The sequence below is a fragment of the Candoia aspera genome, chromosome 3 (genome assembly GCF_035149785.1).
Source record: "Candoia aspera isolate rCanAsp1 chromosome 3, rCanAsp1.hap2, whole genome shotgun sequence".
NCBI lineage: Eukaryota > Metazoa > Chordata > Lepidosauria > Squamata > Boidae > Candoia > Candoia aspera.
Window position 1 is genome coordinate 25,939,095 of NC_086155.1, and position 72,089 is coordinate 26,011,183.

Below are 72,089 nucleotides of genomic sequence, written 5' to 3' on the forward strand. Positions count from 1 at the left end.
GGTTAATCGAAAAAGTAAACAAAAGAACCGTAGGGGTGGCTATTTAAGTGCAGGCAGCCAAAGCTGATTCATCTCCTCCTTCATCCATGGGTCTAAGGGAAAAGATCAATACTTCAAGCCCAATTTAGTAATCCTGCCTGGGATAGCTACATCCTTACCACTATCTGATCATGAACATGTTAATTCAAGATCTGTTCAAGTATATATATTCTTCATTTGAGTAATTTAATGTAGAAAGAAAATAGAGACAAACAGGTTCAACCCAAGTCTTCTATGTCCATCCACTCCATGAGTCAAAGAATAACCTTCTGCTTCAATTTACAGTCCTAGAAAAATCATGGTTCTAATCTTGTAGAATGCCTACGAAAGTAGAACAGGCACCCTATGGTTGACAATCACCTTACAGCCTGTAAAAAGTGACAAAGTGGATTTTTTCTTCACACAATATTCATTCACTGGTGGAACAAATAGCTTTTCAATAAACCCAATGATATGGTATGGACGGGAAAGTTTTGTCTCCTTTGGAAGAAGTACACATTCAGATTATCTGCATTTTCCCAAAATGGATAGTATGTTTGTTGCTCCAGGGCCAAAATGTACAGCAGAAATTGGACAGAAAATAGCTTACATTGTAGATAATGTACTCCTTGACTTATTCCTTTAAATTGTTGAAAGGAACCAATTTGCTGAGTAATGTTGAATAACCTTTCAGTGAATTATTCTGTCAAACAAGAATCCAACCCTGTTTTCAAGGCAACATATTTTTAAAAAGCAAGTAAACATTTTCCAAACTACAAGCAGGTTATTTCAAAACTATGTAGCTGAGTTCCAAACTCATTTTGTTCCCATACTGAAAAGCTTACAAAATGCAAAGAGAAAATATTCCCCAAAGAAATGTAAAAATGCCCTCCATGGACCTGTGTTCATACCCACTAATGAAAGTACCACATATCCTAGCATTCAAACAGACCCAGAGGCCTACTATATTCCCACAGGATGCCTGGCTACTGAATGAAATACATGTAATTTTTCTTTTACATTTAAGTGGTGTTGAATTAAAAGAGACATGAATCAGACTCAGCTGTCTATACCAAAGGCAATTAATAATCCATCCATCATTTGTTTTTATTCCAAAAGGGTTCTTCTACCCAAATAGACTTCACACTCCTCATGAAACCCATGAATGAGTTCATCAAACAGCTCTAAATATAAACTTGATGAGTCTACTACGCAGACTTTACTAAGTGCCTCTTATTAAAGATTCATAAAGGCATAATATATATTTTAATAAGTCAGGTTTTCAGATATAAAATTCAACCCTGAATTAAATCCTTTCCACTAAGATAACTAAGATAACATGGAATGTTCCACCTCACCACTGTATACAGGGTGAGTTAATTGGTATTGTCATACCAAAAAACTATGTGAAATAACAAAATACAAGTCTGCTTTCCAACATACAGTAGGTATTGCAATGCACAGATGGCAGATTCTTTTGTCTCCTTTCAGTTAGGGGACTTCTACATGAGTAGATGATGCCATTCTATCTCCTCACTCTCTGTGGAACTCAAAGAAGATAAGGGAATAGAGAAAATAAACAGATACGGCAGAGGAAGAGCAAAGGGTTCCTGAATTAAAAGTATGTTCCCAGAAAGTTTTGTGGAAAAGTTTTGATAGACATTCATGAATGTGAACTCTTGATGACTCACAAGAGCATTATCATAGAAAGTAAAATATAATATAAAAAGCAAAAAAACCAAAAACCAATCAGGTCAAACCATCATTCAAAACTTATGTGTTACCATTTCTTGTTTATGAATTACTAACTATCTGAATGTTTCTGCTTCCATATCCATGCTTTTATGTTTTGGAAACCACTGGAGGCATCAAAAGAATGTATTCCCTGGCAACATAATGTTGCCTATCTAAGCTATTATGGTCACAATCCATCAGGGTATTCTTCAAAAAGCCTGCCTGATGCTGTCTTGCTGCAGTGTTGCAGCAGTTCTGAAAGACAAATTAGACATGACAAGAAATCCAAAATCAACCTTCCTTTGTGGAAGAGGAACCTGTATGGTGCCTCTAAGTTTTGTTTTTATTTTTATCCGTTCAATTGTGTTTGATTCTTGACAACTGCCTGGACAAGTCTCTGCAGTTTTCTTGGCAAGGTTTTTTTCAGAAGTGGTTTGCCATTGCCTACTTCCTAGGGCTGAAAGAGAGTGACTGGCCCAAGGTCACCCAGCTGGCCTCATGCCTAAGGCAGGACTAGAGCTCATGGTTTCCCTGTTTCTAGCCTGATGCCTTAACCACAAGACCAAACTGGCTGTCATGTTTTGTGCCATGGGTCAAATAAAAGTTGTTGGGGACTAAGCTTCACTTTGGGAAAATGATGCAATAGGAAATGACTAACCTTATTGCCATCACTTTCCTGATCAGAATCAAGAATCCAATCACATCATTTTGTCTCTCAAAGATCTGTGAGATATTCAATTACATAATTGTTTTCTCAACTGGCAAACAGTGCATTTGTATCATGGACAAACAGCATTTGCTTTTTATGTTCCAGTTCAAAATTCTGGATAAGTACAAAGTTTTTCCATACCTGTGGAATCAAATTATCTTTTTTGTAAATACCAACAAACTTCTCATAACATCTCTCCTTCAATTCATCTCCCTTTGTTCTGTTCAAAGGGCATTTTCAAGATTGAATATATGTGAAGGAAGACAAAAAGAAAGACAAGTATCCTGTCCCTTTTGAATGGAGCTAAATTAATAGTGATCTGGATTACTAGATCATAAGACAATTCATAATCATTTAATCAATTTCCTTTTCAGACCTAGAATCCCATTCTGCTTTTAAAAAAACCATGAACAAATTTTTACATAAATAAAAGGCATCTTTCTGACCATATAGATAAGTTAACATGATTTTATCCATCTAGTCTGACAGATGTTAAGAAAAACTTCGAAACTCATCTAACTTCAACAAAATTGCATGTAGATATAATAACCAATATGAAATTAAAAGTGCCTGTAAATTTTTAATGCTTCAAAATAAAATCTTTATAATAATAAATATTACTTTTTGGAAAGATAGATATTTTAAAATGTTATCCTTTTTACATTAAAAAAGTGATGTAAAAGTGAGGAGGGAGGAAGAAAACAACAACTCACTACTATTCCTGGACATCCTCATCAGTAGAGGAAATGATGGTAAGTTGGAAACACAAGTTTACAGGAAAGCTACCCACACCAACCAAGTGCTCCACTACCAAGATAACAATCCAACTTCCCACAAGAGAAGCTGTGTAAGAACATTATTCAGACGAGCACTTACACACTGCATCAACCCAGAACACCAGAAAAAAGAAAAAGAACATCTGCACAGCATCTTCCAACAAAATGGATACCCACTCAACTTTATCAAAAAGTGCCTCACCACCCAACCCACTACAACCCAACCAATGGAAACTATGAAAAGGATAACACTGCCATACATCAGAAACATCTCAGAAACCACCAACAGACTGTTACAACCACACGGCATCACCGTAGCACATAAACCAACTAAAACTCTTCAAAACTTATTAAGCAACCCAAAAGACCAAATAGCCCAAGAAAAAACAGGAGTTATTTACAACATACAATGCAAAGACTGTAACAGCCACTATGTAGAACAGACAGGCAGAAGACTAGCAGAGCGCATCCACAAACACCAACTAGCAGTCAGAAGACATGAGGAGAACTCCTTAAACTCACAACACATGGACAGACTCAACCATAGTTTCAACTGGGAAACTATGAGCATCCTAAACCAAGCCAAATCCAAAAAAGCCAGAGAATTCCTGGAAGCCTGGCACTCAGACAAAGCAGCCATCAGCAGACACATAGAGGTAAATGACATTTACATACCATTCAAAAGAGACAGTAGAAAAACCAAAAGACTGGTACACTCCCTTGCCAGCAATCAACATCCAGATATGCAAAAATCAACACTAGGATTAACACCAGATGAACCATCAAGCATCACAATACACCTGAATCAAGGAACTATTAACTCAGGCAATCAACCAAGCAGCAAACAACAGCCCAATCAAAGAACTCCCAGGGAGAGAACAACACCCCTACCAACACAAGCAGGGCAAGCCACTGGATATAAACTGAGAGCAAGGCCCACTCCCTCTTCACACTGAAGATGTTGCCTAGTCTGGCAATGAAACATCTGCAAGAAAACAACAAGGCTCAGAGAGCACTAAGGACTCCACAGTTCAACCCTGAGCTACAAATATTTGCTATTTACCTCCAAAAAGTACATTATCTGCTTTCTTTGTTGGGTTTTGCTGTTGTTCCGTTGCATTTTTATTTGAAACTTGAACTTGGATTTATAGAAAATGAGAAAATGCGAGGTGGTTTGCTTGTTTGTGGCTGAGCATGTTGTACAAACTTAACCACTATTGTTTATAAACCACAGTTTATGGTTTAATAAGTGTCCTGTGAACCTGGCTAACCATAGTTACTCAATAACAAACACAGTAATCTGATTTTTCCCCTTAATTTCCCCTCAGTGCTAGTGTCCAACAGGCACTGGCAAAACTAATGACAGAACAATAAAAACAACCTAACTGATTGTGTTCCCTGCCAGAGGACCAAATATTTAAAATTTCATTTTCACAACCTGATGGTAACAGATATTTTGAATAACAGTTCCATCAGTCTGATTAACAGTTCTGTCAGATGGATCTAATGGAATTAGCTGAAATATCTGAAGTCATGGCATACAAAACCTATCAGTGCAATTTAGATTTCTGTTTTCACCATGATAAGAGTTGCTTGATTCATATTCTGTATTGTTTTTTAAAAAAATATTGTAAATACATTTATTTCTTGAATGTTGCATCATTGGGTTTCTTTACAGCAGAGGGACATTCTCAAATGCTGCTATTTTGCTTGATTACACATAATGCATTGGTCATTCTGTGGAATTCAAGTTGCATTATACTTAGCCAAGATAAGGTCCTTCTAAGAGGATCATAAATTTCTAATAATAAAGTGATGCAAATTTGCTGAATCTCAAATTCCAACACAACTTCTAATTCAGGCAGAATTTGGTTATAGTTCTAATTTGCAGTACTAAGTCTAGTAATTATTTCCTTTCTTGTTGCAACAAGAAAGGATGTGCTTGCAAGAGCAGTTTGGATCTTGCTTTAAATGCAGAGAATAGGAAAATAGGTGAATGTGTATGAATTATTTAAAACGACATGAAAATCGTCCTCCCCCCCTCCAAATCTTCTAACTTAAACCTACTTTATTGTTGCAGGCTCTAGAGATGAGTGACATTTAACACAACTCTGTCATGCTCCCATACACACTTCCTGTCTGACAGCCAGAGGGGGAAAAATGTATGGATAACAGGAAAGCATATGCAGATTTTAAGTGCTTCAGCTTATTTGATCTACCCTTCCTCCCAGTTTCTCCTGCACCAAACTCCATGCAACATAACAACAATCAAAAGGAGAAATATTGCCATCTGGCAAAATGTCAAAATAATATCACTTCATTTGTTGCATGGTTAAGAAACACTTCCCATCTGATAAATAAGAGATACTGAGAATTAATGCGTGGAAGGGGTGCTTAATCTACCCACATTATCTGTAGCTCTTCCTGCCTGGATGCAGCTTGTTTTCCTAAGTTGAAAGAAGTGGAGTTGTGTGCACATATGTGTTAAGTGGAATCAGGGAGGGGGGTCGGCGGGGATGAGCTAAAATGTCAGATCCTCATAATGAATAGCAAGCTGACTATTTACACTATTAGCTGTAATCTTGCAAAATCAAATATCAACCAATTTTCAAATGTTGTATCCATCTGAAGAGACTACACTAAAACTTTGGGTTAGCTAATATATGATCTAAAGACAGAAAACGCTTTTGGCCCATAGAATAATAGTAGAGATATTGTTCATATAATTCACTCATCTCTTTGTCATTTTCAGGGGTGTCTGCAGGGTATGGTCAAAAAGGTCAAGATGGTGGCCAAAATGGTGTTATCAAAGCATATGTGTTTCACACATATGACACATGTAAAAAACAGACAGAGCTTCAATTGCACCATCATGGCTGCCATATTGATTTTGTTTACTGTACTCTGCAGACAATCCTGGGGAGTTTACGCTCTACCAGGTCACAGGTTCACATGCTGCTGCATGAAATTCAGAAGAATGTAAAGGGGCAAGGCTGCTGTAAGCCTAAAGCTCAAGAGCAAATGATCAAAGGAATAAATGTAGAATGTCTCACGTTCACAGCACCATTTTACTAAGAACAGGTCCATTCGAAATTAAATTCAAATTTGCCCAGCATTATTGGATTCAGATTTTTTAAAAAGATAGTCACAAGAGAAACAGGCATCTGCACCTGACATAACAAAACATGAGTCATGATGTCAACACACAAACACCACCTTTTCATAGTTGCATTGTGATGTTGCACTCAAGTACATAGGGCAGAGTTTGGTTTGTGATGTCATAATACACATTTTGCCACCTGTCCCCCTTTGACATTTCATAGGTTTCTTTGGGCTATTTGGGAGGTTAGGGTGAAACCCTTCTAGACTAGAAAAATTGTAAAATAATAAAGCCCTAGGGTTTAAAAAGCTGAAGAAGCCAAGGGGGAAATCTAGCTACTCCAGAAAAATAGTAACTTAAAAAAAATGCTGCTGTCAGGTTTTGAATTGGCAACATCAATTTAGCTCAGCATAACATTATGCTATTTCCTTACTGCTGGCAAGGAGAAGTATAGAACCTATTAGAGTGCATGATAAGCATCAGCTCAGTAGACGAAGCAGTCCTTCACTTGCAAAGTAGCCTATAAACCACTGCAGTTAGCCCGCAGAAACTGAAGTACTCTGGCCCAAACAGACAGGAATACGCAAGCGGACATAGGGAGGAAAAGGGTACTTCTGAAGTGGAGAGAGAAATGCAAGTAGAAGTTGCTTTCAGGGTGAGTGGTGGATTGATAGAGGGTGACATCCATTTCTATTCTCCAGAAATGGTTGCTGGCCAGTTCTGATGATAGGGAAAGAGGTAAGTCCAGATCTGACCTTAGTGAGATTGTCCTGGAGGAAAAGCAGTATGGATTTATCCTCTGTTGGAAAAGTTTGCCAATTCAGTGGAGGGTAATGACCCAAGAATATTTATCAGGGGCAAATGACTTGCACTTCTAAGATATCTTGCAGCCCATGGACCAATTTCATAGGACCAGTGACTGACTGATTTATTGACTGACTTAATCGACTTCTAAAGCCAGCCACAACTTAATTTCTAAAGCCATCCACCCAGTGACTGTTCTGATTTCAAAGTCCTACAGAAGACATCATTTCAAATCTCCAGTAAGAGCTATTCATCCCTTCTTTGCAGCTTGCTGCCTGGGAGAGAAGGGGTAGAATAAGGGTCAGAAAGAAAACTGCTATCCCATCTACCCTAGCCTTCCATAATCTGGCATTCTCTACATATATTGGAAATACAACTTCCAGAATTCTAAGTCATAATGGTTTTTTGGATGGAAATTTTGGAACTTTTAATCCCAAGACATGTTGAAGGATGCTAGATACAATAGTATTACACACTCTAGCTTTTAAATCTCTAATGAGCTAAGAAACCAGGAGGACTTTACTGCAAGTAAATTTCCATCTAGCAAATTCAGAACTCAGTAATAAAGGTCATCCATAGTGAAGATTACTCTCACACCTATGCAGCCTTTTAACCTGATGTTAGAATACAAATTAGTGCTATGCCTAATGTTTCCACTCAAATACAGAACCAATCAGAACATTTTGTTCTGTTCTCTCTTCCTGCTCCATTCCAATGGGATCTACTCTCTGACTTGGCCATTTCCCCAAAATTGGCCTTTCTAGATACTAGAATGAGATAGAATGTAATGTTGGCTTTCTGCTGTTGTGAACTATTCACCCTTTGCCCTGCATTCCATTACATTCCCCTGTAGAGAGTGAGGATTTTCCAGAGAAGATTTGAAAAGGTACTAGGGATGCAGAGAGAATGAAGAGAAGGTCCTATTGCGTGATCTAAAGTTGATGACTTAATACTGCTCCAGATTACCCAATAGAGTACAATATAATTGTTAACCATGTTAAATCCTAAACAAGCCTTATTCTCCTAATTTCCAGGATGGTGGTTGATCAGAAAGCTTTATTTATCTGCCTTTTCCAAAAGAGAGGAAGGGGAGGAAGGAAAAGGAGAGATGGGTATAAGAAAAAAATAATAATTTACGGAGTGTTGCCCCAGAATTCCAAACAGATTTGATTGAGAACATTTACTAAATCTGTCAGAGACTTCTTAATCTAAAGCTGAGGTCTTCTCATAGACTCACTTTTTTAGCTACTGTACGGTAGGTTCCCAATTGTGCAACTGCCTCCGGTTGCTATGGACATGTCATATCACCCTGCTAAATGTTAGATATAACTCACAAAAACCAAATGCTCCACGAGATAAATTCTGTGTGTATGTTTTCTGCAGCAAGTTTAGATAAAGTGTTTGGCAGGGTCTTTTTTTATAGAAATCTCATTTAAAATACAGCTGAGTGCTCTCTGAGCTATTTCTTTTGATTGGGAAAGCAAATAGTACATGACACAGAGGAAATGATAGATTCTTGATGTGTGACTGGGTAAAATAACACAACTGTAAGCACATAAACTGCTCTCTTCTCAACCAGGTAAGCTACACTTTTTAGTGTGTACAACATCCTTCAGTAGGGCAACCATATGGGGCTGCAAAAATCCAGGCCATCACTGGAATAGAGACAGAGAATGTTGTCGTTGCTGTTGTTGTTCCACCACCTTTGCTGTCATCTAGTGATCATCCAGATTTTTGCACCTTCAATATGGTAGCCATATGCTAAAGAAAGTGTACATCTTTGTATTTTATTCCACCCCTAAATTCATTATCATCATCCTTTAATCATTACACCTTTGTCTTCTACTGGAATAATACTGCTTTTTTAAAAAAAATCTGAAACTAATAACATCACCCCAGCTATTAAGACCATCTGCAAGTAGCTTCAACATGAATCAGTTTACTGATTCTTCTAATTCAGCACATCCTGTTCTCATGGGCAGTTGCTCTTTAGAGTCTCTAAACCCCTACACATAATTAAGATGAGAAATTTCAGAGAACCACAGAGATGATGCTGGAGAAATAATGCAACAACAGTTAGCAAGACATGGATTAAGTCTGGGAAGGGAAGGATGCACTAGAAAGAAACTTGGAGTGACCCCATCCTGACTGTCTTTGGTATAAGAGGGAGAGTAAGAGAAATGCTGTCAGGCTTTCAAGATACTATTACTATAGCCTATATCAGTGTTTTTCAAAGTTGGCAACTTTAAGATGTGTGGACTTCAACTCCCAGAATTCCCCAGCCAGCATTCTGCCTAGGGGATTCTCAAATTGAAGTCTACACATCTTAAAGTTGCCAAGTTTGAAAAGCATTGGCTTATATTAATAAAAATAGAGCGCCAGTATTTCTTCTGGAGTCCATTTCCTGGCCTGGCCTATAGCATTTTCCAAAAAAGTATATTGATCCTGTTTTTAGTATTGCACTTGTGTATCTGTATGTGTTTTTCTCATTTTAACATGGTGGACTTTTCAGCACCTACAGTTGGAGGGTGCCACAAAAAGGAACTGCAGAGTCATTGGGAGTTGGGCAGCATATAAATTTTTATTATTATTATTATTAGGCCCTGGGCCTGCAGTTGCACATTCTGATTTACAAGGATTGGTAGAACTCTGCTGGCTCCCTGACACATCCCCCTTTCTTAAATTGGCAGCATAGGGATGGTGCTGAAACCCTGAGTTAGCAGGGTCCTTCATTTGAAAGGTGACCATGGTGGCACAGAGAATTAGGCTCTCCAAGTCCCGGAATTCTCAAGCAAATCACTCTCCCTGAACAAACTGCCCGTACTGACAATTACATTCTTTCCAGTGACACAATGGCAAGCCAGTTACATTACAATCTTGTGCATGAATATTAATGACTTGGAGTAGGAAATTGAAAGTTCCGCAGGCTGTGGTTTTCCCCTAAGTATCCATTAACTAATTGTAAGTGCATCAAAACAGAGGCCATTAGCACTCTCACTATTCCCTTCCTTGAAAACTTCAAAGTTCACCTTGAACAGGAAGAAACAAGCTCACTTATAGTGTTATCAGGTGATAACCACTCTCCCTTTTTGTTCTGCTACCCTTGTGAATGAAAGCTGGTGTGAATGAAGCCAGTTTGCTTACACTTACATAAAGGCTGCAGGAAGCAAGAGCTTAATTTGATCTGAAAACCTCCCACAGCCTGCACATTTTGAAGACCCAGCCACAAAGCCAATCAATAGGGACCATTCAGATATTTGCTGTCAGGAGCTAAAAGAAAATAGATACCAAGAAAGCCATAACTATGATAAATTTTGGTGCCGCTTCCCTCTGACTAATGTAGGCACTAAAACACTGCATGAATATCCTACTTTGAAACATGTCATATTTCTGAGAGGCCAATCAATCTCAGGTCCTCTGTGGACCACATTAAAATGCATTTGTCACTGTACATTTATGAAATATTGATGGTGTTTTTAGGGGGAGAAGTGTTAGAAGGTGGAGAGGTGGATCAAAAAGTGGGGAGGGAGCAGCTTCAATGAATTATCTTTAGGCTACAAGAAGAAGAAACGGATTCAGGAGCCTATTGTGGGTGAGTGTGAAAAACGTCTGTAGCACTGCATGTCTGAAGCAAGTATGTGAGCAGTAGGCAATGTCTCACAATTGAAAGAATGGCTGTAGTGCCCTGAGCTCATCAGTTTGAATGATTTTGTAATTTCCTTCAACAGAAGAGGGCACAGAGTCTACATTTCTATGCAAGGTACATTTGAAGAATGTCTACATCGGTGGGTATGTCTCTCTGTGTGTAATGATATGTGGGAATGACCTTGGGAGACAGGAGGAAGAGCCACAGACTGAACAATCATCATGTTAAAGATATCTCAGCCCTCAGGAGAGGCATGGGAAGTGTTTCAGAAGGGACCCTCCCTAGTTTCCCAGAGAGTAAAAGGAGAGGAGGGGAGAAACACTTTCAGACTTGCAAGATTCTGTTAATGTAACCTTACAGTAAAGAAAGAGCTAGTGTTCATTGTTGTGCTTCTTGTCTGCACTACCTCAAAGGGCTAACAGTATGGGTGTGTTTCTGGACATTAAATTTTATAAGCATAACTAGTGTACCACATTTATGATCTAATCAAGTACTTTTCAAAACAGTGTTTCATATTTAAGTATATAGCACAAATATTTTTGAATCTGAAAACAAAGCACAAGAGGGACAAAAAGCACGTAAAATTGGTGAAACTAAAAAAGAAGGGGAAAAGATTAAAAGGGAACAGAGAATAAGGATGTATGAAAAAGGTTTAATAATATGAGAGCAGAATACCATCATTATGCATGATAAAGAATAAAAACAAAATTCCAAACAATGTTTAATACGTGTGGACCTGAAAGGTACTGCTGAATATGTTGCAAATAAACATCGCAGATCTCGCAAAACAGGGCACCATCAGTCTGTAAAAATGAAATAAAATTAAACCCTTTTAAAATACAGTATGCAAGTTAGGCATACTGGAATCAATAGCCAAAGCCAAATTCTGAATCAGTAAATAAAACTGGATCTAATGAATGTCTAAGGTCCAATTTTCCAGATTATCCCCCAGATAAATTGTAGCAGTTTCACAATCCACAGGGTTCTTTTAATGGTTTTATGCCCAGAAGAATTATTCCTAAAACTTGTTATGGTGCAGTGTTAGCATTAACATTGACCAATAAAAGGGGGAAGAACCAGTACAGAAAACAGGCAGAGCATGGTTTCTGGAATTCTTGCCAACCCCCTTGCCAGCACTAGACACTGGTGGGGCAGGGGGTTCTTTGATTTTCTTCTGCATAGCAAAGTAACTTGCAGGGTATGTATGCTTGTGTGCAAACTTCTGCTCTCCTCTCATATCGCATCTGTGTATACTTGTGGGAACATGTGTCCTGGGAACCATGGGACAGACTGCAGAGGCCTTGCTCTAAATCAGGTCCCTGGGAGAGAGAAGGGAGTGGCTTGGAATGGAGGAGGTGACAATATGCTGAGCCACTGCCCAACTGCCTCACCAAACAGAGGCACTGGGGAAATGTTACAGGAGCTTCTGTGACTTTTGAAGATTTGATGACGCTACTGTGCAAAGTACCTTCTGTGGATTTTTTTTCCCCTCTCACTAAAAAAACAGAAAGCAAACAGCAGGCTTTTGATTTCAGCCACATTCCTTTTCCAAAATTAGCAATAATTATTTACTGCTCGATAAGGCGAAGGCCATTTCCACTCTCTCTCCTTTTTCTGCCCATAGGAACTTGAGTTTAAAAAGGCTTTGCAACTGAATGCACCTTCTGCTTATCAGCTCTCTAGAAGAGAGTGCTTGTTTGGAAGGGCTGCCTTGAGACAGAGATTCAGGGAGGTCTCTATCAGCTGCCACGAGGACATTTTTCTAAATTGTTTTTCTGTACAGCCCTTAGATGGATCTGGTCCATTTTTGAACTTGATCTTTCTTTTGCCAGCTTCTCCTGCCATTCCACATTTGGTGCTGATTTTGTTCAGAGACTTATGCTGCTGACAGACAGACAGGCAGACAGAGCCCTGGGCCCTTTACTCAATTTCTTTCCAATATTCTGTTGGATTGGAAAGAATAACAAGTTAAGAAAAGCCTGCTTCTGGAATTCTTTCCAACCTCTTTACAGACAGGGGCCAGAAGGGGTGTCCTTATTTTCTTCTGCATATCAAAGGGTCATGTTGCATCTGTGTTTGTGTGTGTGTGTGTGTGCATGTTGCTGTTCTCCCCAAATGTCATGCCTGTGTCCATTTTCTCTTCAGGGAATCAGTGCGTGTGCACATGGCTTCCCTCTGTTCCTGTGTGCAGATATGTTTATGAGGATCTAATCAGGATGTATATGGTGTGTGTGTGTGTGTGATACTCTAGTCAGGATGGTGCAGGCAATGTTCTTCTCTTGCAACCCCCATTTTGAGGAACATCCTCCCCCTTGAGATTAGGTTGGATTGACCTCTTCATTGTTGGCTTTCTGAAAAATGCTAAATAGAAAGTTGTTCCGGAAGGCCTTTGGGGAATGAGTGGATGCCATTACACTTGCTGCATTTATGCTTTTGCTTCTGTTTTTATTGGCCTTCATATCTGTTTTTATTCTGTTTGTATGTTTTACATCACCAGGAGTCATTTTTGTTGAATCCGGCAGGATATAAATACAATAAATAAATAAAATGTGTGTGGGATGGATATCTGTTTCTTCTATGTATGTGCGCAGGAAAGAGAGAGAGTTCTACCCAGAATGGGGGTATATATATATTGCCTCTGTATATATGTCTGTCTGTGTGTGTGGTGTTGGGGTCTATTCAGGATAAATATGTGATGTGTGTGTGTGTGAAACAGAGGGAGGATCTAATCAATGTGATTGTATATGTGATACATGTAAATATTGAGAGTATGTTTGTGAGCTCTCACAAAATAGCTGTTGTAGTACACATGACCAGTCTCAAAGCACCATTTATTATAGAATAAATGGGAAAGATTTGTCTACAGCAGCCTTTCTCAACCTTCTGACCCTGGAGGAACCCTTGAAATATTTTTCAGACCTCGGGGAACCTCTGCACATTCAGGCTCAAATATTGGCCAGAAGTTACAAAAGTATTATACTCGTTTCATGTGTAGGCCTGTAAATATGCATTAACTGTGTTCTTAAACTAAAAATAAAGAATGAAACTTATCTCTTTAATGTGAAGTTGCCCAAATTTAAAATATTTTTTTAAATAGATCGTGATCTCCCAGGGAACCCCTAGTGACCTCTCACGGAACCCCAGGATTCCATGGAACCCTGGTTGAGAAACCCTGATCTACAGTGATCCCTCCAGCCTCTTGAGGTGTACTCTGCCATCTCAGCTTACTTGTCACTTTTTTCTTGATGGGTGGTATCGTTTCAGTCAAAGCAGTGGTCTCCAGCATCTATCATTTGCTTTGAGAATGCTTTGAGAATGCCTCCAGTATATTTTTAAGGATAACACTGGTATTTTGCCTTGCAGCACACTAGCATCTTGTTTATATTTTATTTTTTTTTAAATCTTAAACAAATCAAATCAGGTGAGAAGATTCCAAGAAATATGTCCATGGATACTTGGCAGCCTGCAGCTCCATGTTGAAAACTCAGAATCCTATTGTGATTGTATGTGAAGTTGAGCGGGCCTAGGATGGTTCCATATTACAGCAGGTGAGTGACTCTAAAACTGTACTGAAAGGATTTCTCTTTATTAAAGAAACCAATTGGTATTCTGCCAAACACACAGTGTGAGAATGTGCCAATTCCAAATCTAAATGTTACAGCCAGAACCTCATCTTTATTCCTTTCCTCCTACTTTATGCATTCATTTATCTATCAAACCGATAAAGATAAAAATAGAACTAACACAAGGCAATAAAATTAGTTGCCAAATTCACTGTGCACAGGGAGGTTCATTATACCATCTATGATAATGCTTTATAGTCAGCATTTCCCAAAGACCCTGTATTTACATTCCTAAGCACTTTGCAAATAGCTACTCCATGCACAGAAAGGATTGGCAGCTTAGGTGTCAGCAAAAGGTCTTCAAAATTTTGGAATGTGTTCTGACTGGAGCGTAGCCAGAACTAGGTTTGGCAACATTCACAGCAGAACATTTTGCATTTTCGGCTCAGTCAGTTGTTTGATTTAACTTATTCATCTCAGCCAGCAATGGCAGCAACAGTAGCTGTGCACTTTAGAGCTTAAAACACAAACAAAAAGGCTCTCATTCCACTTGGAACAATTAAATAGACAATTGGGGATGTGCAAGGAATAACAAAGGTATGAAGAATAGCAAAGCTAGGTAGAAAAGTTCTTTGCCTTTCTACTCTCCTAGGTCATCAGACTGAAAATTGGAGTAAAACAGTGCAGTCCTATGCATCAGTAATGTAGTGACCTAATTGGGGCAAGCTTAGCAGCGGAGCCATAGAAGAGGTCTATCACAAGAAATCCTACTTCCTGCCTCCCTGCCTTCATTGCACATCAATAGAATCAGGGGAAGAGGGAGAGGAGCACATTCTCATTGATAATTACAATTAGCAATTAAGAAAGTGTTAGAGCTGATTGCAGTGAAGTCCACAGTAAACCATGATGATGCCATAATGACAACGTGCACACCATGACATCATCATGCAAAGGCTGCCATTACTTACTTGCGTCTCAACACCTCACACAAGTCCATAAGTCACAGCATTTGCACCATACAGATTTTATCATTTGAGATTCTGCAGCCATCCAAATTCTTCCAGTGGATTCCCATGATTGAATGGTCTGCCTGAAAAAGAGATGGTGATAGACTCTAAGCCTGTCCTTCTCCCATACCCATATGTATCTCATGGAAGTACTTTTAAAAGGTTCTTGGGTTTATAGGTATAGCAAGTTTGTTTCTTTGGCTGAAAGCTGATCCTGTTCTCAATCCATACATTTGACAAATAGACCTAATTTTGACCATCTAGATCAGTGTTTCTCAACCTTGGCCCCCTTAAGATGTGTGGACTTCAACTTCACACATCTTAAAGTGGCCAAGGTTGAGAAACACTAATCTAGATAATTAGGTTGTATGGTTCTAGCTTTCCAGATATCCCCCACAATATCTTATAATCAGCCCTGCTTAAGCATCAGGATATAAAGAACTAAGAGGTGTCCCCAGCATGGCCAGGAACAGCTGGTAAATACAGGGTAAGGTGGTAGCTAATTAGATGTAAGTAGTTATTTATTAAGGTTTGAGGACTTCCTAAATATATGGAGATGGAGCTCATCTCTTCCCAGCTCTTTTGTCTATATTTCCTCCCTGCTTACTGTGTGGCACACCTGGAGCAAATTGGAAGGGTGATGGGTGATCCAGCAGAGGAGAGAACGGGCATAAAGCCATGACTGTCTTAGGTCCTACTGTAGCAGATGTAAAGTATACAAATGTTCTTTGGCTTTTCTACTCTGAGCCTTCCAGAATGAAGCAAGAAACAAATAAGGTGAGGGCTGGACTGAAGCAGGAACCAAATGAGTAACAGAAAAATACATTGCTTTATTCTTTGTATTCTACAGCAATGAGCAGCAAATATTGATAAGGAAAGCAAAAGAAATAAATGTCTTCTTCCCAAACTCTTACCAACAGAAATTATCTGGGAAGTACTTTTACATAAATATAGATGAAATCATTGCAAACTGCTATGCAAAAATTTATAAAAAGCGAAGGGAAAGGGACTGAAAAAATAAAAATATTCTCCATCCTTGCTTTTTCCTTTACCAAAGATTTTTAGATATGACATTTACTTTGTTTCAAAGCCTTTTTTAAAAAATGTTAAAACGTATTAAGGAGTCAGTCATGCAACAGTGGTGGTTGATTTGCATATATTAACATAATTCTCTCTTAATTCATAATATTCTACCTAGCGCAATAAAAGTCTCATAGCTCAATAAATATGCACCTAATATTGGTTATTTGTTCATTCATTCATTCAATAATGTAGTATCTCTGGGCAGATAAGAGGAAGAAAACCCCACATATAGTAAAATCCAACAACAATCAGCATGAGAAATATAAAATGTATAGACATTTTAACCAAAGGCATTACAATTTGCTATAAATCTAGGATTGAAATCCCTGTGAGGGCATTCCATAGATGGAGTTGCTGATAAGACCCTCTCTGTTGTAGCTATATGCCTAATTTCATTTGGCAGAGACCCCCAGAGAAGAACTTCTGAAGATGACTTAAGGGTCCTGGCAAGTACATATGGATTCAGTGGCTCCAAGCCATTTAAAATTTAAAGGTCAACATCAATATTTTGAGCAGTCTAGAAATGGATTGGGAGTCACTGTACCTTACAAAGGAGAGGCATCATATGACCTTACTGTTCCCAGTTAATAATCTAGTGGCTCTGTTTCAGAGAAACGTAATTTTCTAAATCATTTTCAAAAGTAGCTCTATGTAAAACACATTACAATTAATCCAACTGGAAGATTAGGAAAGAATGTGTAACTGAGGCCAGGTTTTCCTTACCCAAATGCAGTCATATCTAGTATATCAGCTTCAACTGATAAAAGGCACTCCCACCCGTGTCAGAACTGACGTTTTTAGGAAAGGAGTCTAATGGTATTGCAAAATAACATAATGAATTTTTGTGACTGTCTTCACTTTGGAATATGTAGTGGAGTTACCAATTTCCAGGGACTCTGAACTAAAGTTCATGATGACAGCATATGAAATTTTAGATCTTATTGGCAAACCAAACATACAAATAAAATTTATGTGTATCCATGTGAGAATGTTTTACAACTCAAAATGTAAAAATATATCTAACATAAATACATAACACATTCCTTAAAAAATGCTGCTCTACCACAGGACTACAAAATGATCAGTTTTCAAAATGAGATCAGGGAGGATCCAAGTAACTACAAGCCAATTGGCTTAATGTCTATTCTGGGTAAATTGGTGGAAAGTATTACTAAAAGATAAAATTATCAAATGTATAGAAAGACAAATCTTACCGTAGGAGAATCAGCATGTTTTCTGCAGACTATCTCTTATCCCACTAACTTTGTAGAGTTCTTGTAAAGTGTTAGCAAACAGGAAATCTGGGAGATACAGAAGATATAATTTACTTGGACTTCCAAAAGGTTTGACAAAGTCTATTGCCAAAGATTCCTGAACAGAATTAAGAGTCAAGAGAAGAAAATTGGTTCTTGATTGACAAATGGTTAAAGAACAGGAAGCAATGAGGAAGGAATGGAGAGATATAAACACTGAGTTCCCCAAAACCTACAACAAATGCTTTCTGTTTTCATGAATGATCTACAATTAAAGTAAAACAATTAAATAGCTGTCCATAGATGACACCAAATTATTTTGACTGCTTAAAATAGGAAGAAACAGTGAAATGTTCAACAAATGACCATTAAACTAGCAAATGTGCTTTAACAAGCAAATAACTGCCTTCAAGCAATGACTGCTATTGCAGAAGTAACAACTTATTTCTATACTGTGTTGCAAGGACTATGTAGTCACAGAGAAATCTGACTCATCCTACATCCTGGTTCCAATTATGATGTCAAGGCCAAATGCCAAGACTAAGTAAAAGGGACTGAATTGATAACATCATAAGGATCTTAGCAGCTATGATGAGTGCAGAAATGCTAACTGTGAAGTTTTATACCTGTTTTATGGAGGAAAACTTTTTCAGCAGAAAACTGAGCAGGATAGGATTTGGCAGTCCTCACTGGCCAGAAGGGCATTGATTGGCTGAGATGTGTCTGATCTCATTCAGCAGCAAGGAAAGGCATATGCTTGCCTCTCTGAGTGCTATAGACACACCAACAGTTAAACAGGCCCATTCTTATTGTATCATTATTTCTACAGATGTAGTCAATCCCTACTTCACTTAAATTGTGAAATTAGATATCTCAAGATATGGGAAGACAGATAGACTAAAGGTACCCTCAGAGTCATTGAACCTCTCATTAACTAGGAATCAGGTTTATCCTGTGTTCCTTGTGCCCATGACAAATTTGGAGAAGGTCTCTCCCCTTATTTCCCTTCCCCTCTACTCAATTCATGGCATTTTCTACATTTGTAAAAAGAGAGAGACTTCACCTATATTGAAAAGCTAAAAGATTGGTTGGTAATCTTGAACTTCTTTTAGTTTAGATTTCTTGATTTGTCTTTTTAGTGAGGCATGGAAATATGAACATGTATTAATTATATGCCAGTGAACTAAAATGTTCTTTTGGGTTGTATTTTTTCCTCCTATTATCCACAATTGGGTTTCCATGCACTTAAGAAGATGCCTAAATCATTTCCTCACATATATTCTGAGCCTATGAATTACATCAGGAGTAATTGGCTCCTACCATCCTGGACTGATGTTTGTCCATTTCTTCTTGCCAAATGGATTTCATGTCATATTTCAGATGTTGCTTGCTCCTTTCTAACTTACAAGACCAGGGCACTAAATATGGACCCTAAGAAACAGGTTTCATAATTCTGTCCAACTTTGGAATAAGCAAAATAAGACACATGGTCATCCTCACCTTATTTTAATGTAAAAGATGTACTAGCTGATCGATTTAATCTGGGGGGGGGGGGAAGCCAAGTGCTGCCAGCTGTGTGTTGCTGGCTCTATTAACAGTACATTATAGATGTTCTCCTGCTACTGGTGATAAGAGGGCTTACATGGCTGAACCTTATACTATGTTTATTACTTGGGTGGGCAGTGCCATTTTGCCTATGCCATCAGCTACTTCCAAGTGCTGCTGGGCACAGCCATTCACACTACTGCTTCATCCTACGGTGCTCCAAACTTCCTAGTCTGCCTGATAGGCCTCAGGAGAGGAGCCATGGGTAAGGTGGGACGAATACCTTCAGTGATCTTCATAATACCTCCATCTGAAATCTGACTACTTCTGAGTCTGGGTCTTGTGCTTTTTGGAAACAGCACCCATCACTTGGGCCACTTGAAAGGTGTCTCTGTAGGGACATCCACCTATAACCTTGCCCCATCACACATTAAGAAGAGCAATTAGTGTTGTTTTTTTTCCCTGCCAACAAATGATGCAGGGGTGGGGAGAATTACACCAGGAAAACTGCAAGGAAAAGTCATTCACAAACCTCATTACAGAGGTGTCTTAGAGCTCAGCCATCAGGACAGCACAAATTATGCCAGTGTACTATTTTTGCCAATTCAGGGACTGGCAGATTGCATGTTAAAGTGATTATCTGGCTTTGCCTATCTACTTGAATAAATATCCACAGCATAATTTAGAACATTATTTCAAGTTTGTTGTTGTTTTATTTATAAGCTTGTAGCTCAGGCCAGTTCCCGGGATTCCTAGGCTCAGGAATCTATAGCATCCTTGTTATTGGGCTATGTAGCTTTGCTTTTGACAGTTTTCCTCTTCTTTTGGCTTACTTAAGGCATTGGCTGATAGTGTTGCTTGTCAGCCCAACAGCCAGGGAGACTTCGTGACTATGGATTAGATACCAATCCTAGCTCCATATACAATTCGTGGTAAGGTAAGTTGGTGGAAGAAATCTGTTCATAGAGGGGTGAAAGTAATTATGGAGGTAGGGAGATTAAAAATGAGCCTATATATTAACAAAGATCTTGCCTTCTGATCAGAGGATCACTTGTTATCTAATTCTCTGAGTTCAGCCTATGGAATTAGAAAAATCAGATAAATCTCTTGAACTCCAGGGGCTATATATCAAGAGGCTGCTTAGAATATTGCTGGAATGCACAAAGAATTGTTTAGGTGGCATCTGGAGCAACAGAGCAGAAAAAAAGGTCATTTGTAGAACAATTAGAAGTAATGTTTCAGCTTGGGGGTCTTCCTCAGGCCATTGAGAAACTAGGACATAGCCAAATTCAATGAAGTCCTGTTCCTCTGTAGCCTGAGGAAAGCCCTAGAACCAAAATGCCATCTCTTATTGGATTCTCTTGTTTTGACAGATCGAACATTTCTCTACTACTCTGTGGTCTTGGAACTTAGAAAGTGTCAGGTGAGAAGTTAGTTTACTCTGAGTCTTGCACTGCCACATGAGTCTTCTGTGCAAGTCATCCATTAAGATTCTAGAAATATTTTTTTTTATTTTCTTTTTGGGAAAATGGAAGAACAATCACATGGCTTACAAAAGTAAAAGCAATCATGTAGAGAAGTATTGTATCACTGCAGGGAGGTGCACGCTGTAACCCGGGGTCTCAAACTTGCAGCCCATGGGCTACATGCAGCCTCCAGATCATGTTGTACAGCTCACATTTCACCAACACACACAGCAGAAGAACAACAGGTATCTTGGACAGACATTATTGTTCCCCATTAGCTAAGAAGAAGGCACAACTCCATGCCCAGATGGAGCAGGGGAAGTGGCAGCTGCCTTCCTCACCCCACAGTGAGGAGCTATCTCATTGCAAGCCAGGGCCCAGCAGCTCACTGCTGGTGGCAAGGAGCTGTGGCAGGGGCAGTAATAGCAACTTTATACCCCCACTTCACACTCAAGCTGAAGAAGAGAAAGCAGCAAGGCAAAGTGAGGACCTCCTTGACCTGCACAGCCATTAGTCAGGATGTAAACAAATGGCCACTTCATAAGAAGGCAGAGATAGACAACTACAACTATTGCAGTGTCTCAGCAAACACCAGCAAATTTGGATCTAAGAAGCAGAGACAAGGATGCCCTCCTGATGTAGCCTCTGACAGCCACACTGTGCTGCTTGGGGCCAAGGCAAAGAAGCTGTTGCATTTTCTGCAGCGCTGTCCCTCCAGGCCTCTTCTTGCCTATTGCCCAGGAGCTGTGACTGAGTTGGGGGCCCCGGAGTACACGATCTACTGAAATTTTATTCAACTTTGCCCATGACTACTTGAGACTTCAATGTTTGACTCTCACATTAATGAACTACTCCTCATGTAGACCTGTAGAGAGTAAGGAAGATGACTTTAATGGAGATATGCAAGATCCATCACCAGGCTAATGGTCTGTGTGCGTTTGTGTGTGTGTGTGTCTGGGTGAAACATTTTGTAAGTCCAGAACAATGAGATAACATTTGGAAGTGGCTCAGGCAAATGCCTCTAATCGCTGCACTATTACAGCCAATCTCAGTAAAAATAGCTTTAGCCTTCCTGTGGAGTTGATTTCTTTGGCTGGTCTTCCTAGCAGAGCTGACAGGCCCTCATGATAATTTAAGTTTGAGACATCTGCTGTAACCTGTCTCCACAATGTGAGCACACCTCAGTGCTGGTTGCATGTGAAAGTTTTCTTTCTAGGTGATACAGCTGTGTGGAAGAACATGAAGTGTAAAGCACTGATGCTTCTTCATGCCACTATTGCCATTCAAAACCATTCTTCCTTTCTACCTCCATCCTGAAGTTTACCTAACAGTATGGATTGTTTTGAAAGCATACAAAATAAAGGTCTTCTTTATTCAAGGTATAATAAATGTGTGAAATTTGAAATTTGTTGATACAAGATGCAGTGGTAACCGCTAAACTAAACAAGGTCAGAACTAGTTAGCTCTTGGATGGGAGACCATCTGGAAATTGCAGGGTTGTAGACTAGACTTTAAAGTCAAAAAATATCTCAGAATAATGTCCATATTGTTACCAAAATAAGACATCCATGTGGTTACTAGAAGTAGAAGTCAATTTCAAGATGTTACCTTTATGAAGAATGCTTATTAAGAGCTATAAGCCATCGAAAAGCAATTTCACTTACAGGTCCTCCTTGCAGGTTTTCAAGAGCATTTAATTAGACACTAGAAAACAGAATAGAAGATCAAATAGACTTTTGTTCCAGCAAAGGCATCATTTGATACTCTTTGAAGTGCAAAAGATGAAGGGATTACGTGGAGAGGAGAAGGGCACAAGGTTGGGTCTGCAGTTTCTCAGTGATAGTCCCAAAGAGCAGGACTTCTGGTGAGGAAGTTGAATTAGAAGTCCCTGAAGAAGCAGGGACAGCATTACAGAGGCAATCAGCAGCTAGATGACAAAGAGTGACTAGGATAACTTTCCTACATTGGATTTACAAAAGAAACTTGTTAAAAGTTTTGAAGGATTTTGTGACAAGGGACAAAGAAAAAATGAAAAGAAATCAAGTTCTAGGACATTATTTGAAAGGATTAAAGATCAAGATTGTTAAAAGTAAAAGGAAGGAATATAAAGTTGGTTTATTTGATCAAGATTAAAATAGATATGTTGTTATCTCTGGTAATCCTTAATGGACTTTTGCTGATCAAGACTGAAATGGTGAGGCTTTAAGGATTTGTTTATAGATAAGAGATGGGATATGGGAAGAAGACGTCATTTGTTGTATTTTAAGAGAAGGTGGTAAGTTACTAAAATTGTTTATTTTTTATTTATCATATTTCTTTACTTCCCATCTCGTATACAACAACCCGTATGCAGCTACAATCTCATATACTTGTTGTGATGGAGGAGGAAGTCGTTTATATATTTCTTTTCTTTTCCTTTGCTATATTCGTATTTTTTTTCTTTTCTATTTTTCTCTCTATTTTTCTTCTTTTCTGCACTTTCTTTTCTTTTTATTCTTTTTTTTAGTTTGTATTAGTTTTTATCTATTTAATTGTAATGTCTAATACAATTATTATTTTAAAAATGTGATAGTTCCAAAGAGCAGAGCAGATTGCACCAGAGCAATCCCTTTCAGTGGTCTGGTGTTCAAAGCACAAGACAGAATTGCCTGACAAATTATTGGGATATTCCTCAAGACCTTCTGGAAGCTCTCTAGTTCCATTAGGTAGCTGAGATAAATCAATCTAAAGGTTCCACTGCCCTTACAAAGGTCCAGAGCTACTGTGGGAGGAAGTGAACGTACTACAGCAAAGGCCAAATGTTAATATCTACCATTTCAGATCATGTCTCACCTGCTCCAAAGTGAAGACCCACTCAAGCATATGCCCATACATGACTGCTGGAACTGCAATTATTGCAACCAGGCCCATAGTTGCCATAGAAGCTACGAACTCAGAAGTACATTAGAACCCCCATCCAGGGCATGGAGGTTGAAGTCATCCAAAACTAAAAGCCTTGGGAACTACCACACAAATTGTGAGGTGAGCTCTAGGAGCTTCTAAAGGGTCACTGCTGAATAACTAGATGCTCAGTATAGCAGAAATAGCCCTAACATGTTGGTGTAGCCCACATCTACACACTCTCAACCGGTTAGGACTGAGGCAGTCCTCCTAATGGTCATCCAGGTCTCATGAACAATCACAGCAACATTTCCTCCCTGGTCTTGTTGTTCAGGTTGCTGTAGACCTGAAAGCCACCCAGGTAGATTTCCAGTAGGGCTACATCCCCATCATTGCTCAGTCAGATCTCAGTAATACACTTACTGAACTCGACAATTCTCCATCCAATTTTTCATTACTTTTTGTGTTGGGATCTGAATACTTTTAAAGATCTTGCTTTTAGAAATGAGTAGAACAAGTTCTTTATTACACTGTGTCCTTTTTGAAATTTTATAGGTATTCATGTCTACTTCACATCTGGGGAATAGGTAAGCAGCTGAGGCTGAGAAATCCACAAGTTAGAAAGTTAAAATGACATTTTTTGTTGCATAAGTTTATTGCCACCTGAAAGTGTCTAAGGAACAGAGGACATATACTATCATGATGTGCAAATGCTGTACAAATGGGGCCCTTGTGGCTTCTTATCAGGAATGAATCTGAGGCAATGACAGACAGCTTATAAGGGGGAAAAAACTCTTTTTGGGGATCCTGAAGAACTCTTAAAGAGTTCTTCAAACATGGGCTCTTGAGACCGGCTGAGTGATGAGTCCTTCCAAAACAGGTGAAGGTTCTTTGTGAAAAGCCACATTTATGATTGCCATTACAGCCTAAAGAAGGAGGTTTCAGAATATGAAATTTGCTTTGCTGGCAAATCCTGATAACAACAAATAGATGTAGGGTTGGGACTTCAAGCTTTGTCAAGCTAGCTTCATTGCCATTGGTGTAGGAGATTTCCTTTCATGTTGACATCACTAAAAAGCTTGTTTTCGAATCCTAAAAATGAGAAAAGAAATTGCCTATATTGTAGTTCTTTACCACTTCTAGTGGGCTGATGATCAAAGCTGTTATTCAGAGAAGGTGGTGCCTCTGGGCTAAAGATTTCCTCGGCACCTTGACTAATGCCTGGAAATGGCAAAGCCACCACTACTTTAGCAAGAGGCCAAGAACTTTTCCTGGAGATTTCTTGAACTTATGCCCTGAGTAGAATCCATACCTTGTGCTAGTTCAGCTTCCCTTTATTCTATTTAACATAAATAAAAGCCACAATGCTGAACTTCAGTTCTAACTTTGAATTATCAAGCAAGTTCAAAAGACATATTTAAATTAAGTATATCACCAAAAAAGAGGGCATGTATCCAGAAAGAAAGAAGACACTGATCTGCATAAGATATGCATATCCTAAATTCTAATTTATTTTACAATTAAAAGAAAAATATACAGCATGGGAATTGAATAACAGATACTGTAACCAGATTCTGTCTATTGGATGGCAAATACTGTCTGCTGAATGGCAACTTCAAAGTTTCTGGTCTTCCTTTTTAAGATTTGCTAAATTAACATTTGACTTGCAGTTCTTGAAATGGGCAATGCTGTTAATAGATGACTACCCTCTATAAAGTAAGACACATGGCCATCCTCACCTTACTTTAATAAAACAGAGATAACTGTGTACCTTTATTGGGGGGGTGCAACAGTTAAGCTGCAAGTAAACCATCTGATAATGTAAAGACTGCTCTCTTTTAACCACAGACTGAGAGCTGTTATGTGACTATCACATGTCTGCCTGATCTGATTTCAAATCTGAAAGATATACACTCCTCTAATTGAAAACTGGTGCATGAAAAGCTTATTAATTTAAACTGCGATGCTATGGTGCAGCAGTGACAGAAAGTGCCCTTGGGCTGATCTTCTCTGGCCTGTCATTAAACATGCTTATAGTTAACTATTGGTGATGGCAATTTCTTAGTGCTTTGGTCAGATCACTTTCAGGGTAAAAAAACCAAACCAAACCAAACCAAACCAAAAATCTCTTTTCTTCAAAGATCCTTTGGTTACTGACAGATTTTTACAAAACTTCTCATGAGCCTAAAGGTTTATGTACACAGACAGTACAAGTTATAGAGAGTTTTAAGGCATGCTGGAGGGCCTTTAATTTACCTTTAAATGCAAAATTAATGCCTGTGACAGTGATAGTGTTGAAAGAACATAACGATGTTTGAATCAGAACTATTTCTATTGCTGAAAAATACTCTAAATCCATTACAATACTCAACCATTCATAAGTTGTGTAAAGACCATTTCACACTTTATAAGGCAAATAAGGATTTGTCACTGAGTAATTTGAACATGAGATGTAAAATGCCTGAGATGTAAAATGCACGTTTATTCTTGTTTATGCAGTTTTGCACTTTTTTTCAGTGTTAAATAATTTGAAATTTGATAAATCAATAGATAATACATTGAAAAACAATTCATAAGAAATTAAAAATAATTTGAAACAAAAAAGATTTCAATTTCCAAAAGCAACAAAAGTAAACCATAAATACCTTAAAGACTAAAATGTAGGCCACCATCAAAAGAGATAAAAAGGAATAGCAGCACCAGCTTAATATGGGTCTTAGCTGATGCAGAGAGTTTATAAGGCTTGGCACCAACTGTATCCAGACAGGGAGAAGCTTGCATCGAGAATTTCTTCTCTCAGGCCATCACTTGGTGAATTGCAGGTAATGTGCAAACTCTAGACAGCATCCGCACTAGACCTTGTTAAAGCAGAAGATGCTCTGTTAGATATCCAGGTATATCATTCCAACTACTCTGAGTGTGGTTTGCCAAATTTTATATTCTGAGCTGCATCTCCAAAAGCAAGGTATGTCATGGCCTAAAAGATTGCTTAGAAATGAAGTATCTGTTTTGCAAACTGAATGGCAGAACACAATTATGGGATGACTGCATCTCCCCTTTGCCATTTGGTTGAGAGGAACTTGCTAACAAAGGATGCAGTTTCCAAGATACTTAAATGTCAGTGCTTCCCTATCCCACACATGTATGACTTCCCTGTCTCACTTGCTATGATTGGTTTGTCTACTGTTTGTTCAGCCCATCAAAATTTGTACAAGCAAACTTTAAAATCTATCACACTGTCAATATTTTCAGGGAATGCATCACACACACACACACACACAAACACATCCATGCTTTGTTGCTTAGATATCACTTCACACAGTATTCCTTTTCAGTTTTTCTTTTTCATCATAGAGGGGAAGTAGAAGCATTTTGCATAAGATAACAAAATGAAAATGTGCAAAGAAATATAATGCAGTACAGGAGCATGGATGGTACCATGCTGTCTTTTACACGTTTGAACATAACTTTCAGAATCCCACTAGCAATTTTGGCTAGGAATAGTGAGAGTTCAAAGCATCTTGGGACAGGGGATGGGTACCCTAGTATGATTCCTTCCATAATAGAATAAACTATTCATTCATAGCCTGGTTCTCAAACGTTTTCACAGAATCTTGATAATCTATAGGTCCTCCCAGACTTATAGCTTCTGTTCCAAAAGCAGGTAGAAGCTGTTGCCAGAAGAGTCTTTGCACTCCATCTAGTGCACCAGTTATGATCATTCCTGGATTCGGAGGCCCTGCTCCAAGTCATGCATGGTCATCTCTCAATTGCACCACCATTTATATGAGACTGCCTTGAAGACAACCCAGAAGCTATAGCGGGTGCAAAATGGTTGGTTTGAATAGTTACGGGTGCTCACTTCATCCAGGTAACATCACTACTTCAAGAACTGCATTGGTTGACAGCTTCTGAGTGCAAGGTTTCACCTTTAAAGTCCTACATAGCTCGGGACCTGGGGATTGTTGCGACTGCCTGTTCCCAGCAGTACAGTAGAGTGTCACCTTCAGAGACCACAAAGACAGGTCTTCTCCATTGCTGCTCTTCACTTCTCTAGACTAGCAATTGCCTTGGGATTAAAGCAGTTCCAATCCTGCTGGGATTTAGGAAGGCCCTGAAGGCCCGGTTGTCCCAAGAGGTCTTTGAGGACTTCAACTGGATATGAAACCCCCTCCCCATACGGTATGTGATGATTTATATTGTTGACAGTATTGTCTTTGGTGCAACACAATTGATGATGTTCCTATGTATATTGTGGTGTATTGTTTTAATCCTTTTTACTGATATGATATTGCTTAGAGTCAACTGTGACTAAAACAGCACAAAAACCTGAAACAAATAAACAAACAAATGCACTTTTACTTTTATAAAAACCTGGACTCAGCTCAAGTTTTTATCAATTCATCCAAATCCATTTGAAAAATACATGCTTTGGGTTCGCAACAGTGTGGACTGTAGTTTCCAAATAATAGACACATTTAAGCAAATAATGTGCTCTATATAGTTACTATATTTCATCATGATCATCTTCATCACCACCATCTCACTCTTGGAATTCTGTTTTGACACTGCTGCCAAGTAATGCATTGAAAAGAGGAAAATCTCTGTTCTTCCTGTCTTCTGAAAACACTTCCTCTACAAACATTGTCAATCCAATTCTCTTCAGGACTCAAGTAGAATATGAATCTAACCCAAGACTAAACAAGGTGGTCTATAAATTACCCAGTTTATCATAACAAAAGAATACTTAAACTTACCCTGAAGCACAAAATATACTCAGTTAAAGTACAGACCAGCCCGTTAATTATACCAGAAGCAGTCCAGATACATGAGGTAGCTGTGCAAAATCACATACCATATGCAGTGAAAGGTCAATGTAATATTCCTGGCTATTGCTCCATTTTCACTAATGCCCCATTTGGTTTGATTTTAAATCCTTCAGTCACATTCTCTATGGTCACATGTACTACGAAGGACTAATTCCTCAACATCCACATGCCCTTTGATGCAGTCCTGGAATTTCCTTGATGCATTTAGTCCAAACAAGGAGAGGGCAGGTAAGCAAGAGAAAAATCAAGGGAAAAGAAGCACTCATGCCATCACTGAGGTCCCATAAATATTCCCAGTGGAACTCATTACACATTTGAACAAACATTACCTTCACTCACCCAGCTAAATTTCTTGTTTGTTTAGCTGATCAATTCTTCATCAAACTTTCATGTGGGGTTCAGGCCATCTGTGGCGTTTTAATTAGGCCTAAGACTACACAGCACCAGAGACAGAACTAAGAACCATCTAAATCCCTTTTGCCTATATATTAGAGAGAGAAAGAGAGAAGAGACAGAAAGAGAAGAGGGCTGTGGAGGTGGGAGGGGGAACAGAAGAGATAGGTGAAAGGCTGCAGAAATGAAGAGGCCACAGACTAATTAGTTCTTGTTACTAGGTTAAGCCTGCTCTCTAGTGGTCACATCAGAAGATTGTAAACATTGGGTGTGGGGGGGGATCTTTGAAATAGAAGAATTTTTTAAAAAGACATCACACTTACCCATCAAAAAAAGACAACCTTGCAAATCCCACACAGACTTACCCTTCTGCCTGCAATTTACATGCAATTTGACTTCTGACACTAGGTTTCTCTGCTGATTTCTTTTCCTTTCCATAACTTCAATATATTTCTTTCATTGGTCCTCTTACACTGGATATGGCCACAGGAAGAAAGCAACAAAAAGGATGGCTGTGTTATCTATGTTAAATCTACTCATAGCCATTTGCTGATACAGTCAACAAATAGAGGAGTGAAGCCCTTCCACCCTGTTATCTTGAAGCTCAAGTGAATTGACTAGCACAATAATCCTGAGTCTTCAAAGGCCTGCCCACATGTTCCTTGTTGACTGGTAGGCTCCCTGCAGTAAGAATGAGAAGCTAGCAATGCTGCCAAGTAAAGCATTGACCTCAAACCTAATTCATATTTCAACAATGCCTATGGATCCCACATAAATCCTACAGGCAGTCTTATAAAATAAAATGTTGGGTAGTGCAGCCCAGTGCTTTTATTAGGAGATGGCTTTAGAAGATGGGCTTATGATTCACTGTCTGATGAGCATGACTGTGTTCATTGCTTTGCCTTGACTTTGGCCTTACCTTCATGAAAGTATACCTACCCATTCTCCTCATGTTCAAATCAATACAGCTCTGTGACTCTGCTTTGTAGCTGGCTCCTGTTTCCAGCTTAATGCCCCACTCTTTTTCTTAGGTGCCTGTATGCATCTATTTCTCTCTCCCTTCATCAGTTCCTTGTTTTCTGCCCTTTGTGGTCTTCTGTTGTATGTGGTCTTACACATGTCTGTTCTCTTTGTTCCCTGGGGATATTTTGATTTAGACTTAGGAACTGTAATATTTTGTTTTCCTTTGGCTGTTGTGGTTGGCAGCCCACAGGCCTGATGCTTAAGATAGACAGGCCTCATGATCAATGCCCAGATGTTGTGGTGAAGGCTCACATCCCAAGCATATCCTGGGTATGCTTGAATGCCAACTTTGACACTTCATTTCTTCCAGTCTCCACTTCTTTGTTAGGTTTGAGCTTTTAATTAGGCATGGGTTTTAACAGTATACAGGCCAGGTTATATTTTATCCATTTAAAGGTAATTTTTATCTTTTATTCAATATCACCTTTCATTCTTTATTAATCCTTTATATGGTTCTGTTCATCAGAAAATGAATCACTTTTCTTGTATATGTTCACTGCTAACTGTAACCATTACTATTTTAGACTGATCACAAACATTACCATTGCTTGATTGTATCTAATAGAGGGGAAGGAACAAAAGTTGAGAGATGTCCTTTTCAAAACACATTCCATGAGATAAGCTTCTGGGGAGATATATTTTGGGTGAGCTATTGTATATAAGCACCACTTTGAGAATGACTCAGGATTTGTCTCCTCTGGTCCGGTGACCCTGACTAGAGAAGTCGTCCCAATATATATTATTTTAATGTCTTTTATCTGTGACTTTTTATAGCAATATAAATATTAGACTGCATAAAGCTCCATGCCTTAGTCTAAGTTTTATTGTTAATCAGTATAGTATTTAAAGTAATTTATATTGTTTAATTCTGCTTGTACGTGAGTCTCATGTTAGATATGTCAACATTCAGCAAATGTATATAGCGCTGATACCTAATTCCTAAACTAGGCTTTCTCTTCAGGAACATGGGTAATAGAGAGTTAGTAACAAAAATTACTTAAAATTAATTCCTACACTTTGTTTGCCTTCTGGTATTGTATAATAGGCTATAGCCACCTTGGCAAACATTTTGCAAGATTCCTCATAAATTACTCAGTAGCCCCAAAAAGTAGTTTTTGAAATGGAGGAATGGAGTGGTATTCCCCAAGAATCTGTATAGAATTTTCATTTCACAAATGATCTGACATTGAGGGAAGCAGTGAGGTAACTCTGGATGAATTAAAGTACTTAGGTTGTTGAAAGCAATGAAGAGTTCCACAAGGTCTCTCAAAGCTGGGGAAAGGCCATTCAAACAACAGTTAAATAAGAGGAAAATGATGCATATTGGCCATAAAGTCCTAATTTCATTTATGCAATGATGAAATCTGATAACTAATTAAGAAAGGCTGAGAGATAGATGGGGGGGAGAGATCTGCCTCTTAGCACATTTAAAAAGGGGGGGGGGACAGACTTTAATCATGCAGTCATGGCTGCCATCTTCAGTTTTTTACCCCTCCTGTGGGCATCTTTGCCTCTTAGTAAATATTTTGTGATAGTCACACCCATTATGGCAACCATTTTGTGAGAAAGTCCATGATAGAATGACAAAGTTTCCAATGTATCCACTAGCCTAAAATATTGGAAACTTCTGCAATACTGTATAACATCATTCTTTCAGTTTTTTGTTATAGACATAACATTATGGTGAAAGGTGAAAGGTCCCCTGTGCAAGCACTGAGTCATGTCTGACCCCTTGGGGGGAGGCCGCTTTCTTGACGTTTTCTTGGCAGACTATAGCGGGGTGGTTTGCCACTGCCTTCCCCAGTCGTCACCTTCCCCACCAAGCTGGGTACTCATTTTACCAACCTCGGAAGGATGGAAGGCTGAGTCGACCTGAGCTGGCTGCCCGAGAATCCAGCTTCTGCTGGGATCAAACTTGGGTTGCAGGGAGAGTTTCAGTTTCAGTACTGCTGCCTACCACTCTGCACCACATGAGGCTTCTAATATAACATTATACCATTCTTTTTTTCTGCCAATATGTTCCTACTGGATTTTTTTCTTACCCTCATCCCCAATTCCCTGAATTTGTAATTGCTCAGGTACTACGCAAACTATTTCCCCCTGTAAAAAATTTTCACCAAGGAAAGGGAAGCAAACTCAAAAAGACATATTGATACCATGAAAAGAAGCACTTTTAACATACAGTTAAAATACATGTCTATTCTAATAAATAAGTTTTGCAGTGTTAAGGAAGCTTAGCATAGTAGGCATTTATAATATTCAACATTTCACTTTAATTTTTTTAATGGGAAACAGTATACAGATATTTTTTAAAAATAAATAAATAATAAATGTGGGGTTTTTTAGCAAAATCCTGCTAAGCCTGCACCTTGGGAACAAATTGGTGTTGTCTTGTTCCTGCCTCTGACTGAAAGAAAACTGTTCTGGATTGGAACAAGCTGTACTAATCCATGAGAGTTAAGTTTAGCCTTGCAATGACTCTGTATTGTCGTACCTCTTTGTGCATCACCAGCTCGATTATGCAGGGACACAGTTCTTTCAGTTTGCATAGAAATGTGGTGAGACAGTTGTAATTGTTACCAGAAGTTTTTGTATAATGCCAGGAGTTATGGGAAATAGTTGAAGCAGATACTCATAGGCAGAATATCCTTAGTCATTCCCCTGAGGGTGATCTGGCACTTCAGAAATGACTTGCCACTGTTCACATGTTTATTCTACAAATACACCTGATGAAATAAGAGTTGAAGGATATTAATCAGTATGATTTACAGCATGATCCTGTGTGTGTTTTCTCAGAACGTGGCTCCTCTGTATTTAACAGAGTTTAGCCCTGGGTACATAGGACAGCTGTGCCACAGTATGAAAAGAAAAAGTAACTTACCTTGATATATTGGGCTAAAATAATGACTGAGACACTTGCTGCTCATCTATCCTACTTTTCCACTATTACAGGGTCAGAAGAAAACGTAAGGGTGGCAAGGTACAGATGGCTATAAAAAGGACATCACCAAGAAGAAGCTAAAGGTGACACTGATTTTCATTTGCTAATTTATATGCATGCCTGTACATTTAGAAATGATTACTATAATCAGGAGCCTGCAAAACAGTTGAAGACAATAGAGAAAGGTGAAAAGACTTGGGGAAAGATATGTCCTCTCACAAATTGTTAATAAGAACTATTTTTAAAATGATAAATGTATGTTCATTTGCCTGCATATTGAATCATGAAATTGGAAAAATGTTTGGAGTTCATCTGGCCTAAACCCTGCCTAGTGTAGAAATTCCTTGCCATACCACGGCATCCCTGATAGATGGCCATTCTCTGCAATATATCCAGCAAAGGAGAGTCCATCACCCCGAGGCAATCCAGTTCCATTGCTGATCAGTTCTTATCATAGGATTTTTTTTTCCTGAAGTCCAATGAAAATCTACTTCCTTGTAATTTAAGTCCACTGTTTCTTGTCTTCACTGCCATGAGATACCATGTCTCTCCACAGTCATCTCTTCTCTAGAATAACTACAGCCCATAACTCCTATTGCTTCTCATTTATTTCCATTCCAGGACCCTCATCGTCTTAGTTGCTATCCTCTGGACAAACTCCACTCCAGTTTGTTGATGTCCTTCCTAAAATGTCATGTCTACAACTGTATACAATAATCTACTGTGCTCTGATCAACACAGTGTAGAGAGAATGGTGACTTCTCTTGAACTTGACACTATACTTCTGTTTATGCAGCTAGGATTGTATTTGCTTTTTAGTTCCCCACCACCATTTTATACTCATGACTTTGATTTTTCTATTTAAATGTAGGACTACACATCCTACTACTGAAATCTATCTTGCTGGTTTCTGCCTATTATTCTGGCTTGTCATGATCCTCCTGAATCTTGGTATCCTTTGTGCCATATTTATTTTATTTAAAAAGAGCCTGGGCTCATACCTTGTAAATTATGACACACTCATTTATTCATATACGATCTGGGTCCTATCAAACTAACAGTAGAACCTGTGGTCACTAGTCATTTGTACTTGTTTCTCTCCTGTACCCAATTGACTGCTATACTGTGCTGACTTCTGCAAGCAGTCTTCTATTGTTCCTTCCACAATATTTTCTCCTGAGATTCCAGAAGTGATGGCATTATTGGAAAACCTCAGAGATTGTAGAGCTGCAGAAAGTTTGTGAAAGAAAACCATAATGTGAGAGAAAGGCTGTGTTCACCCCCACTGGGTTTATTGCTTTCAAGGTAACTTTGCAGTGAAGGAGCAGCAGCAAAACTTCCAAAATACACATTGGTCTCCAAATGTTTAGCTCTACCTTGAATCCTACTGCAGGACAAACTTCCCAGGATTTCCCATCTACTTACTGAAGCATATACGTAAGGATGCACAGGTAAAACTATGCACATTCAGCCATCTTTTTGATTGGGAAAATATATAAGCTTGAAATCCTGCTTGGAGATTATTTATTGCTTATATATATACTGTATCTTGCCTTTCCTCTTGGTCCTGGACTCCTAATGTGATGCCCATTGACATTTTATTGGGACCCACAGAATTCCCTGCCACAGATGATGATGATGATGATGATGATAATTAACTTAGCTAAGTTTAGAAGATGTAATAATAACAACAACAAAAAGACCTCTAAACATATAAGTACTTTTTCTTCTTTAGGGAATGTAACAGTGATGCATTTAGGACAGGACTCTGAGACAGAAGGGCAGGATTCTACTCAACAGGATAAACTGGGGGAAGGCTGCCAAATGTACCTTTTTGAAATAAAGAATCTGCATTATTCTCTGGAGAGATGAAGATCTGCAAGATCACTACCTCTAAAATCAAAAAATATTTATCTGAACCCCTGAGCAAAACCAGAACAAACTTCTACATATAATCTTTTATATTCTGAACTCAGACTCATTGGGAGAGATTTCCTGTATGGTCTTTAAGCAGGCTTTGAAATGCTGCGAGATGTTTACCCTTTTATTGCACTTCACCCCCTCCTCCCAATTAATAATGCAGCAGATTGTTTAAAGTGTGTTAAAGAGTAAGTCATTTTAATGGATCTTGAGAATAGGATTAGGAGGTTAGCAAATATACCTTCCCAATAGACCAAGACCCAACACAACTGTCACTTAGGGAATGAACATCTACATTACCCATTCTTGTTGTGATAATTCTTAAAAGAAATACACAGCAGGCATGCAACCTGAAACAACTGGACCCTTGAGTCCCAAATGTAAAGAGCTTTCTCAATCTTACATGCTTGATCCAGCAAGTAAGTTTCTATCCATATTCACTGCTGGCACCCTGTGAATAGATGCCACACACCCAAAAGAGCCTCTACTTCTAAAAGGTTCCAATCCTCAAGAATCTTCTCAGAATCAATGTTATCAATCCTGCTTGTAATTTTTACATACTTCAAAAGGTTAAGATACAAAGCACCTCTATCGACTGGGGCTTCTTGGTGGGATCAGTAAAGCGTGACTGATTAGAGCCCAGTTCTAAAGGGCTTGGCTTTTGTAGGGCTAGAATAAATAGGAGGCATGTCAATAACTTAGATCCAGGTATATTGACATAGTTTGCAGCCTCAATAGCTGATTAACACTTACAGCAGATCTTACCCAGTGGCTTCCCCCAGGTTTTACTGCACATATTCTGCCATTAGCTGCAATATCAAAGATTCAGAATAAATATAATATTGGATAGTACATACTTATGTATCCTGCAGCAGTGATTTGTTTTAACATCTGGGAGAGTTCACACTTTTACTTTAGATTTCTTTTCCTGGTATTTACACGTGTGTGTGTGTGTGTGTGTGTGTATTTGTAATATATGCAAGACATTCATTTCTAGTCTCTACAGTCTCTCATTTACAGTTGCTAAGCCCATCGTGGAGAGCCTGGGAAACTTCAGCTTCATAAGTAATTGAATCTGCCACATGCCACAACATCACAAAGAAACTCCTAAAGAATGATGGGCATTGCAAACCCGCCCCTTCTTCCAAATCTTGAATAATGAAATAAGTTACAGTGGAATGCCTTGTTGGCAGATAAATGTATTTGATAGCTAGTCTTAAATCATATCCATGATTATGCTGAAGCAAGAATAAAGCTACATTGCAATATACAAACTGGATGACATCCCAGGATAGACAGAGATGAAAATTAAGGACTGCAGCAGAGTTAAATAAAACTATACACTGGAAAGGGTCCATACTAACTCATCTCAATGATTTCCGTACTTTGCTCCTTAGTTCCCTGCTCCATTCTTGGGTAATGTGCCTTGATCTTCAGGGCCCTGTTTCCATCATACTAGCTAATAATTTCAGAAATAAAAGGCAGAAATGTTTGCCCTTTATCAAGAATGTTTATTAGTATTTATTAGTTTATTATTTATTAGAAAATAGGGTGGATTCCATATAATGGGAGAGGGGGCTTTGGAAAATGGCATCCTTGCCTAGTCTATGTCTCTTCAATCCTTACCACTGTACCATTGAAAGAAAGAGCAAGAGGTAAGCAAGGTGGTATGTTACATACAATCTTTGAGAAGCATAGTGTGGAAGACGAAGCTCCGTGAGAAAGTGCAACTTGCTGCCACTTAATCACTGTATCTCTTTGGGCAGCCCAGAAAAAAGAATCTCGCTAGCAATATAGGTCCTAGAAAAAATATGGCCATGTTCCAATGGGCAGCAATGTTTCTCACACTCCCAAATGAGAAGTAGCTTGGCCAAAGAGGCCAATCTTCTGAACAATATCCATAGAAAAGTATAAGCAAACAGATATATGGCTTCCATTTGTTTGTTTACTCTGTATGTCAAGAAAGAAATCAAATTGCATTGTTGTGGGTCATTCTGGGAGGAAATGGCAGCTTACAAAGATGGCTTCTATTTCTTTTTTTTTCCCCAGAAACTTTCTTGACATTGTGTTATACAACAACATTTTGAGAAAACAAAATGATCTCAAAGAGACAACCATCACAATGGCCTCTATAAGCATAAAAATGTGATAAATTTATAGAAATTGGGTTCTTTATGTCCAGCGGTTACTCTTTCTATTCTTATTATTGATGATGAAAATGACAAAATGGACTCCATTCTGTTTAGCTTTCTAATGTTTACAAGACAAATATACATCCCTAGCCCTTGATTATCCATTGGATAAGGATAATCAATATGGTATTAAAGTAAAATTTCAATTTAACAGACCATTGCAGGGAAAGGAGGTCCATTAAAACTGACTGTCCATTAAATCTGAAAAGTTATGGTTCTGTATGTGCATATGCATAAAAGTATGCATGAGGCCTCCTAGTTCTTTCAAGCTGATTGGGCTTGGTGCTATAGCTATCTTGTCCTGTTAATATCCATATCCACTCCCCACCTCCCACTGCTATGGGAACAGCAGCACTTTCTTGCAGCCACCCACAACCAAAGCACCCACCTTCTTTGACACCTCCCAGTCCTGTGCTAAAAGCTTGATAGCCAGAAGGAACACAACCCATTCCTTCTTCACCAAGCCCCCAATTTTCCTGCCTACCCCCTGATTTTCACTGGACCATCCTCTGTTGCTGCCAGTCTTCCCACCTGTCCACCCTACCTCCCATCTTCCTAGTGACAGCCCATACATGTATACATAGGCACACACCAGTCTTCCCAGCACCTTCCCAGAAATATCAGTTCAATCTCAATTAAATGGACTTTATCCATTATTTTGTGGGGATGCCTGAATCAAAAGTATGCTTAATGTAAGCCTGTTAAATGGAGATTTTGCTGCACTTATATATACATTTTAGAAAGGTATAAATTCCATAGCATAAAGAGAAATCTCTAGACAACATAAATATGTTATAAAAGAATGGCTTTTTTATTGAATAGCTGAATGACTTTGTTTCTTATTTGGTTGGGTTATGCTTTTTATTATTAGGGTTCATCACAGTTTAAGAAATATACAAATGATGCTTGAAATGTTGCTGCATAGAACAGCCAATTAGGATTTGTTCTTATCAAAATAAAAAATAACTCCTCACTTCCCTTTTCCCTCCACTTCAATTCAATTCAGTTCAATTCCCACGCCATATAAGAGAGAATCCCCACGCGCTGACTTACTAAGATATGCTTAAAGATTGACACTTAGGTAATTGCACTTTAAAAATACCTAAGTAGAGGCTACCCAGAGGGACGTGGTGGCGCTGCGGGTTAAACCGCTGAGCTGATCTTGCCAACCGGAAGGTCGGCGGTTCGAATCCGCGTGACGGGATGAGCTCCCGTTGCTAGTCCCAGCTTCTGCCAACCTAGCAGTTCGAAAACATGCAAATGTGAGTAGATTAATAGGTACCGCTTCGGTGGGCAGGTAACGGCATTCCGTTTAGTCATGCCGGCCACATGACCACGGAAGTGTCTACAGACAAACGCTGGCTCTTCGGCTTTGAAACGGAGATGAGCACTGCCCCCTAGAGTCGGACATGACTGGACTTAATGTCAAGGGAAACCTTTACCTTTACTAGAGGCTACCCACAAGTATTCATTATTTTAAAATGAAATGTAAGATTAAAAGCATTCCTCTTCTGTACATAGCAACAACTATTATTAAAAGACAACCTGACATCTCTCTTTTCAAGTAAGCAGTTTCTTATTGTGCCTTAAGTATAAAATTTAAGTAGCTAACGGACAGATGCAGACATACAGTATTCTGCGAGAGCTGGACCATAAGGAAGGCTGAGCGAAGGAAGATCGATGCTTTTGAACTGTGGTGTTGGAGGAAAATTCTGAGAGTGCCTTGGACTGCAAGAAGATCCAACCAGTCCATCCTCCAGGAAATAAAGCCAGACTGCTCACTTGAGGGAATGATATTAAAGGCAAAACTGAAATACTTTGGCCACACAATGAAAAGACAGGACACCCTGGAGAAGGTGCTGATGCTAGGGAGAGTGGGGGGCAAAAGGAAGAGGGGCCGACCAAGGGCAAGGTGGATGGATGATATTCTAGAGGTGACGGACTCGTCCCTGGGGGAGCTGGGGGTGTTGACCAACAGGAAGCTCTGGCGTGGGCTGGTCCATGAAGTCACGAAGAGTCGGAAGCGACTAAACGAATAAACAACAACAGTATTCTGCAAACCTATCTTATATGAGATGCCAGATGTCACCAGAGATTTGGACTTCTTTAAGATAGCAGAGCATGTAAATAACAAACCGATTCAAAATTTGATGCTGGATTTGATCATTTTGATTTGCTAAAAGGACAAATTATCTTCAGGTGTTAAAAAGCCACTAGTATGAACACATCAGAGCAAGAGATATATATCCAACAAGGCTGCCTGTTTCTTCTTGTTACCTTCCTCTCTTTTCAGGGCAGATCTATAGGGAGCATGTAATTGTCTGGGGTGAACATGGTTACAATCCTTTATAAAACTGTGAACCTTGTAGGACTAGGGCTTTTGGTGCCCTGATATTCAGTCAATTACACTCTCCCTAAGGATCTTCCTCATCCTACCAGAAGACATCATAGGGGAAAAGTGTGGACCATGGCATCATCCTCATCCATCATTCTCACATGTTGTTTTTAGTTAACACTTGAAGGGCTTAGATTACTTTTCCATGCAGAAACCATGCCATACAGTGATATCTGCATACAGACATACCATCATTAACTGTCATTCCATCTCCTATTCAGGAAAGTGAACTTAAATGTGATCATTAAGAATTCTGCTAGTATTGTTCTCAATGGGGGAGATGGTAGACAATGAACCAGTTTAAGTGTGCTGTAAATATGAGCAATGGCTTCAAAAAAGGGCAAGGAAGGCTTTCAATGTACAGATTGACAATGCTGTCTTATTGCAGACAGTCCCGCTGTACTTCTGCCATTTAACACAGAGGAAGAGCTGCTCAGCTCTGGCCATATGGGAGCATGACATGTGATATCATTACTTGAAGAGACTTAGTCCCTTTCTTTAATTAATTTACTCACAATATTTTACTTCTATCAGGTTCAAAACAGCCTGTTAAATATTTAGTCAATCCCTCATCTTAAAACACAAGGTTAACACATGTCCCCACTTTTGACCACTCCATGCATCAATAAAAACCAGTGGTTAAAGTGCTGGGCTAGAAACCAGGAGACTGAGAGTTCTAGTCCCTCCTGAGGCATGAAAGCCAGCTGGGTGACCTTGGGCCAGTCACTCTCCCTCAGCCCAACTCACCTCACAGGGTTGCTGTTGTGGGGAAAATAGGAGCAGGAAGGAGTATTAGATATGTTCACCACCTTGAGTTATTTATAATAATAATAAAGGTGGGATAAATAAATACATACATACATACCTACCTACCTAAAAAGCCAAATTCTTCTGTTTGCAACAGCTTAGAAACACAGAGGTCAAGAATGGCAGGAGGAATCTTTTTGGCTTGTTCATTTAATAATGACCCCCCTGCTTCCTGAAGACAAGTATTGTACAATTCTGTCACACCACCTCATTCAAGGCAGTTACATTTGTATTTCACACAGGCATTTGAGAGTCATTTCCCTGTACTTAATAGACACTTAACATGCTACGGATTATTTTTTGGTAACACTTTATTTCAGATTTCCCATCATTATGAATTCATTTACTACTGGAAGTAATAGCCCTGCTCCTAATGAATTCATCTGGTATTAATATGGGTTTCGCAAGTGTGTCCATAGGTGCCCAAATGCAATTTAGCATTAGTTAAATGAGAGTTAATGGACACTTAAAGTGCCACTTATTTTTAAGTGGTCCATTAAAAAAAGGGAAACTAATGCCTGCCTCCATATTATTCCCAGAATACAGTACATCGATTCCTCTAGTGAATGTAGAAATTTCAGCACAGGAACCCAAAACCACTTGGTGGATCAGACCAAGATCCACTGAGTCTTTGCTTTTCCACAAGCATAATGTTAAGATAAATAGAGTAGCACCTTTCTAGTCCTCAGCATCCGATACTTATAGGTGTACTGGTCTTGTGCATGCATTGCTCCTTTAGGTGCCAAAGTTAAATGCTATCTACTAGACCAAATTTCCTTGAATCTCCACAGTACAGCTTTGTGGAGGCATGGAGATGCCCACAGCTCTTTCTGTTTCCGAATCTCCCTCAGATTCAGCCATCGACTCAGCTACCGCCTCTGGTTCTATCGGTTGAGTCGTTGTTCCTTCTTCCCCCATCAGTTGGGTTGAATCTCCAGATGCCAATTTTGACATCCTGTAGGATTTTGAGACTCTCTTCTGGGTACAAATATCTCCAGGTAGAGTCAAACTGGGATTCACAACTTTATGTAATGACTGTATTACTCAACCTGCCATTAAATTTGATTCATATGTGACTATAGTAGAAATCCTTTTAATGGAGAGTTGCATACAGAACAGTAAAAAAGTTGCCAATGAAAGTTCCTGCATTTTCCCCAAGTTAAACAACCCAATGAGTTCAAACCCCTTCCGTTTCTCAGGCATGCAGCCCCGCCCCCCCTCTTCATGCCAGTCAATTCAGCTCCATGCAGATGTCTCCAAAGGCTCAGCGGCTTGACCTTGAATGCCAGAGATAGTCCACACAAGATGCTTTCACGCTCCTGGCATGTTCCCCTCCCAATCTACTGACCCGCAGGTCCCAACATGTGTTAACTCCATTCATGCATGCAAATCCAATCAGATGTTCTGGGAACGTTTGATTGGGGAGTATGACAGTTCCTGTCTATGAGTATTGTTTTATTGATTTAGATAGTTTGATAAACATTTCTATCTAATACTTAACGCATATATAGGTATTGGGGGGGAAATCCATCCTTGCCCTATTGTGTCTCATTAAAATCAGCTGCTCCTGTTTTGGATTGAGCAATCACGTGTAACTGCACCAGATATGCAGACAATATGTGTTAAAAGCTTTTGTACATCCTGTCTTTCAAAAATAAAAAAACACCCAATGTGATTAGCAACATTTAAACATTAGTTTTTGAACCTGTGGTTTTAGCTGCAAGTCCCTTCCCCATAATTATTACTAACACTGAGTTGGTACCTTGTACTGCCTCCATGGACTGTGCTGACACTTTTAGGGAGCTTTTTCTCTTTCATGCCCAGTCACAACATTCCAGTTTTAGGCACAGCCAGCAGAATTATATCCAATACTCTAAATGTAACTGCACTGATAATTGAAAAAAAGGGGAGCGGAATGGTTTTCTGCTGTGACATCTGATCTCTGGGGTGAATCTTCTGAGTCATCTCAAGTTATGCAGTTTATTTATTTATTATTCACATTTCTATCACTGCCCATCTCCCCCTAAAAGGGGGAGTTATTGCCTCAACAATGGGCAACCCAAGAATTGGAAGATGAATTAGAGGGACAGTTCTGGGTCAGACCTACACATTCTCATTTAGTTACTTCAAGAAACAACAAAAGCCATATGAAGAATCCAAAAGGTGGGACTCAAGAATAGGGCTTCCCATTTGTCGCCCTTGTATGGGCAGCATTTCAATGCCAGGGGAACATCCATTGGTTTTTGTGTTTCTATCCTACGTAGGTTGTGATTATTGTTTTTATAGATAACAATAGGGCATCCAAATCCATGCTTAGTGCAAAAGGCAACTTAAAGCATCTTAGACAAGTAGATGTCTAGTTTTCAATCAGATGTATCTATGGAGAGCTTACTATGTCTCTGGATAACTGGTTCTCTTCTCCATAATGTTGTAACTGTTATTCCTATAATGCTTTGTACAGTATATGTGTGTTATTTTATAGTGTATAAAATACACAGATAAGTGTATAAAAGTATTTTATAAAAGTATTTAATACACTTATGCGTGTATTTTATACACTTACTGAATAAGTGTATTCAGTGTAAGTCACACTGAAAAAATTAAAATCTTTTGTAAAAATCTACAAAACGAAGTAAAATTACTAAAGTATTCTCCCTCCCTTTATATTTCTCTTTCAACCTGTTGTTACTACTAGTTAGTTTTGCAGGCTTTGAAACAATACAAAAACCTGTAACCCTTTTCATGAATGGAATGAATGCACATATTTTGGGCATCAGTTATTCTTTCATCCTGCCCTCAATTCTTAAAAAATAAGAAATTATCTACATCAAATAACAAAAGGTTTTTCTTTCTCTATACCCTAACATGGTACGATCCTTTTTAAACATTTAAGTAATTATTTCTAGGAGATGATGACAGAGGAGTGGAAGCTGGTGCCTGGGGAGCTGGGTAACAAGCAGTAAAACTTCTAACATAGGCAAAGGTACAGATTGCATGACCAGCCCGCACTTCCCACCTTTCAAGAAATCACATTGTTCTCAACATTTCAGCAGCCCAAAATTAGCTGGAGTATTCAGCAGTTGTTGGCACCTAACAGCAGGCAACTTCTCAGATGGATTGGCTTTGCTTGTGGCTCTTAACAAAACCTCAAACCTGGGAACCATAACAAACACCTGCAAATATCAAGGCAGGCAGTCACACATTTTTGTCACCCCACCCCACCCCACCCCACCCCCAGCAGTTTACTGAGAGAGACTGAAACTAAAATCCCAATAACTTTTGAAATGAAAACACATTGCCCTATAGCTCAAGTTTCCTTAATTCATAAAGCAAACTATTGACCATGGTTCACCAACTGCTTATCTGGCAGGCAGGTCAAATTAAACTCCATTTAATAATCTAATATTCACAATTATTATGCAGTCCCCCAGAACAGCAGAAAAAAATCTTGCTGAATTTAATTGACTTCCTCCCAGGTAAGTATGGATAGGATTTCAGCTTCAATTACTTGGGATAGGCTAGTCTCTTCAGCAGGTCTTAAAAAAACAACCTGTGATCAAGTGAAATATGGAGGATAACCATTGGTAGATTTGTACTCCAATCTTTCACCAAACTATCTATAGTCTAATATCTATTTGAGATTTCAGGTGCACACACTTGTATAAAAAGCAGCACCATTCATACATAAGGAGGAGGTATTGGCAGGTTGTGGAAAAGTCAGAGCCTTCCAGAAGTATATACAATTATTTTGGAAAAGAATCATAAAGTGGAGTAGGCTTCAGAACAAACTAGTGGAAAATAACTTGATATGTTATCCTATCTTGGAGGAGAAAAGGGAAAACCGAGAGGATACTGGAATAAACTAACTGGAATAAAACGAGAAAAGAAGGACAGAAAAAGCTTTCTCTTTGATAGGTCACCTCTTCATTGATACTGAGAAGCTATTATAGGCCCCAAGGGACAGAACTGGTCATGGAAATAAATTTCTAACTTCTTAGAAATAAACTCTCAGCAGACAGAACGGCTGCAGCAAACTCAGATAAAACAACATTTTGGACTAAAGTTGCCCACCAGGAAACCAGGAACTGATCACAGAACCATTTTATTATTATATTGCCGTGTGTGTGTGTGTGTGCGCGCGCGCGCACCTTCAAGTCAGTTTTTGACTCCTGGCAACTGCCTGGACTATCCCTGCAGTTTTCTTGGCAAGGTTTTTCAGAAGTGGTTTGTCCTTGCCTGCTTCCTAGGGCTGAGAGAGAGTGACTGGTCCAAGGTCACCCAGCTGGCTTTGTGCCTAAGGCAGGACTAGAACTCACAGGTTTCTAGCCTGATGCCTTAACCACTACACCAAACTGGCTCTCTCAAACTGTTTTGACTGGGGCACCCAACGAAACAATGTCAATAATAACAGAACAGCAAAAAGCTCATCATGGGCTGTAATGCCCATGGTTTCTTCATTTATAATGCCTTTTCCTCTTCCTTTTTTAAAGAAAGTACTTCCACTTCTGTTATTGCAATCCAATGCCCCCCTTCCCCAATTCCTACAACACAGTTTGGCAAAAAAATAATAGGCAACCCAAGAACTAGAATCAGGGGGACTGTTTTGGATCAGTCCCACTGCAGAAACTCATTTAGTTACTTCAAGAAACAAACAAGAAATGAAACATCCATTCATTTATAGCACTCACTTAATTTTCGACCAGCCTCTGCATCCTATAAAGAATTTATGGGCCTAAGGGTATGTGAACTTCAAAAGGGGGGATAATGAAGATCAGCTGATGTGCTAGAATCTGGCAGCACAGTTTGCTGTACAGCAAAACCATAAAAAAGAAAAAGATTATATGGTAACCAGCATTAACTCCAATATGCAATACAAGTAGAGCAACTGTATATTGGTCTACTTCCTTAGTGTGTTCTTCAGCCCTCCTCCAGCCCTCCATCTTCAACTAATTATATAATGTTGTTTACATATTAAAGTGAAAAGAAAAACTCTAATCAAGGAACTACCAAGCAAGCAGACAAGCAAGCAGAAAATAATATCCTAACCAAGGAACTACCAAGGAAAAAACTTCACCCTCACCAACACTGGCAGGTCAAGCTACTGTATATTAACAGGGAGCTCACTGGCACTGATGGTGTTACCTAGTTGGGTAATGAAACGTCTGCAAGGAAACCACCAAGCTCAGGGAGCACCAAGGACTCCACTGAAAATAAATTATTTTAATAGCAAATATATATTTAATGAATGTGCATTTCATTTTCTGCACACAGCCTTTCAGGCACAGAACCTATGCTCATGTCATGAGAGATATTGTGTCACTGAGATCCCAATGGCAATTGGACTGCATTGTCTTGATAAAAACTAGACAACAGGGAAGCTTGTAGATAAGGTGGTCAGTGGATCTTTAAAGAATGAGAAGTATGTAATAGGAAGAAAAGAAATTAAGTTTATTTATTTATTTATTCATTCAATTTACAGTATGTAGTCGCCCATCTCAAAGCAGTGATTCTGGGTGGCTAACAATAAAAAAAAACAATCAAACAATAAAAACAATACCAAAAAATTAAATATAAATATAAATACAGCCAAGAGGCTTTAAAAGCCATTGGTGTTAGCACAAGTTTGCATATCCCTCCCTCTCTACAATATCCAAAAAGGAAAACATGTAAATGAAAGCATGCATATGAATATGAATTTCTGCAGGAACTATTTTCCCACCTACTTGTTTCAAATTAAATGCTTTGTTTTCTTATACCTTGTTAACTTTAGGTTAATTACTGTTAGATGCAAGGATTTGGCAGTTTAAGCCATCTTCCCTAACCTAAAGGCTAAACCTTTAGCCAAGACTAAAGCATTTAAGAAATCCTCAAGCAACGTACTGTGATGTATCTGAAGAGAATGGCACACATTAACAGCAGGACATGACTTTCTGAGCCAATATTCCTCACTTAGCATAATGTTGTTCAGTTTGTGGAGTTAATATTGTAATATTGTGCATTTTAATCCGCAATACAAACATGTAAGCCAAGTCTACAAGGCAAGTAAAGTAGTCTCGTAGGGGCTGAGCAATCCTGCTGAAGTAGCCCTTGTTTGAAATAATAATTAGACTTGGAAAAGCATCTGCGTTCCTTCCAAATTTAGCCCAAACAAACAAAAATTTTTTTAGTAACAATGCTAGTCTGTCCTAGAAGCAGCTATTCTCAGCAACATTCCATTTTCTGTATAGTACTAGCTTTGTTTTGGAGCTCTCCTAGCTGTGATTGGCTACATGAGTCATATGACATTAGTTTGAATTCCTTCTCAATGGCCCCAGTCCATTTCTGCTAAATAGTTAGCTAGTTCCCCTGTGAAACACAGCAGCCAATTTGCCCATTGGATCCACATCCCATATCTCCTCCACTTGAAAAAGGAGCACACCTTCTGTTACAGATATTTAATTATGTAATTAGTTAATTAATTAATTAATTAATTTCTATAGCTGCCCATCTCAACAAGTGACACTGGCCATGTCCCTCAAGTTCCATTCTAAATTGACAACACTTTGCTAAAAGTTCAGGGAAGCATGTTGATGACAGATATTTGCATGCAATATACCATTTTTTCCCCTTCATTCTCAACACTGTTGAGTTTTTAGGCAATCACAATAGACATTAACTTTATTATGTCTTTATATCTCAATGTATATCTAACAATATTAAATTGTGGATGTGGGAAAAGCAACATAGGATATGATATACATAAATATTCAGTTTTCATGTCTGAATCCCTATACCCAGATACTGTCTATAGTCAGATGAGAGTCAATATAGTGGAATAAGACCAGGGAGGCCCAGGCTTAAGCTTCTGCTTCAGCAATGGAGATCATTTGTTAACTTGACCAATTGTTTTCTTTTAGTCAGAGGTATCTGCTGGTCTGGAGAGTTCAAAAAGTGAAGATGATAGCCATGAAAAGTCCTGCCCCTTTTTTAGATGAGTTGCATGCAACACATATTAAAAGGAGCAGGGCTTTGATCACAGCTGCCATCTTGACTTTTTTTTAAACACACACACACCCCACAGTGTTATTGTTGTAATGATAAAATTAGGACAATCCTGTGTACATTCTCTGTGGCTCCTTAGAAGATAGGGGGAATAGAAGTGCAATACATAAACTACATTCAGTTTCTGATCTAAGAAAACTTCATGGCTGGCTTATTATTTCCTCAGATGCTCCACTTACTTTGAATGGGGAGAAGATAAGAACAGCTGTAGGACACCACACCAAAATGCACCCTAATTCCTATCCACTCTATTTTCAGCATGGAGTCCACACAAGGCTCTCCTTTGCTCAATTTTCTCTTGCAACAGAGACCATCCTCAGCTGTCTTCCTTACACCAGGTGCTCCATGGTACTTTCCCAATTAAAGCAAGAACAGGACCTGTAGCCACCTGGGTGTTGGCTGACTGATGGAACAAGAGTGTGGAGGCTGTTTCCCAACATTCTCCAGAGATATCTCCACTGAAATATATACATAATATGGGATGGCTTAATTTATTCATAAGGCTATTTCTAATCTAATTTTTTGCCCATTATCCAGGGGCAAAGGAAGTCACACAGTGAGAAAAGAGCTGTGGTTTGGGTTTCTCTCTCCCTTTTTTCTCTCCAAAATTACCACATGGAGACCGCCAATTAATATACAAAACATGAGTCACAAATAGGTTTATAAATAAATGATAAACTATAGCTGCTGCTTTATTTACCCATGGATTTACAGAACAGGGGATTCTGATTAAAGCAGAATTACCCATTTAGAACATATTGAGGGTTTAACAACAGTAATCCTTAGCTGCCAGCTTCCTTGATCCACATTTGATTTCCTTGGACAGGGATGTGTAACATGGAGGGGATGCAAGCTTTCCAGATGGCCCTTTATCCAAACAAAGGGATAAGCATTGTGTGGCTCAAGGAATTTTAAGGCCAGGCTATGTGATGCATACAGGCTCACATTATCCTACTTTGGACATATTATGTGAAGACCTAGCTCACTGGAGAAGGCTCTGATGCTGGGAAAGGTGGAAGGAAAGAGAAGAAAAGGATGACCAGCAGCAAGGTGGATGGACTCAGCTAAAGTGGAAATGAGTGCACCATTGTGAGACTTGAAAGACCAGGTTAGGGACAGATCATCATGGAGAAAATCTATCTATGTGGTCGCTAGGAGTCAAAATTTGATGGCACATAATCAAGTGATGTGAATCAGGAATGTGGGTAATTTTACTGTTTTTTATTCTTAATGGAAGAAAAATGGCCAGGGATTCCAATTTAGTTTAGATTACAGAATTGCAGCAATTTTCAGCCCAAAATCACTCACTCCAGCTACTAAAACCAAGTCTCCTTTAAAGTTTAGATAAACTCATGGTAACTTCATGGACAAATCCATGTAGTGATCTTGGCAACAATACAGAAGGCCCTTGCCTTTATATTCTTATGGGATTTTTTCCCCACTTCGTAGTCCAGCCTACAGTTCTGGTATTCTCTGAAGGCCTCCCATTCAAGTTCTAAGCAGACCCAACCCTGCTTAGCTTTTGAGCCCCAACAAATGCAATAGTCCCCAGGTGTGGCTTTAAGAAGTTGTGGACATATGCTCCATGAATACCTATATGCACCCGAAGTATCTTTTTTCCACTGAATCCAAAGCATAGGACAGCCGTCCTTTGATGGAAGACCACCAGGAAATCCAAGAAATGTGGGCTTGACAGGGAAGTGAAAAAAGGCAATAGCAAACCCTTTCTGTGTTTTTACCACAAATACTACAGAGGTACTCCTAAAGTCAAGCTCATTTCAAAGGATATCTTACCATGCCTTCTTTTAGAAGAGCTTCCAGAGAACAGCCTTCTGTTTGAAAGGAGGCACTTTCCATTTCAAGACCAATTAAAGAAGGGAGGATTCTGATTGCCACCACCCTTAGCACCTGGATGGTAGATCAGGCAAACATGTAAAGTACCTGGTCACAGGCTCCCCAATATAATGGAATATACTGTTTCCATTTCAATAATAATAATTCTTTCTAAGTCTTGATCTCTCTGTATATAAATTAACACATGCAAATTTTGTTAAAATCTTGGTCTTCCTTTTCATAATATATTCCTGATTTTTGGCAATGTGTAAGCAGCCATACTGCAACAAGATGACTTGTTTTGTTTTGGCAGGTAAGTAGTGCAGGATTTCAGTCCTCACTGGAAACATACGCTGAGTTGTGGTCCATGGTTGTCCCTGGAACAGTAACCCTGGGACAAATGGCAGTAAGTGCTGGTGCTGATATCAAGAAACGACAATGTTAAGTCCACTCACCCATTTAAAATCATTCTAAACTGGCCTTTAATCTCCAAATTTCCAACAAATATTCATTATAGTAGCAATAACGAATGGAATGGACTCTGAAATATATTGACAGGGTTCACACAGCATGCTAAGTCATTGTTTCTTTAACTACAGTTTCTTGACTGACAGCTGTCTGGGTTAACTCATCACAGTCAGAAATTATGACCACACTGCACAATATATGAATCAGTGTGATCCTCTGCCTCTTCGTTCCTTACTAGCCCAATCTTTTCTTCTCTTCTTAGAGCCATTTCCCACTTGTACCTAACTATGGTATGAAAATGCCCCAGCAATTCTTTTTTCTCTCCACCTGTTCCACTCTTAGCATGTTCCCTTTTCAGTAGGCAGCAAGCCATAGGCAGTTTTGCCTTGGGTGCAACCAGACATGCTTCATCAATCGTGTGGTCAGTGCTGCAGGTGACTCCTAGTGGTTGGAATCAGCCCTTCACTATTGGCCACTGTAGAATGATGAGGGCATGCACTGTCCCCTCCAGTCACTGAGTCCTGTCTACCAGGACTACTTTGCTTGGACATAAGGGAGAGGCTGGCTCTTTCAAACCCTCTCCCCCTGTGCCTGCTAGATCTCCAAGCCCATCACTGACTGGGAAACCTGAATCAGCCTGAACAGCAGTGACCAGTGGAGGTTGCATGGTGACATTGGAGAGAGACAGCTGGCTCCTCCTCTGTTGCTTCAAGGTGCAGCTCTCTCTTCACTTGTTGTCTGTTGTTCATGCTGCTTCTCAGTATTGTCTGTTCGAAAATGGTGTTAAACTTGTGCCCAAAAGGACCCCAACTGCCAGCTCTGTATTTTGTGTGGCTCCTTTAAAAAAAAAGTTTATTTGAATTCAGTTTAGAGGTCACCCAACTCCAGACAAATCTGGGTGGCTTACATTATAATTTTTTTTTATCCATTCAATCGTGTTCAATTCTCAGAGACTGCCTGGACAACTCCCTGAAGTTTTCTTGGCAAGGTTTTTCAGAAGTGGTTTGCCATTGCTTCCTTCCTAGGGCTGAGAGAGAGTGACTGGCCCAAGGTCACCCAGCTGGCTTCATGCCTAAGGCAGGACTAGAACTCCCAGTCTCCTGGTTTCTAGCCTGATGCCTTAACCAGTACACCAAACCGACTCTCTACCTTATAAAATAAAAGAATGAAAACAGAAAGACTTTCAAAGACATCTAATTGTCTGCTTATGCCAGCTGAGTGGCTCCTTTTGAACAGGGATTTAGTGTTATCAATGAAAAGCACTGTTCCAGACAGGAGCAATTTTGGAATAATGTTAAGTCTGTGTCTAAAAGAAGCCTGTTGAGATGATCAGCTGATATCAGTTGATAGTTGTGCTCCTTTTTAATACACCCCATCAAAACAGTTCTGCCAAACCAGAGTAGTTTTGACAGATGGTCCAGCCATCTGTCAAACATGCCTCCTCCCCCAGCCCCACCCTATGTTAAGAAGAGGGATTGGTTGATGTTTCCCACTAGCTGATGTTGTTTGGTGGGAAGGGAAGGAAGCAAATCCAGGGAAACCCATCAATCACTCTCCTGTAAACACCTATATAACATAAATAAGGACAATATCATTTGCTGGCAACATGTCCACAGCAGGATTGGGATTACCAATGAAACAGCAAGTTTTATTCTGGTATCATTTTTTGTCAGCTCAAGGACTGGTAAATGGTGCTTTCACTCAGCAGTGAGGAAGAACACTTCATCTTGAATTAAATCATCCTTTGAAGCTTACCTGATTTAATGCTGACTCGCAGTCCAGTTCCAGTTTCAAACTGAGTCATTCTGGTACATTTCTTTAAAATTTAAAATAAATCATGACTAATATTAAGCGTTGATTAAACAAGCTATTGTTAAAGCTGGTTTGAGGAGAGAAGGATTTACTTCTGAGAAGGAAAAAAAAGAATGGAGAGGCGGAGCAATGCCAAGGCTGATTCTCATTGAACAAGTAGGCATACTGATGCCTAACTTGGGATTTATCTTGTCATCCCTACTTTCATATTCCCACACCAATCTCCAAGCATAAAATATAATGTGAACAAAAGCCCTTTCATCATTTCTATTGACCTCCACAAGCTTTCCAACCTTAAAGTTCGAAGTTAATAGTGGGAACTGTTGAGGTCAGTCAGGCTGTAGAACCATCCAGCTGTGTTTGCCAAAAAGTACATTTCTTTGGCTTTTCTCAGGAAGCCTGTGAACTCTTTTTTCACGGGGCTGGGGGGAGAAGACGGCTTAGAACATTTTTCATGTGGCAAATATGTGCTGCCAACTCAGGTTTCACGGCTGAACACTCCCAAGGTACTAGTTCTGCAATTCAGGCCCCGGCTGTTCTCCATAGTGCATGATGGATAGCTTTACAATGAAGGCACTATGAAAAGTACCAGCTGTCCAGGTACATGCTCTGGATTAGCTTGGCTGAGCAATACCTCCTCTATCTTTGCAGTTTTTTTTTCCTCTCTCTCTCCCTCCCAGAGCATATTGCAGAGTAAATTTGCAAGCTCTTTGTATGCTAGAAAGTTATCCATGTGATCTGTGATGAGCCCATCTCAGTTTGGGAGTTTGACTTTTGTTTATAAGCAGTGGAACTTCTGGTCTTTTTTTACAACAGTTTTGTTTGTACATTCACTGTGCTAGAATCTGCTAGCACTGTGCTCAGGAAGGTTCAAGAAACAAACTTTGAGAAGGGGGTTAGGTTAATGTTTTTTCTTAATTTTACAAAAGAGAAAATTGAGATATATCTAGATATTTGTATCTGTATCTAGATATTTGTATGGGAAAAAATGGAATGAATGAAATCTGCTTGGGAGGAAGAGACAGACAGACCAGCTTTCTGGAAGGTGATACCTTTGCCAAGGAAGGCTGAGAATTATGGAAACTGTACTCCCACTGCCCCCAAACTGCACTTCTCTACTCTTCCCAATTGGTTAGGAAGAATAGAGAAATACCATTTTCAATGTTTTCAGACATGCTACAATTTTATATCACAGTGTGTTGTTAATACCAATCAAAGAGAATTGTTAGCACTGTGATTTTATAAGAATCTATCTTAATAATACATGTTGTTTTGTTTATTAGAAAATACGTGATTTCTATTCTTGGGGGGGTTCCCCTTGTACTTCAGTGACCAAAGATATGTTTCTACCTCATATAGTTCAAGGTTTTTTCAAGAATCACACTTGCCTTCTCCCTCACTCGTTCAGCCCATGTGTAAGCGCATGCTTTTTGCCATTAAAAATACCTGCAAGCCAAAATGTTTCCACCAAGCAGAATGCATTGCAGTGATTTTCTTAGAATCCAATATTATTGTGCTTATCCTGCCCACTGTTTGCAGATTCCCATTATCGTGCCTCAAATTCAGGGGGAAATAAAGACTTACATATCATCAGACTTTGATATCCATCCTGTTTACAGATAATTGCTCCACTGCTGCTTCCTTCTTTTGATCAACCCTAGTCCCTTCTCTTTAAATCTCCAGGTAGTTTTAGAGAATTCCCTAACCTAAATACAGTTTTCCTTTTGGCCCCCGTCACCATCAAAATAAGCTTCAAATGAATTTCCAAATTGTGTTTTTATTGTAAACTAGCAACAGGACAAACAAGCCCACTGTTATATGATCATCAAATATATGAAATTTTTGGAATGGTGTTCAGTTCATTCTGACTTCACTAATACAGCATTCAAATTAAAAACAGGCAGCAGCCCAGAGCAACAATTCCCACTGCATTAGTACAATGGGAATATTTACAGCTCCTCAGAGAATACTCCTCTGAGCATTTGTTCAGTAAATGAACATTGACAGAAAGGTCTTGCCCTTACTTATGAGCACTGATGTGCCAATGTTTGGATTCACAGTTTCCAGTTACTGGACAGGTTTTATTGGTTTTTTTTCACAAAAGATCGGTTAACAGATTAGAGCATTACATATATAACAGCTATGAAAACATTCTTGTTTTTACAATTTCATTCATACATATTTAAGATACCCATCCCATCAGATGCCACCTGTCCCAAGAAGGCTTTTACCATGTGAAAGTAAGTGGATACATTACATTTTATGGGAAAGACACATTCCAGTTTGTCCATGGTATATCTTCATAGTGACTCCTGTAATGGCCAATATCTGAAAATATATGATAACTAAACAGTTGGGAGCAACTGGAAACTGTAAGTGATTATTTCTCACATATTAGACCCTTTGCATAATGCCATATTCAGCACAGCAATGCACATTGTGCTGTATGTATGTGTAGTGGTCATACCCTATTACCCCACAAGTACTCCTGTTGAACACCAGCACAATAGTGGTAAACACCTAGAGTTTACTTATCCAGATCAATTCCATGCTGTTTTTTGTTAAGGTCAGCACAAGATTATTACTGTTGTTTCTTCATGCATTCTAGCCAGTTCTGATTCATCTCTTGAAGCACAAGAAACTGCACTGTGATAAAATTAAGAAAGACAAAGTATCAGCATAATCACTCATTCTATCTGTTGACGAATGCATGTCGACTGAAGAGCCACTCATATCAGCAAATAACACTGTTGGAATCCTATAGCTCACCACGCCAAGATCAGTTGTCCTCTCCCATGAACCCATCATGCCAATACTAAGATTTACACTGGTTGTCAATCCTTCCCAGGCTCATTTCAGGATGCTGGTTTTGGGGAATACATTTTGGAATTTTATAAGCATGACAAACGCCTTCCATATTTATGGAAAGATTGCCACAGAGGGCATGGCTAGCAAATACCCATGTTCTAGAAAACTAACTTGCCCAATGTACGTGCAAGACAGAAGTGGAATCTGAACTCCAAAAAAAAACCAAAAACATTCTTTTAAACCCACAATTACCTTGTCTAGCTCCTATTTAAAGGAAGGCAAACTGATGGTGCTCACAAATTAACAAAAGTGAGCTATAACTCTCAAATCACAGCAACATAGCCCAAAGTGAACTTCACATACATGCAGTACAACACAACATATAATACAACACATAACAAACAGCAAGATACAGTAATTCCAGAAAACATACCCATTTTCTCTATTCCTACCACAAACTCTAGTTCCTCAGAGCATTCCCTTCGTACTACATACAGCTCATCTCCCTCTCTGCTCTAGGTGGTTTGACATGCTTCAGAAGAAATGCTGAGTTGCAGCCACCTCTTTTCATTTTGCATTAATGACTTTTGCATACCTACAAGACCCAAAAGAATTCTTGGAAATAAACATGGTACAGGCATCTGTCACTTTTTCTTCTGCAGTTCAATAACCAATTTTTTCTTTAAATATATAAAACAAAATCAGGAGGGGAAGAAAACCTGGTAGGCACCAAAGGAGTTATCTGTTGGTACATTGGTGTTCATGATACCACACCAGGGACTTTAGGTTTCACTTTTAAACCATTAAATAACAGTTCAGGGCCTATATTAAGTCCATACATCTTTCTATGAACTTCAAGGACAGACTTGTCTCAAGCTCAGCTGCTTACAAGGGCCTGCTTGTCAAGAATATTGAACACACACTCTTTGGAGCTGCTGATGCAACCCAATTTCTCTATTTTCAGGAAGGCCTTAAGACAGACCTTTTTGATTTAGCCTTTGTGAACTGTTTAATCATTGTTTTTACTATAGCTTTATTTATTTATTTATTTATTTGTTTGTTTGTTTGTTTGTTTATTTTTCGAATTTCTATCACTGCCCATCTCCCCCAAAAGGGGGACTCTGGGCGGTTTACAATAAAATTGACAATTAAAACCATAAATTACAGTACAAACTGTCATAGATATCTTATATCAAACATCATATCATACATCAAACATCATATCATATCAAACATAAATTATCATTTATGTCTCAAATTATTGCAGTGCATTCGGCATGTTCAGTGTCTATTTTAATTGATTTGTTTCTTTTTTTATTATTAGCAACACTGAGTGCTATTTTCCTTGCTGGACAGCTCTGATATAAATCCAAAAACTAATTTGTCCCACTAGTAATGGAACTAAGTCATCACATATGAAAATAAGGTCATGAATATAGACAACTGACCCTTTAGGCATATCAGACATTTAAAGTGGGGAAGATCTAATGTTCCATTGTTTTTCCCACATAGTTTTCCTCAAGTATTTACACCCACTATGTACAGAGATATTAACATAATGGATTCTTCCCTTCATGCAGTCTGCAAATGTACTGTCCAGTACAGGCTTTGGCCAAACACTAATTAGGAGCCTCAAATTCACATATGTGCCACACTTCATTCACACACAGCCAGAGAGTAATGGTTGGAAGCAGGACTACAGCATGCCAATCCTCTCTTAGGCTGACAAAAAATGATCTTAAATATGCTCTTTTACTTTTGAAAGGGTCATACTTGGGTCATACTTTGTTTTGCCCTGTCCTTGGTGAGACATCTGTGTAGAATAGGATGATCATTTTCATCTTCAATTAACCTTGAGAAACAGATATTCCTTAATTTTGAGATGGTCTCATCGCCACTTGGTATAAACAAAGACTTGTTAGCCTTGATGGTCTCATTCTTGGCAGGATTCCTCAACCTTGAACCTTGATGGTTTCAGTCTGGCAGAATGGCAAAGCATTCCAAGATAAGATAGACCTGTCTTCTTTGTCCTTAGTAAAATCCAGTGAAAATGCAGTGCGATGAAACCACTGAAAAGCAGGTATGCTTAGGGTTCAGAGCCTATATAAACTAGCCAAAACCCCCATGGGATGGAGATCTAACTGGGAGGGTGCTGCATGTTTGCTGGCTTTGAAGAGACCTGCCTGCCATAATCTCTCTGGGGTCCCCTGACTGGTAGAAAGGGTGTAAAGCCTTTCTTTCTTTGCCTTATTGTATTGTATTCCTGAATATTTTGCTGCCTTGTGTTACATTCTTCAGTATTCCTGTATATTCTTTGATTGCTGTCTCATGTTATATGATTATGTTATTTTCTTATCCTGCCTTGGAATAAAGCTTTAAATATTCATATTGGTGTGGTCATTGCTTCCAAATCCAAAAGAACCTGTAGAACCTGTGACCCTACTCTGCTGGATAAGAAAGAGAACAATAGAGTTAGAAGCACAGCTGTCCCTCAGCCTCCCCTGCCCAGGTGCAAAGCAGACCTTTTCACCCTAGAGCTGTGGTAAGAAGGAATGGAAAAGGTCAGGCAGGAGAGGCCCAATGTAGCGGCCAGTGGCAGGCTCCTCCAATGCAAGGTGATGACCTATTTCTGGAGGCGGGATCATCTACCTTGACTTTGAGTACCTTCACATCAGTTTGCCTGGCCAAAAATCACACAGCCAAATATTTGGCTTCTCCTAAGCATTCTCCGTACAACAGCCATCCACCACACCTCAATAGCAATAGTATCAGTAGTATCAATGGCAACCCCAAATATCACTGTGCAGACATCATAACTGCCTAAGTTATCAATGTCACTTTTTTTTTTCATTTTAAAACGTATATGCCAGTTGACTCCATCACAACTCTGGGAATGATGAATGAGTACCTTTGTTCTGCAGTAGTGTATCTGATTGATTGATTGATTGATCAATTGATTGACATACCAGTATACTCTTCTTTTTCTTCCCTTTTGACTCACTAGAGAATTTTCCTATAGCCTTCAGGCTAATGAACTAGTCCTCCTGCAGCTCTTGAGAGTATCTGAGTTTCACATCCCTGTCATAAGACCTGTTTGAGAATTATAAAAGACATTGTAAAAGTGATGGCCTTTTAATTTAGGGTTAACACTTATACTACGATGTTATTAACCAATCATAATATTTTATTGTATCAAATGTTGCACTTAGCTACAAACGCACCATGAGTACTGCTTCTATATATGCTATAGGCCTGCTACCTCTCTTTCCAGCTTCCCCATATTGATGAGAAGGTATGTAGAGAGGATATAATGTATTTGCAACCTTCCAGCTTGCATTTCAGCAAAACGTTGTAATTAGGACTAGATAGAAAAATTCTCCTTAAAACTTTCTGCCATTTCTCATTCAATTTGTTGAAAAAGAATTTGTTTGGGGGAGTCTTTGAAAGGAGCACTTTGGAGAAACTCTCATGGATGGAGCAGGATATTCTTGGAGCCATTTAGTTATCAAGATGTGCATGTGAATGTCTTGCCACTTTACAGTCCTCTCTCCAGCCATCAGCCATCTACCACCTCCTCGTCTTCCCATACTTCAGTTCAAACCCAAGGGAAGATATCTTCAGGGACTTTATCCTACTGAATATTTCCAGCAGATGGTGGTGGTGATATGGTGGTCGTTTCCTCCTCCTCCTCCTCCTTCAAAACATCCATCCAGTTTCACTGCCCACAAATTTGGGGAAGAATATGAAAAGGCCATTTTCCCCAGTTCTTATTTCAACCACAGTTACCTGAACAAAATTATGCCCTCCCTCTAGAAGTTTCCTGTCAAAAAGGAAAGTTAAAAGAGGAAGTTGCAATTTGGCTTCCCATGACCTTTTTTTCCCCTCAAATCTTCAAGAGAGATATAGCCAAGGTCAGAGAGGGGAAACTAAAGCTTTTATATCAGCCTTCATATATATTTAAAACCTTAAACAAAACATTTAAGAGCATTACAGTCCCATTCACACTGAACTTTCCCATTTTCCTGACATGTATACTCTGCTGCCTAAAAGTATTTACAATGCACTTCCCCAGTATATATTTACAACTGGGTAATATATTGAGCAAGCAGTTTTGCATGCTGGAAGTATTTAAAAGTATCAGTATCAGTTATCTGGCCATTTGGACTATCTATTGGAAGGAGCATCAATCTCTCTCAAATAGCCCATTACATCAGGTGTTGTAGATGGAATTGCTTAAGTGTCACATTCCACCACCCAGAAAAGAAAAGGAAGGAATCTTTTTCAGTATCAACCCTACTCAGTGTACAGAAGAACTCCATACAGGGGACTGAAATAGATAACCAGAGATACAAACATAGGTACAGATATAGAGATATATTCCTAGTCCATCTGGCATTCCTTCTTCTCGTGTCATGTGGCCAATCAGGAAATACCCTCAGCATGATGTTCCATGTAAAAAAGAGTTCAGGTTTTGGTACTTTTTTTCCCTTTAAAATCTAATACTTAATAGCCAATGGTTATTTCATTTCATTCTGCTATTATGTAGACTGTAAGGAATCTAGAGGCATCTGTGGCAGGGGGGAGTCAAGGAGAGGTGGAGCTTCTGCTGAGCCATCACAACACTACTTTCATTATTTTGATAAAAGCAGGAAGATCCTACAGTTGTTCATGCTACAGTGCCTTGTCCCTTCATTGTTTCTACAGTGGGCAATGAAAAATGATGTTGAAGCCCACTTAGTAGAGTTGGAAGTTCTGGCAAATCCAGCATACCTCATTTGCATGTGAATTAACAGGAAGCTGTTTGTTGCCACTCCCACTTCCTTTCCCTCTCTTCCTTCTTCTCCACCAGAAGCAAGCACATGGATGTGTGCTGCTCTCCTCTATTCTGGGCACCATGTGGTGGGCCTGGAATTTCCCTTTCTTCCATGCAGCTCTTGGTAGCTGTAGGGCTGAGAGTTTAGGGCAAAACTAAGAATTTAGAAAGAAAAGAAGAACAAAGGAACTTCATCTTTTCCGCCAAGATGGATGTAACAGAACAAGCAACAATAAAGTCAGTAAGAAATTCTTTTACTTCTTAACGTAATATGTCTAAGCATGTGATTCTTTATGCTTGGAAGGGCTGAGTGTGTAAGATCCATAACCTGTATTCCTCTGGCATGCTCACTGAAGCTATCTAAGATAATTTTCTTTTTCTGTGTCAGCTTCTCAGCATGTTATAAGCTCCGTACCATTTCAGTGGTTCTAGCAGGCCACTGAATTCGCTTCAGGTAGGAGGTGCTGGATAAAGAGCCTGACAACTCTCACCTTATACTACAAAGTTTAGCACTGAGATCTTGGTAGTGTAGTGACTTTGCTGTACTTAGGGCAACCCTGCTTACGATCCTAGAACAACATGCTAGCTGAGGAATTTGGGGAATTGAAGTCCACACATCTTAAAGTTGCTGAGATTGAGAAACACTATTCTAGAACATTTCATAATGCCTCTTGCCTTGCTGTCTGAAACAATGGTCAGAATACTTATATGGGAATCCAGAAGTTAAATCTTGGTTTTAACTGGCCCACAGAATTTGGGGACTTCATTATTCATGGTGAACGTGTTCCCCCCAGCACCATCTTCTCTGCAGTGTGTAAATGAATGTTGAAAAGAGTTTGGGCCAAGGAATGAGGGAAGCTTTTTTTTTTTACTTTATTTAATACCTTTAAAAATATTAACACAAACATACATCACTTCTTCACCTTTATCCATCAGCTCAGCTCAGCAATACAACTCTTCTGGTGATATGGGAACGCAGAGAATTGGAGCTGCTTTCAAAGTGATGTAGAGGCTTTTCCTATTTTAGTATCTTCCCTTAAGAGGGTGTAGGCCTGTGAAAGGACAGAGAAATAGGCACCTTGAATTTAAAGAGACAGAAGAAGTTTGAAAATTCTGAGAAGGACACACAGAGACATGATTAACTGAATTCTAGTTTGCATATTTATTTGAGAGCAAATGCTTATAAAACTGCAAGCTGAATGAAATTAACTTTCAAACCTCACTGTAAAATTAGCAAGGGAGGTGCCATTTTTCACCCAACAGCACAAGAGGTTTTATACAGCAATCTTCCTGCAATTTTTCTCCTCAACAACTACATTGGGCTATGCTGGGCTGAAAGATAGAGCCTGGTACAAAATTGCCTAGTGAGCTTTGTGGTTGAAAGGGGACATGAACCAAGTCTCCCTGATCCAAGGCCAACACCCAAACCACTACCCTCACTCTCTTTTGGGAAAAATTAGATGTCTGGTATGAGACGTAGTGATGAAAAAAAAGTCACAGTGCAAACCTTGGCCTTTCATACCTACATTCCATCATCAGACACAAGTACTTAAATCATGGGGTTTGCACAGCGATATCACAAGCCACATGTTGTCATTTCCCACCCTCACCTTGCCCCCCTCTGCAGCTGCCTCTGCCATGGTATAGATGCTAGTCTGTGGAAAATACAGAAATATGTTGTTTCCAGTGGAAATGTAATTTAAGAAAAGAAAACCTAAGCAGATTCTTGGAAATGTCTAATGAAGCTTCCATACGAAGAAAACAACCTGCCCACCAAGGACCAAACTATATGCACCACTTAATGCATTGTTAGCAACTATGCCTGGTTTATTTATTTATATAATTGATTGCAGGTGTGGGAAAGCGGCATTCTTTTTGGACTGCAGTGTTCAGGGTAAGGCAAGTAGATTTAACCCTTCAGTTTCCAAAAGTCAGTCATTCTTCCTGCATAGCTATGAGGATTTGAGAAAAAAGTTTCCAGTGTGCATATGGGAGCTTTTTTCCTTAATCTCATAACTGCATGGGATAGAATGTTATTTTCAAGACTGCACCTGTTCCCACTCTGTACTACCAACAGAAATCCACTCGTGCATGCAGAAAATGCAGTGGGGCAACATATCCTGAGATCATACCTTGCAATGTGATGCAATTCTAAGTCAGTCTCCTCTTCTGCTGGTATACTCTTCTTTGAAAGTGGGAAAGTCATCTGAATTTTTGCATCATGAATGACTGACAGAGTAGTTTCAGGCCTTCTCAGAAATAATTCCTAAAGCACTCAGTAGGATGCTTCTAAGGTAAATTTCGGTATATAGAATGGCAGCAGAAAGGATCTAATCATATATGAAATAACTATGCAGCAGATTATCATTGGAAGCAAATCAGAAGGAGCAAGACATCATGCAGAGTTACAGCAGGGAAGCATTTCCATGGATGGATGTTTTGAAATAATGAATCAGTCAATTAGCTTAAATTAATATTAATTTTAATTAATTACTATAGAGTTTACTTAAATGAATTACATTCTTAATTTTATTAATGTAATCATTACTTTCATATACAATGCCTGTGAACATTGGCAAAATTGCCTTATTTTCAACAGTATTGTAATAAACTGCTTGAAGTTAGTACAAATGAGAAGTAATATATAAATGTTTTGAAAAAATAAAACATTTGCCTTCCTTTCATGTGGTACTTTAGCAGTTAAATAACAAGGATTTATTTATTTTATTTATGAATTAGATATATATCCTACTGCAATCATAGAAGAATTTGGGCAGCTCATAATAACAAAAACAATACAATAACTGGAAAAAAAATCTTACATATTCATTAAAATAATAAAGAAAAAGAAAAAAATCATAAAGAAGTGACTTCCAACTTTCATCACAAAAAGTATAAACAAATTTAGTAACTCTTCACCCCCTATAAAGTTACAAACAGATCTTTCTTCATCCCATATCCCATCTCTTATCTATAAACAAATCCATAAAACATCAACTTTTCAATCCTGGTGTCAGCAAAAAGTCCATAAAAGATTGCCAGAACTTTGCAAAAAAAAAAAAAAATCTTATTTTAACCTTGATCAAATAAACCAACTTTATATTCCTTCCTTTTATTTCTAACAGTCTTAATCTTTAATTCAATCAAATATTGACATGGGGTTTGATTTCTCTTCAATTCTTCTTTATCCCATTGCGCAGATTTCTTCAAGGCTTTAACAAGCCTCTTTTGTAGATCCAATCAGAAAACATTTTCCAGGTCATTCTCTTGGTTTATCATTTGTATTTCCCTTTTGTTGTTGTTTATTCGTTTAGTCGCTTCCGACTCTTCGTGACTTCATGGACCAGCCCACGCCAGAGCTTCCTGTCGGTCGTCAACACCCCCAGATCCCCCAGGGACGAGTCCGTCACCTCTAGAATATCATCCATCCATCTTGCCCTTGGTCAGCCCCTCTTCCTTTTGCCTTCCACTCTCCCTAGCATCAGCATCTTCTCCAGGGTGTCCTGTCTTCTCATTATGGGGCCAAAGTATTTCAGTTTTGCCTTTAATATCATTCCCTCAAGTGAGCAGTCTGGCTTTATTTCCTGGCGGATGGACTGGTTTGATCTTCTTGCAGTCCAAGGCACTCTCAGAATTTTCCTCCAACACCACAGTTCAAAAGCATCGATCTTCCTTCTCTCAGCCTTCCTTATGGTCCAGCTCTCGCAGCCATATGTTACTACGGGGAACACCATTGCTTTAACTATGCGGGCCTTTGTTGTCAGTGTGATGTCTCTGCTCTTAACTATTTTATCGAGATTTGTCATTGCTCTTCTCCCAAGGATTAAGCGTCTTCTGATTTCCTGACTGCAGTCAGCATCTGCAGTAATCTTCGCACCAAGAAATACAAAGTCTTTCACTGCTTCTACATTTTCTCCCTCTATTTGCCAGTTATCAATCAAGCTGGTTGCCATAATCTTGGGTTTTTTGAGGTTTAGCTGCAAACCAGCTTTTGCACTTTCTTCTTTCACCTTCATCATAAGGCTCCTCAGTTCCTCTTCGCTTTCAGCCATCAAAGTGGTATCATCTGCATATCTGAGATTGTTAATGTTTCTTCCAGAGATTTTAACTCCAGCCTTGGATTCTTCAAGGCCAGCTTGTCGCATGATGTGTTCTGCATACAAGTTGAATAGGTAGGGTGAGAGTATACAGCCCTGCCGTACTCCTTTCCCAATCTTAAACCAGTCCGTTGTTCCATGGTCTGTTCTTACTGTTGCTACTTGGTCGTTATACAGATTCTTCAGGAGGCAGACAAGATGACTTGGTATCCCCATACCACTAAGAACTTGCCACAAGTTGTTATGGTCCACACAGTCAAAGGCTTTAGAATAGTCAATAAAACAGAAATAGATGTTTTTCTGAAACTCCCTGGCTTTTTCCATTATCCAGCAGATATTGGCAATTTGGTCTCTAGTTCCTCTGCCTTTTCTAAACCCAACTTGTACATCTGGCAATTCTCGCTCCATGAACTGCTGAAGTCTACCTTGCAGGATCTTGAGCATTACCTTACTGGCATGTGAAATGAGTGCCACTGTTCGATAGTTTGAACATTCTTTAGTGTTCCCCTTTTTTGGTATGGGGATATAAGTTGATTTTTTCCAATCTGATGGCCATTCTTGTGTTTTCCAAATTTGCTGGCATATAGCATGCATTACCTTGACAGCATCATCTTGCAAGATTTTGAACAGTTCAGCTGGGATGCCGTCGTCTCCTGCTGCCTTTTTATTAGCAATGCTTCTTAAGGCCCACTCAACCTCACTCTTCAGGATGTCTGGCTCTAGCTCACTGACCACACCGTCAAAGCTATCCCCGATATTGTTATCCTTCCTATACAGGTCTTCCGTATATTCTTGCCACCTTTTCTTGATCTCTTCTTCTTCTGTTAGGTCCTTGCCATCATTGTTTTTGATCATACCCATTTTTGCCTGGAATTTACCTCCAATATTTCTAATTTTCTGGAAGAGGTCTCTTGTCCTTCCTATTCTATTGTCTTCTTCCACTTCCGCGCATTGCTTGTTTAAAAATAATTCCTTATCTCTTCTGGCTAACCTCTGGAATTTTGCATTTAATTGGGCATATCTCCCCCTATCACTGTTGCCTTTTGCTTTCCTTCTTTCTTGGGCTACTTCTAGTGTCTCAGCAGACAGCCATTATGCCTTCTTGGTTTTCTCTTTCTTTGGGATGTATTTTGTTGCCGCCTCCTGAACAATGCTGCCAACTTCTGTCCAGAGTTCTTCCGGGACCCTATCTACTAATTCCAGTCCCTTAAATCAATTCTTCACCTCCACTGCATATTCCTTAGGAATATTAGTGAGCTCATATCTAGCTGATCTGTGGGTCTTCCCTAATCTCTTTAGTCTGATCCTAAATTGTGCAAGAAGAAGTTCGTGATCTGAACTACAGTCAGCTCCAGGCCTTGTTTTTACCGACTGTACAGATGTCCGCCACCTTTGGCTGCAAAGGATGTAGTCAATCTGATTTCGGTGTTGTCCATCTGGTGAAGTCCATGTATAAAGCCGTCTCTTAGGTTGTTGGAAGAGTGTTTGTTATGCAGAGTGAATTGTCTTGGCAAAATTCTATCAGCCTATGTCCTGCTTCGTTTTGTTCTCCCAGGCCATACTTACCTGTAATTCGAGGTGTCATTTGACTGCCCACCTTAGCATTCCAGTCTCCCATGATGAAAATAACATCTCTTTTAGGTGTGTTGTCCAGTAGGTGCTGCAGATCCTCATAGAACTGCTCTACTTCAGCTTCTTCAGCATTTGTGGTTGGGGCGTATATTTGGATCACTGTGATGTTAGATGGCTTGCCCTGAATTCGAATTGAGATCATTCTGTCGTTTTTTGGGTTGTATCCAAGCACTGCTTTAGCCACTTTACTATTAATTATGAAGGCTACTCCATTTCTTCTGTGGTCCTCTTGTCCACAGTAGTAGATCTGGTGGTCATTTGATGTGAAGTGGCCCATTCCAGTCCATTTCAGTTCACTGACGCCCAGAATGTCTATCTTTAATCTTGACATCTCACCAATAACCACATCCAATTTGCCCTGGCTCATAGATCTTACACTCCAGGTTCCAATGGTGTGTTGATCCTTAGAACATCAGATTCGCCGTTCACCACCAGCACCGTCGGCCGCTAGCCGTCCTTTCGGCTTTGAGCTAGCTGCATCATCACGTCTGGGGCTAGTTGAGCTCATCCTCTGTTCCTCCCCTGTAGCATTTTGACCATCTTCCGACCTGGGGGTCTCATCTTCCGATGGTATACCGACATATCTCTGGTTGTACTGATCCATTTAGTTTTCACGGCAAGAATACTGGGGTGGGTTGCCATTACTTTCCCCAGGGATCGCATTTAGTCTGACCTCTCTGTCATGACCTTCCTGTCTTGGGTGGCCCTTCACGGTTTAGCTCATGGCATCATTGAGGTGCTCACGCTCCAGCACCACGACAAGGTAACGATCCTTTGCTGAAGGTATTTCCCTTTTAATTTTTAAAATTTCAGCCAGTTTCTTTTGTATATCCAGTAAAGCGTCCTTTTCCAAATCATTCTCTTGGCCTGTCATTTGTAGTTCCACATTCTGTACTTTCTCCAACTTGTCAGATAAAATTTGTTCCACATCTGTCATTCCTTCATTAACAACTTTTGGACATAGTCTATCCATAGAAGCAGACATCATTACTGACAGTGTTGATATTGTTATTACTAATTTCTGGCTCCGTTCTTCAAGTGTCTCCTTCAGTGTTTCCAATGTTATAACATTTTTGTCATTTTGTAAGTCCCAGTATTAACGGACATCAAGAACAGTCTTGGTTTTTTTTTTTTGTCCTTCTGCTGAGAATCTGTAGTCCCCTCTAGCGTCCAGTTTCTAGAATCATAAAGTAACTTATCTTTGTTATGACTTACAATAGCCAGGATAGCCAAAATAAATCTGTTTCCCAAATTTCTTGTTTGTCAATACATCAGGAAAAGTAATAGCACAGTAAAACAAACAGTGCCTGGTAGGACAAAAGCATATTGTACCAAAGGGCAAATTGCACAAATAAATACATCTGAATATGAATCAAATGACCTTGTATTGCATTAAAAGTAGGCAACTACAGAGCAAACAAAAAAGGCTCTCACTACTATGATGCACTTACTCCATGAACTCAAACAGTAGTAATAAAGTTTTTATTTTTGATTGCCCTGTGACCAAGTGAAATTCACTGGAGAATGTTGGCATAGAACCAGCACATGACCTTTGGAGTCTTTCTACAAATCATTCAGTTCACAATTATGCTCACTGACTGCTCAAGGATGGTTTTCTGATACAGTGCTCTTGTACTCAGTCAAGAACAAAAGACTTACTCTGTAGTCCCAGCAAGAGAAATACTCTGTTGTGAATGTTTCAAAGTGAAGCCTGGTAGAAATAAATCAGCCATGGGAGAGATTTATGCTTTGCTGTACATATCTGTTCCCTGGATAGTCAGACCAATGAGAAGTTCAGTGGGTCAGATGCTATTGGCTTGGATGTAGAAAGCACGTTTGATTATCATTGTTTATTTGAACCATTTGCTTATTAAGAGGATGTTAAAAATCATTTTAAGAACTGGCCTCATAACTTGATTGCCTGCTAAGAAAGAGAGCAGTAGCAAAGCTAGAAGAGGATGGATGGAAATACTGGAGGCCCAGCAGGCTTGAAGAGAGTTGTGTTACAATAAATTCTCCATCTGAGAGACAATGAATGAAATAGATCATGGAATACACCTCATGGAGGTGTATTCTACTTCTTCTGTAATATCTGAGCAACAATCAATATTTCTGGCACTTTTTGTCATAAACCTGGCATTATAACAGTACTTCGGTTACTAAGGTAACATGAGAAACTCTGGACCATATAAAAGAGCTCACACTGCACTACTTCTATCTAGTCTTCCTGACCCTGATCCCATGTTACACAAGCCATAGTTCATTTAACAAAGATTTATTTATTATATAGACTTGAATAAACCCTAATGGACTAGGTCTACATAACATGATAAGCCACAAACTATACATTACAAAGTTAAACTGAATTCATAGGCAGCTAGTACGAGCCACAGTGACACTGCATGTGTCATGATGACATCACACAAATTATACAAATAACATAATTTGCATTAGTTGCAACACAATGTGCATGATGTCTCTCCCTTACCTCTCCCCAGTGGATGCCCACAGCTGAAATCATACATTTAGCCAAAACCAAAAAGCCTATTATTGTTTAGTGCAATATGTGAACTCAGTCATTATATTCAAGCACAGTGAATTACTGTAACTACCTGAAAGGAAGAAAGACCTGAATTTAGGACAACATCCTTCCCAAAAGGAAAGATTAGACTGAAAAAAATGTGTTTGCCTCCATTACCTTCTCAGCAAATTTAGAGAACATACTCCCATTTAAAATATAAATTATAAAGGGGAAAAAAACCTATTCCATTCAAGAAAATAGAATAACTGCATACTATTCCCTGATGAGAACCCAATCTGTCTTCTTTTAGACTGAAAAGGGGTCCCAGCTTACATGGAAGTTGGGTTTTAGATTAAACAGACAAATATAATTGAGAAATTCTAAGACATAAGAACGTAACATAAGAACATAATCCCTGGCCCATCTAGTCCAGCAGTCTTTTCTCACAGTGGCCAACCAACTGTGCAAGAAAGCCCACTAGTCTCCCAGCAGATAGCCTTCAGGGGCAGTCACACTGCTGTCATGGCTAACGGCCACTGATCTCTATGAATTGGTCAAACCCTTTTTTGAAGCCAGCCAAGCTAATAGCCAGCACATTTCATGATAGCAGATTCCAAAGTTTAATTACATGTTGTGTAAAAAAAAAAATCCTTTTGTCTGTCCTGATTCTTCCAAGATACAATTTTATTGTATTGATCTCTGGTTCTAGTATTTTGGGAAAGGGAAAATAGCTCCTCATTTCATAAATAAAAATAAGTAAAATCAGTGATTTTACATTTAAAATAGCTGGGGCGTTTGGAGGAACTATTATGAATTAGCTTAATGCAAAGACTACAATTAAACCATTTATTCTCCTCACTCACAGACAGGAAGAATCCCTGACTTGTGCATCAAGCTGTCTGTGGATTCTCATACCCACACGGAGCATTAAAGTAACATAGCATGCAGGTAAAGGAGGGACAATTTGCAGCATTTTCTTATTCCAGCTATTTTTCTGGACCAGGTACCACCTCTAATGAGTGCTGCACATGACACCCCTTCACCCGCCATCCCAAACAAATAACTTTTTAATGCACCTGTCATTTCAAATGTCAGAAATGAGATGGGGTCAAGCTTGGAGCAAAATCGGCCTGCTCCTTCTTTGACCCACCATTCATCACTGCATTTATCCATAACACAGACATACCAGCTGGGGTGAAAACATGGACATCCACACATCACAATACAAGCAGCCTTGAAAATATCCCATTTCTGCTTCAGTGACTTTATTAATAGTGCTCAGAGGAAATTAGCAGTGGCCCTGTTGGTCAGCTTTGTACCAGCATTAACCCAGTGAAGAAAAAACTAAAACATCCTATATTTGATCAGCAAACTAAAAAAAAACATGGACTGGAACCACCGAATGGATAAAGGTACTGTGTGTGTTTATAGCCTTAGTATTTTGCTTGGTGAGAAGATTTTGCAGAAACTTAGTTATCCATTTATATGTCTGTGCCTGGATACACATTCTATAATGCAAATGGGAAAACATAGATGTGCACACAGAACATGTCTTCTGTCCAAATTCTCACATTTGGGATAAAGGATCTGGCAATTTTATAGAAAGAGGCCAGGACATGTATTGTATATACGTATGTATGTATTTGCTATCTCACAGTATAGATCAGAAGCAGCCAAATAGTGCTCTTCCCTTTTTCTTTTTTTTTAATAAACTGATTTTCCAAAATATTCAGAGTCATCCTGAATTAGACTCAAAGCTGAACCCAATTTAGTGTCTATGTGTTTACAACACCCAGCCATGAGATAAAGGCAAAAGCTCCTACACTGTATGTAATCTGAACATGGAGGTTTTATATAACTCTCCTATAATATCCATTAGACTGTAATTTGGCTAATCATTTTAAAAGGTCTGAGTCAGTGGCCATATGACATTATTTGTCAGAAGATTCTATATGTTAACTATATGAAAAGATCATGATGTTTGTCCTGAAGCTACAGTAAATTAATTTAATTGGGTTATTCTATTTTAAAGAGTAATTATAGCCATGTTGGCCCATGGAAATTTAAGATGCAGGTCAGTACAGTGCTTCAACAGACCCAACTAAATGCCACAAAAATGCATGTAGGCTTTTCAGAGCTCAGGAGGTCGGGAAGAAACAAGAAGCCAAAAATTAGGCCAGGTGTACCAGCAATGTTGCCTGAAAATTAAAGTCAGTCTCAAGATGCAATCAAAATACAATCCTTCATAATATAATCTTTCTCTTGCTAATACAAATGCTAATTGTTACATGTTAATCACTATAATCCTCCAATGATTAATACGGGCAATAGTCCCACTGAAATTAATGCAGCTTACAAATCTATCGCTGTGTTTAGGTCCCCACCTAATAAATAGTTTGTCAACTCAGCGGAGTGATTTATATCCTTTATTTGTTCTTTGGGAGAGCTAGAAATTTTGTATTTATTTGCATGTAGAATTATGTAGATTACTAGGCACCATGTTTTCCCCTTCTGTCAAAAAAGACAGAGCATATTTTGGGGATGATTCTTATACTAAGAAAGAAGTAATACTGGTTATGGTCATGATAGTGTGTGTGGAGACAGACAGAGAGAGGGGGAGAGAGAGAGAGAGAGAATGGCTATTTATGTATCTTCCCAAAAGAGCAAATGCAGTAATTATAAAAATACAGATTTGCACAAAACTGAATGAGCACATATGCACACAGAAATGTAAAAATTAATTCAGTGGTTTAAAATAGGCATACAGTAATCTCCTCATTGTAGGCATTCTGAATGCCATCCAATCTGCTGTCCAGATACTAACAACTGGTGGCCGACCTCAATTTCTTCAGATTCTCTACTTTTAACCCAAATAGGGGCTGGGCAATTCTTTACATAGAAAACTGTAATGTAATACACACAGTTACCCTAGTTACCCTACCCTAGAAGGAAAAATGTATGAAAAATCTCCATCCTTCCATCTCGACCACTTTTCAGGTATCATTGATGTTTATTTTTTTATCATTATGTGAGTAGTATACATGTGTTCTAGAGCTGTGCATGCTTTGCAAATAATTTAGATGTGATGCCTTGGAATGTCCGGGAACCTCTTTAAAACAGCCATATCTTTCTTCACATTTCTGTCCTAGCTTGTAAAAAATAGCAAGACTGCTTTCATGTGTTGGCTCATTAAAGCAGTCATTTCTTTAGTGTGACTCATGAAAGTTCTGCGTATTCAGAAGTACCTGTTCTGAATCATTTTTGAACCAGGCACCTTTATCTTTGTTTTTGCTGTTGGTAATACTCCCCCATTTATAACTAGAACTTCCTGAATTAAACACAAAATATGAGTTGTGTCTCCCCACATATTTACTTACATAAAGAGACATGTTTTCTCTATTACATTTCAGCTGACTTATTTTAAAAAGGTCTTAATTTGCTTATGGACTGGTTGTATGACTTGCCTGATATATGTGGGAAGACTGTACCTGGGTCCAACAACTGGAATAAATGCAAAAACTGTAAGAGGTTAGTTTGTTAAATGTGCCCAGAAAGGTATTGAAAGATTTCTATTGAAAGAGTACAAGAGGTGACAAAGAATGAAATTTGGTAAGTACAGTTTCACTTTGTGCTGGACAGGGGGTTACATATAGATTTTTGTTCTCCAAGTAACTGAAAAATATATGAATGTGAGAAAGAAGGTTTGTTATATATATTTTTTGAGGTAGACAAAGCATATGATAAAGTGAATAGAATTGTACTAAGAATGTTTTACATGAACATTGAATTGCTCAATGCAATAAGAAAGATAAATGGTGGAATTAAAACCTATGTGAGGATAAATAGGATACCTAGTGAGTGATTGAACATTGAATAGTAAGACAATACTGTGTGATGTCTCTAACTTTTTAATATATTTATGGATGAATGTATAAAAATGCTTGTAAAATTAGAGGTATATTGACTGAGAACATGTAAATGCACATATACTTTAATTGGATCTTAGCCAAAGGGCCAAAAAGTGATATATATCTTCATGTGCATGTACTTTCACAGATTTTCAATACCATATTCTTGATGAGGATCTCAACTGATTTGCAGCAAATTTAGATAGATTGTATGATGCAGCGAGGAAGCTGGACCTGAAAATGAATGTAAGGAGATAAGGAGTGAACAGTTGCAAATTATACATAAATAGCAAACAATTAGAAAAAGTAAAATTTGTGCACCTGAACAGAATGTTTACTAAAGATGTGAAAATGGATGGGTAAATTTTAAGATCTAGATATGCTGATATAAAAACTGTAGGTAGTATGTGATCTGTCGTATTAATGTTTGTTGAAAGACGTGAGAATGACTGTGTATAATAGCCAACTTTGTTATATAGAAGTGAGAGATAGGTATGCAAAAAGAAGCATAAAAGTAAGCTGAATGCAGCTGAACTGGGTATCTTAAGAAGTGCATGAGGTAAAACAAGCAGATAGGGTGAAGATTCAATGGGTGCTGAAGGAATATTGACTGAATACAAAAGAGAGTGACCAGCACAAAAAAAGTACATTGAATTGGTTTGGTCATTTAGACAGAATAAATGAGGCCTGAATTGCAAAACAAATATATGAAGGAACATTGAATGGGTCAAGAGGAAAGAAAAGATCGAGAAAGTTGTGGTTGAATGAAGTCAATGAGATCATCAAAAAGAGGTGAGAAGTTTGAAGAAAAGGACAATATATGAAATGGTGTATGAATCCATTTTGGAAGCAAGGAGGATTTACAAGGACAGACAGGTATGGGATGATGATGATGATTTATTTATTTAGTCATGTCAGAAGCATCACAATTTTAAAAAGGCATACTGTAAAACATAGAATTTAAAATATAAAATATAAAAGTTAAAATATATAAAAGTTAAACAGATCTTGCCCAGAAACTGGCAACATTAATTGCATTCTGTCGTGCTGTCATGAGGTCCTCAAATGTGCA